This window comes from Lichtheimia ornata (assembly GCF_029851405.1).
Source record: "Lichtheimia ornata isolate CBS 291.66 chromosome Unknown scaffold00092, whole genome shotgun sequence".
NCBI classification, from domain to species: domain Eukaryota; kingdom Fungi; phylum Mucoromycota; class Mucoromycetes; order Mucorales; family Lichtheimiaceae; genus Lichtheimia; species Lichtheimia ornata.
Window position 1 is genome coordinate 1 of NW_026695412.1, and position 68,876 is coordinate 68,876.

Sequence of the window (68,876 nt, forward strand, 5' to 3'; positions counted from 1 at the left end):
GAAGGAACGAGCAAAAGCTAGGTCACGTGGTCACATGACCTACGACACAAACTCGATCGAAATAAAAGATAGGAACCACCTTTTAGGTGGTTTGGTAACAGTGAGATTCGAACTCACGCCTCTTGCGAGACCAGAACTTGAGTCTGGCGCCTTAGACCAACTCGGCCATGTTACCGCTCTTCTTATATATTTTTTAATGTTTGAGTGCATATATAAACCTATAAATTTCCTAAAAGAGAAATCAAAAATGACATGAATGGCGTAGCGTTCATGGTATCAATGTGTAGCGGAGGCATGTGTGAATGCGATGGTGTGTCCCATGGAAATGCATGGGAAGGTGGGTGGTGTTAATTTGGATCAAAAGAGATTTCGTTGCTGTATTTGAATCCATCACGGTGGTCAAGGGACGCACCAATGCATCTCCGACGCATGATTTATATCTACCCAACTCAAAACCTTGTGAATCTTTTTGAGCTAGGCATATTAAAAGTGTCATTTTAAACATCATCCTTGGATACTAGTATATGATACTATGTTTTATTGCTCCTTCATTCTTGCTATCTTGCACATGTATAGATGACCCACATACATCTAACTACATTTAAGTGATAAAGCATTGGTTGTTCCTTGATCCAGTTGTCTCATAGCCCACATCTCTAACCTTGTTGAATCCATCTACTAACCCGTGTAATGTCTTTGCATTCATCAACATCATCATCCTAGTAGTTCAACTTGTACCTCAAAACCAATACCCGTTTGTTTCATGTGCACCATCCACCCATCCAATAAAACAATGTTCAAATGTAAAGTGTATAAGAATTGCCTGTTGTTAAAGTGAATAAGGTTGGATGTAAACGCGTGAATACTGGTGTAGGAATGCTATCATAAAGGAGAGTGTGCTGTAACAAGGTCAATGGATGTAGAGGATGTCCAACTTCTTCATGGGGAGTATTCCAAACAGCCGCTGCACCAGTATTCCAAATCCCTCACGGCGGTAAACCATCTTTTCATCAAAGATGCAAGCCCTCACATCCATGCCAATCCATTCCATCATCATCTTCAGCCGTATCCACAAGATATGATCCACCCTTCCTGCTGACGATGCGATAACTAACCGAAGCACCATTCCAGGATCCTTTCTCATCACTGCATTTGATTGCATCCGTCCATCCATAACCATTGCAAGTACAATAAGAACCTCTCCAACGCTGCCGATAACCTTCCTTTTCCATCCGGCTGTTGGTCTATCTCTTTCTTGGTCATATTCCATCACAGCTCAACCGTGTAAAGAGTCTTTGTAATGAAGTGTACTTGATAGCTGATATGGCATCATCCATAGGAAGTTGTATGTATTGAAACAAGAGGCAACACGCGAATAAAGCTGCTTCTATACAATGGCTATCTGTTGTTCGCGTAGGAAAAGGCTGGAAAGAAAGTTGCTGCAAGTAAAGAACGCTGTTCGAGGCAATACATAAAGACTTCGCTAATAGCAACAGCTGCAGCGTTTGATCGTGGCAAAAGCGTGTGTTGTAGTAAAGTGACAAGGATGTGAACGCTGTTTGAGACAATGGAGTAAAGACATCGCTAATAGCAGCTGCAGGATTGAATGCTGTATCGTTTGATTGTGGCAGAGGACTGTGCGAGAAGGTGTAGTGTCAAGAGATGAGTGTGTTGTAGTGGGCTGTGCACACGCCATGGACTCGCCCATTCAGTCAAAGGCTTTCGGATGAAGAGTGTTGTAGGATTGACATGATGGGTTGAAGCAGGACAATCGTTCGCAGGTGGTAGTTGTGCATGAACTGGGGCAACAGTTGAGAATGGGGGGAAAAGGCAATACGCTAGGAGCGGAAGAAGTGGAAATTAAATAGGTCGGATACCTCTTGTATAAATGCATGAACACTGTACATCAATCCTTGATAGTGAGATTGCCCCTCTCGAACCTGAAACTTTCACACAAGGTGCTCTGAAGCATGCTGATCAACTTCATTCAAATAAAATTCGCAGACTTCATTGTGAAGATTTAAAATGCGGGGAGGTCCAAATGGTGGATGACGGGATCGATCCGGGACACAAGAGCGGACGGCCCACCACCCCGAAGTTGCCCACCTCCAACTTGAAAATTGGTCAACAGGGTGCTCTCGAACATGGTGATCAATATTTTCTAATAAAGACCTCACGCTTCATTTGAAAATTTGGAATGGGAGCGTCCACAAGTTTGAAAGACAAAGACATTCGCAGGGTCTGTCTTTCAAGAATTGACATATTCTTTGTTTGGGCGTAGCTCAGTCAAATCCCCTCGGATCAAGAAAGTTGAATGATGGGCATGTTGGGCTGGAGCAGGACAATTGTTCACATCACGTAGATTTTTCAACAATGCTGATTGGATAAAAGTGGCTGTTAGATGCCAATGTATGACCTGAAAATGAGGTATGCGTACCTGTCATACATTGTCCCTGAAGCCCTGTTTTTTAACTCAGTTACACAAAGAGGTCCTTCTGCATCTTTGGCTCTCCAGGGTCTAGCTAATTCACAATGAACAAAGGCTACCTCTCATATAGGATCACGCTTACAAACATAAAGGTGCCTGTATCTCCAAACTTTACTATCAAACGTGGGCTCTTTAATAGATCAACGTGCTTGTCGGGGTCAAAGGAATCTTGTGTCAAAGTATGAAGTTCATCGTGGGCAATCCCAGATTTCGCAATGTCGCCACCAGCCAAACTGGATCTGGGGGTCGACCTCTTCGACGACGACGACCAAAAAAATATTTTTTGGGCTAGTTGCGACATTGAACGTGAAACTTTCACACCAGGTGCTGTTGGCCAAGCTGAGCCCATTGCTGTAATAAAAACCCCACGTTTCATTGTAAAGTTTGGAGGTACAGGCACCTTTATGTTTGTAAGTGTGATGCTATAAGAAGAGTGGTCTTTGTTCATTGTCAAGTAGGTGGACTCTGGCAGAGCAAAAGATGCAGAGGGTCGTGTTGTGTAACACAGCTATGTTTGCATGATTGGAAGCGCCGACGCATGATACCTCCAAACCATTCAGCACCCAGCTCATCATTGGCAGCTAATAGCCTCTTCCTCCCATTCGCCTTTGTTGCCCAAACCAATGCATGTGAACGGTTGTCCTGCTTCAACCCATCATGTCCATCCTCCAACTTCCTTGATCCGAGCTGATTTGACTGAACAATACTCAAACAAAGGAACATCATCCAACTTCAAAAAGAATCAGTTGATTAGTTATTCGTAAACTGTCACTTGATATTCCATTCCTCCCAATCACCCTTTTTACCCAATCCAATGCATGTGAATGGTTGTCCTGCTCGAGTCCAACATTCCCATCATTCAACTTTCTTGATTCCAGAGGAGTTGACTGTGCAACGCTTTAACAAAGAAATGTCACTCAAGCATCAGAAAAATCTATTTAATTTCAAGGTCTTCCACTCCCTGTTTCTTGCCTCTTTCTCCCATTCTCACTGTTGGTGCATTCAAGCACAACTACCACCTGCGAACGATTGTCCTGCTTCAACCCATCACGTCCATCCTACGAACGTCTTTATCCGATTGTCTTGGACCGAGAGGCAAGTTGATGGCGTGTACACATCGACACCACACACACTCTTGCGCGCTTCACTGGCTCAATCCAATGTAACAGTATTCAATGCAGCAGTTGCTATCAGCAAGCTCTTTACCCCATCGTACCCAACAGCGTTCTTTACTTGCAAGCGTATCTTACAGCTTTTTTACGTGAACAGCAGATAGCCATCATAGAGGAGCAGCTTTATTGACGTGTAGCAACTTGCTTCAATACATATGACTTCTTATGGATATGGATATGGATCTGAATACTGTATTACTTTGGTACATGAGATGGAAGGAATGGATCTATTGACTAGTTTGGTTCCCTTGTTGGCCCATTTTAAACGTGATGTCTAGTTTGGATGACATGCCATCAGCCATCAACGACGCCGTAGTGCAAGCAGTCTTCAACTGATTGAGCTGCGATGGAAAGTGAACCACGAAGAGAGTGACCAAGGGTCGATGGGAAAGGGAACGTATCAGCAGCGACCTCTGGGGCTTCTTTCTACCAACATTGGATTTGTAGCGGTTATGGCGGATGGGTTCAATCAAGGCAAGGATTATTTGTCCCGTTGTCAGAAGGATGAATCATACCATATGCATACGGCTTAGGATGATGATGGATTGGAGGAAGTGGCAAAAGGGCTTTATACCTTTGACAAAGGAAGGTGTTTCACAGTTTCACAGCTACAGATGATATTGGAATACTCGAGCCAAAGTATACAGCATCTATTTTGCAATCATGGATGAAGAATGATCATGGCGGCAGCAATCAAGAATAGAATGGCACAATTATCCCTGTTCCCTCTATGTAATCCACCCGCTTCTTATTCAATGCTGTTCTTTTATTATCATATTTGCTCGATAAACATCCACAGTACCGTGTGCTGGTACGTGCTCTTCGACTTTCTATTGAGTGAAAATTGGATTCAACATGATACTTTGGGGATCGTACCATCAGCTCAGATGTGCAAGGGTGGATCACTTGGTTATTTCTGCATTGAAGGGAATGGACATCATATATTTGGTAGGAGGTTACACAGTAGGTTACAGAGTAGGTTACACAAGTTGGTTCAGGGGTGAAGTTGCATAAGTGATCGATCGATGAAATGCGCACAGACCTGATAGCTTAACTACGAGGGCTGTTCTCAATTGAAGTCTTGAAGAGTGATCATTATTATGGGGCTAAGAGCATAGGATATTGTTGAGGGTACGTATAAACAGTAATAGCTGTAGCAAGCGGGGTGGCATGGAGTGCGAACACGAGGAACAAAGAGGCCACTCTTCTTCACTTCCACTTCATAAAAAGGTAAGCTTGTCTCCATTTACAAACTACAACGCGTTAATTGCTGGCATTCCTTACAATGTGCAGCGTTCATTGGGGTGAACATGTGGTCAATGGCGACACTTTCCAGCTGCAAACATTCAACAACAAGCACGCGCGCGATCTGCCCATGACTCATGCTTCCATTGCAATACAACATGTACGTTCCATCGCTGCATTCCTTTATCATTCAAGTTGGACATTGAGATACTAAAGTTCACGTGTAGTTTGCTGTTCTCTCGTTTATACAAGATCCAAAGGGGGCACCGTGTGTCGTGTGTATGCTTTCCATGGTTGTCATCAAGGAGGGTCGCAACCTATTGTTACTATGGGTATGTCGACATGAAAAGCGAATGTTATTGTTACCTTACACTTCATTTACTGTAGCTTGGACACGTTGGTTTATGGTACCTGTGGCAGCAACAAGTTACGGACCTCAAAGCAAGAACGCTGTACGTTGGCTCAATGGTATGAGTCGTATTGGACCTACAAAGCGAAACCTGTTAATTCACGAGACTTACAGTGAAACAGCAGCAAGACATACTGGATGACATGAAGATACGGTTTTATTTGAGGCAAATGATGCCATTGAGAAATACCACAAGGTAAGAGTGTTCATTGTGGGATTGGTGTGATTCAAGTGAACTTACCAAACGCCTTACAGTGGCAGAGCCTCTTTCGGCGATACTATTATTATCAAGGCTGCACGTCAAGGATGTCATTGTATAGTACTATGCTCTCCTGGGGAATTTTGGCCCGGAAACAGTGTGACTCAAGATGCGATGGCAAGGCCAATTTCAAAAGGCATCCGCTGTGCGCACGGCCTCCATCCAAGTACGGCTATTGATTTCCTTGCCTACAGAGAGAAGGTGGATATCTCTTATGATGCCAATTTCAGGATCCAATGAGAGTATAGTACATATGGTGGCATACCTTGGCGCTGCAGGTTGATTATTGTATTGCCTTCGGATGGTGTATTTGGTTGCAATTCCTTGTGATCACCATGGTTCAGGGCGTCGTGTGCCTTCCTTACCGAGTTGTCCACAATGAGAGTTCTCAAGACGTCTGTACATTGCCTCTTTTGGGTATGCTGACAACAAAAGCGTGTGGGTTGGTTTTACTTGTTATCTCACATTGCGTTTATGGTAGGTTGAACATGTTGGATGATGGTACATGTGGGCAGCAACAAGATACGGATTTCAAAGCAAGAATGCTGTATGGTTGGCTCAATGGTATGCATGGTATTGGATCTACAAAGCAAAACCTGTTAATTAACGAGACTTACAGTGAAACAGCAGCAAGGCATACTGGATGACATGAAGATACGGTTTTATTTGAGGCAAATGATGCTATTGAGGAATACCACAAGGTAAAGTGTCCATTATGGAATTTGTCCCTTCAAGTGTGCTTACGAAAGAAATATTAGGTCAGGCTCTGGTTAGGCGATTATTTTGATCAATCAGCACGTCGAGGATGTCATTGTATAGTACTGTGCTCTCCTGGGGAATTTTGGCCCGGAAACAGTGTGACTCAAGATGCGATGGCAAGGCCAATTTGAAAAGGCATCCGCTGTGCGCACGGCCTCCATCCAAGTACGGCCATTGATTTCCTTGCCTACAGAGAGAAGGTGGATATCTCTTATGATGCCAATTTCAGGATCCAATGAGAGTATGGTACATATGGTGGCATACCTTGGCGCTGCAGGTTGATTATTGTATTGCCTTCGGATGGTGTATTTGGTTGCAATTCCTTGTGATCACCATGGTTCAGGGCGTCGTGTGTCTTCCTTACCGAGTTGTCCACAATGAGAGTTCTCAAGACGTCTGTACATTGCCTCTTTTGGGTATGCTGACAACAAAAGCGTGTGGGTTGGTTTTACTTGTTATCTCACATTGCATTTATGGTAGGTTGAACATGTTGGATGATGGTACCTCTGGCAGCAACAGGATACGGATCTCAAAGCAAGAATGCTGTATGGTTGGCTCAATGGTATGCATGGTGTTGGATCTACAAAGCGAAACCTGTTAATTAACGAACTTACAGTGAAACAGCAACAAGACATACTGGATGACATGGAGATACGGTTTTATTTGAGGCATTGATGCTATTGAGAAATACCAAAAGGTAAGAGGTTCATTGTGGGATTGGTTGGATTCAAGTGAACTTACCAAACACCATACAGTGGCAGAGCTTCTTTCGGCGATACTATTATTATCAAGGCTGCACGTCAAGGACGTCATTGTACTACACTTTCCTGTGGAGCTCTACATGTTGTGCCCGGGGACAGTGCGACTCAAGTTGCGGCCTCAGGGATTTAAAGATGCATCCTCTGTTCGCACGGCTCCATCGTTTTACGGCTATTGATCTCCTTGCCTTTAGAGAGAAGATGGTATCTCTATTGATGCACTTCATCGCGTCGATCCACAGGAGAGTGCCGGTACAATGATGTTCCTTTGGCTGTGCGCTTTTATTATTACTTTACATCCTGATGGCCTATTTGGTTCCGAAGTCTGCGGGTTATGATTGCGTGATTCAGGTATGTATGACTCTCATGCTTTTTGGAGACCTTTGCTGAAACGCCTACCATTATTATTTAGAGGGACCATTGCAGAGAGCTACTTGTCTTTTGGTGCTTTGGAGTTTACAAGATCATAGCTATGATTGCTAAGTATTGTTGGATGAGTTTGGACAATTGTTTATGGTGCATCTTTTATAGGTGAATCATGTCAGCCATGGGGAAGTGTGTATGTCTTTGGTGGTGTCAACCTTTATTGCGTCTCGGGTGGTTGGTTACCAAGCAACAGGCGATTTCTCTGGAGAATGTCCGCCAATGCAAGTCTCTTGTGAGTGGATTGTATCAGCAACAAACAACAGCATCCATATCGTTAGTTCCATATCAAGCTTTATCCCATCATCTGGTTTTCTCGTTATCGGCAATTCGGTGGGCATCCTGAAATGAAGGTCTCTTATCGATTGATCACATCAGCAACAAGAACAACTTGTATATCTTTGGTATCAGCAAGCTTTCTATCTCTTGGTGGCACTGGTTATCGGCAATTCCTTTGATGGATCTCTACAACTATACGCGTCTTATGGATGGATCATGTCATCAACAAGCGATGAGAGTCCGCGTTGACATCTTTGGTGTTACCAAGGTCATTTATGCATCTCCTCAAGGCATTCATCGTCAAGCTGCATTCGATTTCCAATGAAAAACGATTGCCATTCACATCGCTCTTTAGCCATATGTACGTCACTCCGCAGCTAGGATCTGGTTTGGGCTTTTCGATGCACAATGCTTTCTCGATTTGCATGTGGTCTTGGGCAGCAAGGATTGTCTCGTTGTCTCTCTTTGTAAGGGCTCTTCGGCATCATGTAAGTATGCTATCTTTGGTGGTATAAGTATTACTCAACCTTCTCACTGCATATGCCCATAAAGTATCGTTCCATGGCTTTCAAGCCGAGTACCACCGTAGCGGGCCTTATCAACAAGCGGACGATTGCAAAGAACCGGCTGGATTTGGATATCATCAGGATTGCGTGCATATGACTATCATTGGTAAATGATGATCCGTTCTTTTCCTACAATGCCTACCAACATCCTCTTTTATTATAGTGTGCGAACTATTCAGCAAGCTACTTGTCTCGTGGTCATTTGGGGTTTTCATGGATGCAGCTGTCATTGAATGTCGTCATGTTTTCGTGCGTATGGCTATCATTGGTAAATAGTGGATGATCCATGTTTTGGCTCCAATCCTAATCAACCTCGTCTTTTATTACAGTATGTGGGATATTCAGCAAGCTGCATGTCTTCTGGTGCATTGGGATTGCTATGGATGCAGCTGTCATTGGATGTCGTCATGTTTTCGTGCGTATGGCTATCGTTGGTAAATAGTGATCCTTTCTCTTCTTCAACGCCTGCTAATCTCCTCTTTTATTATAGTATGTGGGCTATTCAGCAAGTTACTTGTCTTCTGGTCCTTTGGAATTTTCATGCATGAAGCTGTCATTGGTAAATAATGATCCATTCTTTCTTTCAATGCCTACTAACACCCTCTTTCATGTGGGTTATTCAGCGAGCTACTTGTCTTGTTCCCTTTGGATTCTTGGTGGATGTAGCTATCATTGGATGTCTACAGGATTTTATTCATATGGCTTTCATTGGTAAATAGTGGATGATCCGTTTTTTGGCTCCAATCTCAACCAACATCCTTTTTTATTATAGTGTGCGGGCTATTCAACAAGATACTTGTCTCCTGGTTCTTTGGGATTTTCATGGATGCAGCTATCATCGATAAGTATCGTTCTATGGGTTCGGGAAACTGTTTACCGTGCATCTTTTATAGGTGAATCATGTCAGGGTCAAAGAGCAACGTCTACAGCATCCTTCAGTGTCAGCTTGCCTTATTACATCGTTCGATGGTTTTCATTACCGTACCACTCAGTGGACGCTTCCTTTTATTGGCATTTGCAACAACAAGCAACACCTTCTATATCTTTTGATGTCGCCAAGTTTATCTTGTCTTATTGTGGTCCAAGTTGTTGACAATCCTTTCAATGGATATCCTGCTACGCATGCCTGTTATTGGTGGATCATATCAGCTACAAAGAAGGAGCGGCAATGAACAACAGAGCCCACATCTTTAGTGTCAACAACATTTATTTGATCCTCTGGTGTTCTCGTTATTGGCCAATTGATTTCAAGAGCCCTCTTCACCGCACGTATCTTATGGATGTATCACATCAGCAACACACAACAATGTTACGTGTCCTTTTGGTGCTGTCAAGGTGTATCCATCTCTCATGGCATTCATCATCAAGTATCGCTTGGAGAAACGGCTATCAGAATTGGTCACTGTGTCGACATCCCTACAGCAAGGAAATGTGTTCTGATTACTGGGTGGCATCAAATATCGTGGATTCTCATATGACACTGGCTAAGTATTGTTACCATTACCTCAAAGATAAATTAGTGATATGCAGTTTTATAGGCCCATCATTCCATCAAGCTATAATTTCGCATGCTCTTTGGTGCCATCAAAGTCTCTCCTTACAGTTGTCAATGGCGAATCCTATTGAATTGGAAGACGAAGATCAATATTTGAATTTGGGTGGGTGTCTCAGAAGCAAGCAAGCGATCTCTATCTTATAGTTGTGGTTGTCAAGGATACCGTTTCCATGGTTTTGGAAATCAGCTACCTGCAAGTCGTCTCTTTATCGGTGGATCTTCAGAGCAATGTTTTTGCCGGTGCCATGGCGGATCTATGGATACCTTGGACGTTCTCTTGGCAAGTCAATATCCTCGCGTATGCTATTTCATCAAGGCCGGATTTATTTGTTGCAGTGCATGATGTGTCTCTCTGATGACGCCAACCCAAAAAGGTCGCTTGATGGCAGCAACTACTGATATGGCGCATGTTTATTTGCTATGGGTAGAACGGGATGGTGCCTTGCTCATTTGTGTAAAGCATCGTTGGCAGCTATGATTTACATGCGACAGTGTGGTCAGCCCTATCTTGGCCCTATCAATTGCATTTGATGATTGCTGCCTTAGCCGTTGGAAGTTAGACTGCTACTCAGTGGCCTTGTGGTAGATATGGGATCATGTATTGCTTTTCGCTCTTATGGGTCGGCCTCTGTGGGCGTGGGATGCTATCCTTTTATCAGACCGAACATGTTGGCTCGAGCAGCACCTATAGAAGATGCTGTTGTTTACAATGGCAGCCCCCGTTATCCGGCTTGGTGCACCGTAGGGGAGAGGGTGACGGCAAAGCCTTCGCGTGGCCATCCTTGTCAGTACATGGGTTTCCATGGAAGCTAATTTGCCACCTTATCATCATTTATATATTATTTACGCATTCGTGAGCATCACTAACAGTACTCTAATAGCCATATCAACAAGTAGCCAAAAGGTACAGGCTGGGAGTCGAACCCAATGAGAGATGATGCCCAAAGTTGCACTACCTGACCAAGAACCTATTCAATAATAGCAGCATTCATTATTACAATAAACTCTTGTTGGCTGTGAGGTATTAACACAGTTCTGAATATGCATTGTCAGGGAGTGAGTGTGGTTGGTGGTTGGTGGTTGCCATAGCGATATCGCTGCTTCCTTTTGTTCGTTGCTATTCCCGCTCTATGCTTGGTGTCAACAGGTACATTCAGAGTCCAATGTTGCAGCAAAACTTGTTCCATTGACGTGTTAGCTTGTATAGAGGGCAAGTTTGGTCTCAAGACGTTGGCTGGTTTGGCGTTTTGTTTCGGCTCAACAACACTACTACACCATGGTTTTCGGTTTCCAATAACCAACGACAAAAGGTCTTTGTGTATATGGAAAAGGCAAGTACAATGAAACAAACAATGAAAAGGGTGTTTATTGTGTATGTGCTAATAATGAATTGAATAGGTTTCTTTGGTCAGGCAATGCAACTTGGGGCATCATCATCATCTCTTTGGATTCAAGTCCCAGCCTGTATCAAGTGGACGCTGCGTCGCTCTGCACTAGCCAAGTGTGCTGGAAAAGCTTCTTGGAACGCGTCCAGGGCTCTATAGGCCTGCGTTGAGTTGAGGATGGGTCGATGACGATGGATTTTTGGAAGAGAATGGTCACCGTGTTGAGGTAAAAGGGGATTTGCAACAGCTTGACATCAGTGCAAACCAACACATTCTTCTCGTGATAGGCTCGTTCTTTCCCTTCAGGATTCTTTTCATGAGGTGGGAAATGATTGGGAGGATTGGATTGGGATCATTCTTTCTTTGGAGAGGATGAATGAGAACAACTATGAGCCTGGACTCTACGTAAGTGATGTCCTTCCTTGCCATGGATCGAACTAGCCTTGCGTGATTCGTGCAGTGCTTTCTCAAGAACAAGGGATCGCCCGACGTTGCTCGTATGGTGGTGATTTGGTTTGTGATTTGCTTTCTTCCTTGGAGAGGATCGCCTAACGGTATACCAAATCGTATCATTCCGGTACCAGATGGTCTAACTTGCCCGCTTTCTTATTTGTAGAGACGACGATTACGATGATTACCACATTCACAACAATGACAATTACGATGATAACGAGATTCAAAAGGAAGCCTGCAAGATCCCATTCTTTTCAACTTGTGTATTTTTTGGATGTTGGTGTGAAGGATGCGATTGACGACTGGTGACGAGTACGAGTACGAATGGTGACGGAGGACGACTACGACGATGGTGGTGGCAATGTACAGTACATAGCAAGATAGCTAGATGAAATAAAGCATTGTTTATTTATTACTCGCTTGTTGTTGGAGGTTGCTAGCTTGTGGATTACATACTACTGCTTCGAAGATGGAATAATAAAGGTGGTCCGGTTATCGATCATGCAAGAAGTACATGGCTTTTGTGATACAATAAGGAGGAGTGGGAAGTGGGATGAGCTTGAGAAGAGAAAAATGAAGAGATCCCTCCATTGAGTTTCAGGATGGGTGACTCATTCATTATGTATACGTATCTTTTTACATATACAAATTGGTTTATGCAGCTCGACTTTCTTCTACATGCAAATGTGATGTATACCTTGACACACTTTCATTATTGGATGCTGTTTACTTACGTACCTTCACAAAAGGCAATCATCATCATCATCATCCATTTGTGTAGCAACCTGTCAAGGACACGTTTGTGTAACCACCACGTGCGGTTTCACTCAGCTCTTCATCTTTCCGTAATGCAGCCGACACCATCCACTAGGAAAAAGCAACTCCATCACGCTTACAGCATAGGTAAAACATAAAGACGCCTGTATCTCCAAACTTTACAATGAAACGTGTGGTTTTTATTAGAGCAATGTGCTCGGCTTGGCCGACAGCACCTTGTGTGAAAGTTTCGCGTTCAATGTCGCAAACAGCCCCAAAAATATTTTTTGGTCGTCGAAAAAAGTTTCAAGAGGTCGACCTCTGGATCCAGTTTGGCTGGTGGCGACATTGCGAAATCTGGTATTGGCAAGCTTGATCGTGAAACTTTCACACAAGGTGCTGTTGGCCAAGCCGAGCCCATTGCTGTAATAAAAACCCCACGTTTCATTGTAAAGTTTGGAGATACAGGCACCTTTATGTTTGTAAGCGTGATGCTATATGAAGAGTGGTCTTTGTTCATTGTCAAGTAGGTGGACCCTGGCAGAGCAAAAGATGCAGAGGGTCGTGTTGTGTAACACAGCTACGTTTGCATGAATGAAAGGGTCAATGTATAATTACTTTATGGATCATCTAGGAACAGGCATGTATTGCTAGCTAACGGCCACTTTTAGCCAATCATCATTGTTGCGAGATCCACTGCATGGGAACGATGCCCCTGCTTTAGACATTCATTTCCATGATTAAAGTAGGTTGATCCGAGCTGATTTGACTGAGCTGCGGTCAAAGAGAGATTACATCACTCTGGACATAAAGCACGCTCGATGTAGCTCAACGGATGAAATCTTGTGTGAGCGTAACTCAACCAAATCAGCTCGGATCAACCTACTTTAATCATGGAAATGAATGTCTGGAGCAGGAGAATCGTCCACCCACAATAGAATGCACAAAGGTTGGGAATGCACAAAAGTGGCTATTAGCTGCCAATGTTTGACATAAAAGTGAGGGTTGCGTACCTTTCATGCATTGTCCCTGAAGTCCTGACTTTTTAGCTGAGTTACCCAAAGAGGTCCTTCTGCATCCTTGGCTCTCCAAGGTCTAGCTACTTGGCAATGAACAAAGACCACTTCTCATATAACATCACACTTACAAACATAAAGGTGCCTGTATCTCCAAACTTTACAATCAAACGTGGGGTTTTTATTACAGCAATGGGCTCGACTTGGCCAACAGCACCTTGTGTGAAAGTTTCGCGTTCAATGTCGCAAACAGCCCAAAAATTATTTTTTTGGTCGTCGTCGAAAGAGGTTGAGCCCCAGATCCAGTTTGGCTGGTAGCGACATTGCGAAATCTGGGATCGCCCACGATGAACTTCATACTTTGACACAAGATTCCTTTGACCCCGACAAGCACGTTGATCTACTAAAGAGCCCACGTTTGATTGTAAAGTTTGGAGATACAGGCACCTTTATGTTTGTAAGCGTGATGCTATATGAGAAGTGGTCTTTGTTTAATGTAACGTAGTATGACTATAATAGAGAAAAAAATGCAGAGGGCGTGTTCGTGTAACTTGAGTCATTCAGCACAGGCGATGCATGATTCTTGTACACTATTTAGGAATAGTTCAAAATGCCAGCTAATATCCTTAGTCCTCCCATTCTCCATTGTTGTCCAATCCAATGCATACGAACGATTGTCCTGCTCCAGCATAGCATGCCCATCATTCAACTTTCTTGATCCGATGAGATTTGACTGAAAAACGCTCAAACACAGAAACATCATCCAATATCAGAAGAATCAAATTGGTAGGTTATTTGTAAACCTGCCGGCTAATAGCCCATTCCTCCCATTCACCTTTGTTGCCCAAACCAATACATACTATCGATTGCCCTGCTCCAGCCCATCATTCCCATCATTTAACTTTCTTGATTCGAGGTAACCTGGTAGTAAAGGCAATGACTGTTGTTGGATCATCATTATCATGTAAAGTGTAAAATGGCACACACCCTTTTGCTATACGTGAGGATCATGTAATTTATTTACGTGTACCTATTGTCTATCGTGAGGGTGATGACGACGATGGGTGGATGGTGTGTATAGGGTAATTGATGAGCGGCCTCAGTGTAATAGCAGTAGGGGATTTAAACTTGGGGGCCGGTAGCTCCACGATTTGAGACAACGCTTCTCTTCTCTTTCTCACGCCTCTGCTTTTATTCCATTCACGACATCTCGATCAAGGTAATGTATTATCAAAGAGTGCTCTTCTTGGCTGTGAGGTGCTAATGTAGTTCTGAACATGCATTGTCAGGGAGTGAGTGTGTGTCCAAATGCTGAGGAATGAGCGTGGTTGGTGGTTGGTGGTTGCCATGGCGATATCGTTGCTTCCTTTTGCTCGTTGCTATTCCCGCTCTACGCTTAGTGTCAACAGCTACATTCAGAGTCTAATGTTGCAGCCGAATTGGTTCCATTGACGCGTCAGCTTGTCTAGAGGGCAAGTTTGGTTTCAAGACGTTGGCTGGTTTGGTGTTTTGTTTCGGCTCAACTATACTACTACACCATGGTTTTCAGGTTTCCAGTAACCAACAACAACGGGTCTTTGTGTATATGGAAAAGGCAAGTACAATGAAACAAACAATGAAAAGGGTGTTTATTGTGTATGTGCTAATAATGAATTGAATAGGTTTCTTTGGTCAGGCAATGCAACTTGGGGCATCATCATCATCTCTTTGGATTCAAGTCCCAGCCTGTATCAAGTGGACGCTGCGTCGCTCTTCACTAGCCAAGTGTGCTGGAAAAGCTTCTTGGAACACGTCCAGGGCTCTATAGGCCTGCGTTGAGTTAGGATAGGTCGATGACAATGGGTTTTTGGAAGGGCATGGTCACCGTGTTGAGGTAAAAGGGGATTTGCAACAGCTTGTGAATGTGTTGACATCAGCGCAAACCAACACGCTCTTCTCGTGATAGGCTCGTTATTTCCCTTGAGGATTTCTTTTCATGAGGTGGGAAACGATTGGAAGGATTGGGGATCATTCTTCTTTGAAAAGGAGCGCATACACTTATGTCACCTACAAAAAATCAACTTTCAAGTGACAGATGGATTTATCACTTCGACTCGGCACTCCAAAATGCTTGACCACTTTATCAGTTTGATCAATCATGACAACAATTCCCACGGCCACTCATATATAAACAAGGCTGTTTGCATCAACACTACCATACGCCCGTTCTTTCTACTTGAATGCATACATTATCAATGGCCTTTGGTAAGTCTCAACGATATTCTTTATGTGATTCCCAAAATGAAGATACTCATGCATTTATCTTGTAGCCTACTTCATTACTTTATCACTTGATGACGTGATTATTGCTACCTAATGACATTTGGCTGTGTTCGTTGATGGGCTTTTTGTGGTAAGAATAACTATCATTATATATCAAAAAGATGCCTAGTCTCATAGGAATTTGGTACTCCTTTGTAGGTGGCATAAGTACACACGTCTCAAGCTACTGGACCCAATGCCTCAAGTCACCTGACATCAAAGTAGATTGAGCCACTAGAACAAGTTCGGCGTGCTGAGCATCAACCGGTATATTGCATTTACAATGTTTGAGTACTTGAATGGCATATATTGACATGTCGTAATATAGACCCATCTACCTTTGACACATGGATCAAAAACGTACACAATTCGCACGCCACAACAAAGCAGAATCCACAGCGCCACAAAATTACCCAAGTCCTACTGAGGTGTCGTGTATGGATGTTGTAGTATGAGACGTGGTAAGAGTAAGTGATACTCGGTGAAGGTGTTTATTCTTAAGAGGAAGAACGAGGAAACTAAGATTGGATAGTAACCAAGGATAACCATACACGAGCTGAGTCTGGATGATGGGTACACGTGATTATTCGTGGACACGACACCTACATGGATGCGTTAAAAGAATACTTTGTGTTCGCCACCACCTTTGCCCAAACTGGTGATTCATCGATGCTTGCAGGCTATAGGATGCAACAAGAGCGGCAGCGCAAGAACAAACATTTGGTTGAAGTTGGTGTATTCGGCTTCATCGATGCTATCTTAAGGAATGTGTCCCATCATGATACGTACCTTTCCAGGAATTGTGTTGGAGCGGATAAGGCCACAATCCAATTCGTTAAGATTGTCAAACATGTGTTAACTGGTTTCCATCTACTGAGTCATTCAACGGGACATCCTATCGCTGATCATGAACGAACGCTTTAACAAGATGATAATCCTCACGTGGCAGTATACACAACAGTGGCAGTAGGCTATTTAGATTAGTATGTTGAGATCGTGTAAGTAAAAAGAAGCATTCATCCTTTGGGTTATAAGTTTTGGACATTTCGGTGTATCATTATCTTGTATACTTGGTCGCGAGGCGAAGGGATAATATATGTGCATAAATGGTTGGATATTGGAAAAGAGTATAAGAGGAGAGAAATGGAATACCAAGGGTGCATTTGGATATAAGTGAAATCGAGCGCCTGCTCTACCTGGACGCAAAGTTCAATTCTTGTTTGTCTATAATGGGCATGCTTTATTCCTCAAAGTGTATGGCAAGGAGCTACGACGATCATCTGGATTTACCACTGTTGAGAAGACCTGTATGTAATCATATTTAAATGCAACCTTTATTAAAGAAGCACCATAATTGCAATATGACAAGTGATGATGATGATGATGATATATGTAAATTGGTAATGAGGAAAGCAATCCCAATCAGGGAATCATGTTACGGGAGCAATGGATATTTGAATTGAATCTTGTTGTTGTGAGAGAGAGATCAGATCATTTGGATGCGATGCGCGTCAATTATTGTCGTATTGGGTTTCACTGCGTTCTCCAATGGATGATAAAGGTGATTGAAAGAAACGACCTTCCACGAGGTTATGCTGGTGTCTTTTGAAACATGTCATGCTGCAATAGTTGCCGAGGAAAGGAGTTTGCACATACCCATGTGGCCAAGAGAATACCGCTCGCACTTGTGCAGGACCCACAAACCAAGATCGACACGTGCTGCATGTACGAGAACCTCCTCCGATAATTGATGCGAAGTAATCCATTGGCACCCCACGTCGAAAAGATCGCAACCATGAAAAAGTATGGCAAAGCTGCTCTTGTACTATTGAAGAAAAGCCAACAGCGGCTGGAATTGATGATCCTCGATAACACCATTGACCGCTTATAGCATCCAGCTCAATACGTCGTCGATCGAAAAGGACAAGGTCTTCTGGGTGGTTGATTGTTGCTGAGGTTTCATGATGGATCTGCAACACTAGTTGATGCGTATCAGCTTGCTGTTCAACACGTGCAAGGTGAACTACATAATCAGCTCGAGAATAGCCACCATCAAACAGCATATCGTTCATGTCCATGATCTGGATGGTCTGATAAATGGGCGTCGTAACGTATACACGCACACCAAACACCGATTGGAAGGGTTCACCACGTGGTACGTCATGTCGTTGTGTAGTGAGAATAGGGATGGCTGGTGGCATATACCAGGAAACTCGTGCTGTTGGTGGTATGGGTGGTAGTGGTAAAAAGTCTTCGGGAAAGAAACTTGTTGCTTCTTGCTCATTACGGCGAAACACTCTCAACGTCCCTTGATCCGCATCATCGTGTTGGCCTTGAATAATACTCGATTGATCAGCTTGAAGAAAGCACAACGTGATAACATTGGACCTCCTTTGTTTACCTGCCCAAGAGATCGCGCCTTCGAAGTTTTGTATATCAATGTCATGCAAATGTTTGGCGAGGAGAGTAATAAAATTGATGACATATTGCAGCCAATACATGTACTCGTAAAACTCTTCCATCTCAGACCAACGCAAGGTCGTAGTTGTTGTGTTATTGTTATCATCGCTGGTAGTAGTGTTGTATAAACGCCATCCACACCACGATGATGGTGTTTTTGTCATGCGTAACATGCGTCCATAATCCATAGCTGTTCTTTTAGACGTCCCAGGAGGTAACCCATGCAAGTGATGTACGATAGCATCGAAGCTATATGGAACTGCATCTCCACAAAGGTTGTTGCGTCCAGAGGCGAGAACGTTGTACGTGTCAACAATATCTTGCGGAAGCGACGGGTGCACAACAAACTGGCCTGCAAAGTCTGTGTGATAATCCATGTTTTGGGAAAAGAAGTGGAAGAGAGACAAAGTATGCAGGATTGCGGAACCTACAAAGATTTATGCAACGTGACATGTGTCCCACAGAACAATCACTTTGAACAACCTGGGGGAGATACGTAGCATTTATGACATTCAATCACGAGGACAAAGATTGCGTTGATGTAATCATACCAGCAACTACTGCTTCAGGTTTGGGTTGTTTAAATTCAGGAATCGAGCCGCATTAAGCGTGCACGGACTTGGCTAATACCACCATTTGCCACAGCAAGATAAGCTCGATGATTATGGCCATTGAATAATATCATTTTATTGATCCAAGTATCCAGGGTATGTTTATGGTGCATGTTCACAATGATAGAGCAAGCGGGATCTGTGTGCGTGTGTGCATGATCTCCAGGTCGACGAGAACAAAGAAGCGCTCCTTCTTTTCCCACTCCCCACTTCACAAAGACAAGTAAGTCTCCCTCCATTCACAACCACAATCCCTTAACGGCCGTCATTCACCTTCAATGCACAACTCCAATAGCTACCATGTCAAACGATCGATAGTCCATGGCGCGTCAAGTCCAATGCCGAACCTTTCTCCTCCCTGTTCCAGAAAGACACACGCGATCTACCCATGACTCGAGGCCCCATTCCAATACATAAAGTATGTTCAAGCACTGCACTTGTTTTATTACTCAAGCTGGTTGCTCTGATACTAAAGTTTCATTTGCAGGTTGCTGTTCTCTCTATTGTACAAGATCCTAAAGGGGGCCGTATGTGTATATGGATTCTTCCTCTATGTCAACAAGGGAGCCCAACACTTTGTTTGCATTGTCACTTCTGGGTACATTGAAAGGAACATGGATGGATAGGTAAACTTGTGATCTTACATGGCGTTTATTATTATAGGTCGGCAACGTTGGACGGAAGCAACAGGACATTGATCTCAAAGAACGCTGTTCACTGTCTCACAGGTACGTATACATTGGATCTACGTTACAAGCAACAATTCTCATAATGACACAGAGGCAGGGCTAATGAAGATGCGCTTATTTCATCCATTTCTGCTGGTGGTGCTCCAAGTGTCGTTTCTATGGCTTCAAGGAGGTCTACTATCGTTTCCAAGTCAATCATTGTACCCTGGTGGTGATCCATTTGATTCCGTGTTTTGGCTATCATGAAGGTTTAAGTATATTTCCATACAATGCTCAGCAACTTCGCTATTAGATAGACCCCTTGCAAAGCGATAACTATTTAAAAACATGCCTGATTCAATAAACACCTTGGCTACAGCTACACACTGCACCCCCAACCTAGGTATATTCACATCTATATAAAACTACCAGCTGCTTTCCACACCCAGCAAGAGCACTTTTATATACATAATACATTGTCTTGGCAGGTTGTTGTGGATGGGTTATAGAAGCAAGAGGAGAGACAAGCTTGTATCAAGTCGTTAATCTTTTGGTACCCCCCAATGTATTAAAGACCTCACGTTTCATTGTAAAATCGTGAGATATGGCCGTCTTTATGTTTTCACTATGCTGTAAGCGTGATGCTATATAGAGGGTGGTCTTCGTTTATTGTGAAGTAGCTGGACCCTATAGGGTCGGAGATGCAGAGGGACTTCTTTGTGTAACGCAGCCAAAAGTCAGCGCCTGTGGATAATGCATAATACTTGTACACCATTCAGGAACAGTTGACGAACTGCCAGCTAATAGCCCATTCCTCCCATTCACCCTTTTTGCGCAATCGAATGCTTATGAACGATTCTACTGTTCCATCCCATCATTCTCACCCTTCAACTTTCTTGATCCGATGAGATTTGACTGAAAAATGCTCAAACACAGAAACATCATCCAATATCAGAAGAATCAAATCGGTAAGTTATTTGTAAACCTGCCGGCTAATAGCCCATTCCTCCCATTCACCTTTGTTGTCCAAACCAATGCATGTGGACGATTGTCCTGCTCCAGCCCAGCATGCCCATCCTTCAACTTTCTTGATCCGAGACGTTTTGACCGAGTTACGCTCAAACACAAAACATCATCCAATATCAGAAAAATCATTTTGCAAAGTTATTTGTAAACTGCCACTTGATAGCCCATTCCTGCCATTCACCTTTGTTGCCCAAACCAATACATACGAACGATTGTCCAGCTCCAGCTGAGCATCACGATCATTCAACTTTCTTGATTCGAGCTGATTTGACCGGGTTACGCTCATGCACAGAAGTATCATCCAATTTCACAAACATCATCTTGAAAGATTATTTGTAAACCGCCAGCCAGCAGCCCATTTCTCCCATTCACCTTTTTTACCCAACCCAATGTATGTGAACGACTCACCTGCTCCAGTCCATGATGTCCATCCTTCAACTTTCTTGATCCGAGGGGTTTTGGCTGAGCAACGCTGGAACAAAGAAATCTCATTCAAACATCAGGAAGTGTAATAAATTTCCATCTCTTCCACTCCCACTTCTTCTCTTTTCTCTTCCTCCCATTCTCAACTGTTCGCCCATTCAAGCACCATTACCACCTGCAAACGATTGTCCTGCTTCAACCCATCATGTCAAGCCTACAAATGTATTGATCCCATGTTCTTTGGCTGAATGGCAAGTCCATGGCGTGCACACAATCTTCTTGTCACTCTACTTCAACACCTGCCTTTCTTGATACAACACACTCTCTTGCACACTCCTCCGGCACAATCACACGTAGCAACGTTCATTCCAGCAGCTACTATTAGCGATATAACGTTCACAGCCTTGTCACTCTACTACAACATACACTCCTTGCGCATTACCACGACCAACGTAACAGCTGTCGCCATTAGCAAGGTCGCTACTCGATTGTCCAAGTTACTTGCAGCAACCTGCCTTGCAGTCTTTTCTACGTGAACAGCAGATAGCCATTGTATAGAAGCGTCTTTACTACGTGCAGCAACTTGCTTCCACGAATTCCTATGGATGATGCCATATCAGCTATCAAGTACACCTCATACAAGCAATTTCACCTGGTTGAGCTACGATGAAAATGACCAAAGAAGAGATAGACCAACAGCCGGATGGAAAAGGAAGCATATCAGAAATGGCTATGGATAGATGAATGGATACAATTAAGTGCAGCGACGAGGAATCCTGGATGTTGCATTGGTTACTTGGCGAGTCGTCAGCAGAAAGGTTGGATCCTATCATGTGGATACGGGTGAGTGAGATGATGGATTGGATGGAATTGAGTAAAAGGCTTATCTCTTTGAAGATCGGTGTTTTGCAGGCATGGACGGTTCATCAAGTGCATGTACGGCAGCTATTTTTCAATCATGGATGAAGGATGTTTATGGCGGCAGCAACCAAAATAGAATGACTTACCCCTGTTGACTCCTCGATGTGATTTACCCTTAGCTTACTCAATTTACAATACTATTCCTTTGTCGTATTTACTTGATAAACATCCACACTATCATTTGCTATTCTTCGCCTCTTCATTGAACGAAAGTTGGATTCAACATAATATTATTTAGAAGGGTATCGTACTATCGGCTAGTAGGCTCAACATGAGGATCACTTGGCTGCTTTCTGGATTGAAAGGGGAAAGCGAGGTTGGGACGTTTACATCATCGTATCTAGATGCTCTTGTTCTTCTGTGACAACATTATTACTGCATGTGCTAAAGCTTCCTAGTTCACATGCTGATAGATGAAGGCAGCGGCAATTCTTGCACACTTGTATTGGAAAGAAAATGAATGCGAGAGCGAAGCTGCCCACCAGCACTAGTGCTTGTTATAGAAACTTGGTTCATTGTAGTACTATACCTGACATCCTTAGCAAAGTCAATTTGCATATACCACTGATAATCCCATCACGCCCATTCTAAATTGGAAAAAGCAATAGCGTTCAAACACATGAGTCTGCTTAATATTAAAAGACAAGCAAGAGCACGAACTCAATACTTTTCATCAAGAATAATGGTAGATACAAGGATGGATGAGGTAATGTCTAGACATTAAAGTTACAAACTACACGATAAGTCTGGCCTCGAATGACAGCTTCAACACGCAGCTCGACTTCGCCAAAGTACATCTACGTCTTGTTGTCAGGATACCTCCTTGTATATGATATGCGACCGTTACTTACCTTGATAGTCAAATCAAGGGGTTCCCCTTCTGCAACATCCGGTAGTACGGGCATTGGAATCTCGAAATCAAACACTTTTCGCACACCTGGTTGCAGTGTATATCGAGGCATCTCATCTGTACTTGCTGCATAAAAGGTGCATGCTGTTGGACAAGGGTAAATGGTCTTGTACTTTTGGGTGATACAGCTATCCATGTCTACATGCCAATTGATGGTAAGCATGACCTCCATAATAAATCTTATCCATGCACATTACCTAATGGCTCGCCACGTGGTACAAAGCATGAAAAGCGATTATCGCAGCGTACGCTTCCATCAGCACGAATGATTTTGTATTCTTCAGGGTCGACACCCGGCACAAAGGTGTTGGTGATATCAATACCATACCAATAGCGGGGTACACGCGTTGCCACCTTGTAAGGATTCATGCCAAAGTAAGCTGCACCTCGAGCAACAGCAAGCTCTGTTACAAAACAGCCGTTTGAGCACAATTGATCATTCCACATCTTCCATGCACACGTTACCTGCACGATATGGAGTCACCACCTTGATATTTTGCTTGGTATATTCCTCGGCTATCCGTTGCTGAAGATAATGCGATGCTCCAAAACCGCCCACAGTAAAGATGGCTTTAAGATTGGTTGTCTGAAGTCGTTGCTTTTGAATCAATGCAAGCACATCCTGAACCACAGGTTCGAAAACACGTTCCTTGAGCTCATCCACTGTGAATCGCAAATAGCCTGCATCCAATCCAATTGATTCATCCGTTTGCTCAGGTGTCAAACCAAGGGTAAGTGGGATCGGCATAAACATGTCATCGGTTCCATCAAATTCGGGCTTCATTGTATCTATTGCATAAAATCATAGTCAGCTATCCAGACATCTCAATATAGCATGCTTCTCAAGACGACATACCCACAAATGTCTCCATCATGCTCTCCATGGCACCATCAGGGATACGATCCACGACCTTTTTGAGTTTGCTCTTTAGCAACTTTCGCATCCTCTTATCCACAAAGCTGGATCCACATGATTTGCCCATTCCCTTGGTGCTCTCCTTGAAACGACGCGTGCCATCAATGCCCATCTTGACCGTAAATACAATCAAGTCAACCGTACCACCTAATTGTACCTTGTCAATATCCTTGTTTCGATCAACCCCTTATGATTGACAAGCCTACCTCCAGCATCACAAATCATGAATTCGTCTCCATCGCTCATATCGAATTGCTCGCATGAGTTCTCACAATAAATGGCAGCAGCTTCGGGTTCGGAAATCAGCATCAATCGATCGTGGGGATCATCCTCGCTGATCAAGCCTGCTAAGATAGCGGCATCACGCATTGCTTTTTTTGACTTGTCAGACCACATGGCAGGTACCTACAATATTCATCATCATCGTAAGACTTTGTATCTCTGCTTTTCGGATCTCCTTGGCCATACCGTTAAGCAATAGCGATATTGATGCTCTTCAAATTGTTGGGCAAATCCTTTCTTCATCTCCGAAACCACATGTGCATGAAATGCTCGCAAATAATCTGATTCATCCCATCCATATTAACTCATTCCATTCCCTGATGTCGACCTTGATATCCGATTGATTACTTACCTGCTACCAGCTGAATAGGTTTAATGCCACCGGGAAGTGGGAGGATGCCATCAAGACTGTCATCGAGATACAACTTGTACAAGTTCAAAAAGATAAAATTGTCCTGGGTAGCTTGAGAACGTTTTTGACGAGCTGCATTACCCCAAGCTGCAAGTTGCTATGTATATTCTCATCGTAAGTTCTCTTCATTCATCCAATAATACTCATCTCATATCCTTACCATGGTATCGGATTTGTAAAGCTGACCGTTTGAAAGGATGTGCGCGCTATGTCAGTTACTTGTCGCCCAAATCCATGTCCTCACAATCCAATCTCACTTACACTAGCAGTTGGTGCCTATGATGATACTCTATGTTCAATAAAAGTATGCATATAGCTTCCTTGTAACTCACCTTGGGGTATCGATGAGCCGGTTGCTTTGGCCTAATGGATCGCATACGCGATATGAATCAATCAATCAACTCGTACCAGAAGAGAGTTTGCATCCTACCATGTGTTGATATCGGCGACCTCTTCAGAGGAAAGGATACAGTAAGCAGCACCACTATACGTTGTACCTGAACCAACAAGATCAGCATTCAGTGCGTTGGGGATCATCTCGTAGCCATACCAAAGTCAATGCCGACAATGACACGATACTGATCGAGGACAGCTGAAGACACCATGTTGGAAATGCGGCTTCAGCAAAAAGCGAGGGAGAGAGAGAAAAGGCTGAGGGGGAGGAGGAGCAAGGTGGTAACATTTATTATTCGTGTGCTATAGCTGATGTCGTGCTTGTACCACGGGACACAAAAGCGACTGAGCCTCACCTCTTTTTGAAATGCGGCGCATCTATGTAGATAATAACATTGTTGACAAAGGATAAAAATACACGTGTAGTGGAGGAGCAGTAATCACGAGAGCATCCCAGCCATTGCAGCTGATATGCAAGTGGAAATGAATCCACAAATCATAGCTGATACAACAAGCCTTGAAATATCCCCAGTACGCCCTGGAGCAAGAGAACCAAGTACACCAATCTGCATCCCCATTCCAGGAACATTGGCAAATCCACATAGTGCATACGTCGCTACAAGCGTCGACCTTTCACTTAATTGTCCCGCATACGTCGTCATCATTGCTTGATACGCCATGTACTCGTTCGCCCAGATCTTGAGTGCCATCAATTGCCCAACTTTAACTAGATCACCATTATCCACACCCATCAACCATGCCATCTATATAAGAATATCCTATTAGTAATTTCATCATTGCTTGAATCCATCCACTTACGGGTACAAATACATATCCAGTTATCATTTGAAGTGAGAGCTCTTGAATATTGACAAAGTGACCTAGCCAAGTCAATCCAGCATTGATAGCATAGAGCAAGGATAGAATGGCAATGATGTTGGAAGCCATACATAACACCACTGAGATACCAATGGATCCACCATTTGCTAATGCATGTAATAGATTGGATGACCTGTCGCTGGGATCAGCTGGTGGAATCTTGATTTCGTGTCTTGTGAGTGATTCTTGTGTCTCTGGATATCGGATTTTGGATACCATCAAAGAACATGGGATTGACATGATGCATGATGTGAGCAACGCTTCACCAGAAACGCCCAAGGCCATGTATCCTGCCAACATGGATCCTGCCACGGTGGCAAATCCGGATGTCATGATTTGATGTAGCTCGGCTCGTGTAGCGTATCGTAAATAGGGCCGTACCAATAGTGAGCTCTCTCCTTGTCCAAGAAATGGCTAAATCGTTCTTCTTCTTAGCTTTGTATGTTTCAAATCTTCTATCATCATCATCACATACCGATGCTGCTGCTACAATAGCCTCCACACCTGATACTTGAAATAATTTGATAAAGATGACTGCAAATCTTGTAGACACCCATTGTAAAGCACCCAAATGATAAAGCATCTGCACCACAGCGGAGAAGAAAATGACGGCAGGAAAGACAACCACAGCAAAGTAGGGGAGATTGGCAATTGGATCGGTGGTCAGGAACGCCATACCATGTCGTGCCATACCCAAAAACCCCTGGACGAAATTCGACATCCATTGAAAAATATCATGACCAACCGATGATCGAAATACGAATAAGGCGAGCAAGAATTGGAATAACAGCCCACTGCACACAATGAACCAATTGATCGCTCTACGTCTCTACGCATTTATATATCATGTGAGTGTTTGATTGAAAAAGAGATACCATTATTTCACGTACATGAGAGGAAGCTGTCAACAGCAACACGAAAACGATCAACCCAAGTAATGAAATCAAGCGTTGTTTGCGTGTGGATTTTGTTTCCGGAAAGCTGAATACGGTTGCAACAATGACGGTGGTGACAAAGAGTGCATATATGGACAAACGCCAGCGTTTGCTCAGCCGGAGGAAAGGTGCCATTGTCGAGTGCCCAGCATGATAAAGCGGCCGAGTGACTCGAGAAAATGAGATGTACTGACAAACGATGTATAGAGTAAACCAAGCGTAGATCAAACCCAAGATCAAATTCTCGGAATTGTATCCCTTGGGTACTTGAAGTATATATGCAGCCACCAAGAAACCAGTAAAAACGAGCCACATGGCTAAGCTATTGCAAGAGAAAATAACCATGAGCGTGTGGCCTATTTACTTGCTGTGCTTGTAACAAGAGAAGACTCAACTGGAACCATGGTCGATGTGTATCGTAAATCAAAGCCAGTGAACCCTTAGCGTCATCATCATCCTCATTTCCATATTCGTATTCTTCTGGTCGTGGTGTCACGCCTCGTTCCATATCGATATGGGTATCATTTGGACCACCAACAATGTCAGCTTTGGATTCTCGTTGTTGTTGTTGTTGCTCCTTGTGGGCTGGAATATCATCCTCAGTACTCGTTGGTGGTGAGTGCATAATACCCAAATGGTACAAAAAGGAAGTTGGCTTCGAAACAGGAAAAGGGGATAAAGAAAAGGTGAGCTCATTTTATAGTAAGGGGATGACTTTCTGGTTGCATGCATGGTCTAAATTTACACACACGCACGACATGCAGCCTTCCTGCAGCAATAGAAGAAAGGGGGACATGGAGCAGTGAAAGTATTCATATCCGGCAATAGCCTTGAAAAAAGACATTACCATTGTCATTCGTTTTATCCATCATCAACCCTCTGCCATCGTGTGCAACATCATTTACGCACATCATAATGCAATCAACGTGTGAATAATTCATGCAGGTATGTGATGTTTGTGAACCACGTGATACATCTGATAGCTTGATTCCATCACACAACAACAACTGCCATCTTCCATCATACTATCATACATGTGTTATACGTCAACAAAGATATATTAAAATACTACATGCATAAGTTGTACACAATGGATAGCTTATTAGTTGGAAGGTGAAACGGATGGAATAATAAGTGTTTCTCCAAGCTTGAGGACTGAGAAGTCATGTTCATCATGGCCACGCTTTTTCATTGCATCCCGTAGTCGACGTGGTGGTTCAGAGACATCCTCGTCCGTAAGCACAAATGTACCCCAATGAATACCAATCTACCATCATGATCCACTTAGCCCCGATGTTTGTCAACAATAGCCATCCATCACAACTTACCGATCGTTTACTTTTGACATCTTCATGAACGCGTACAGCATCTTCAGGAGAGCAGTGGATAGTAGACATGAACCATCGTGGGCTGTATGCTCCAATGGGGATTAATGCAAGGTCGAAAGGTCCCTGCTTATCACCGATTTCTATATAACCCCGCAAAATGTTGTCAGTGATTCGTCACACACACAACACCATGGTACACGCATACCTTTAAATGCCGGGCAATGGGGCAGTGAATCAAGGTATTCCTCATCATACTCTTTGTTTCCAACACCGGCAGGCACAGCGCGATAACCAGTGTCTCTACATACGTAACTCAGTAACAGTCCATCCAATCCATTTTTGGCATGTGATGACGAACTCACCCTCCAAAATAGACGTTGCCACGTCGATTACCATCTTGAATTCCTTCCACACACCACGAGGCCCACAATGTTTTGTTGCGATCGAGTAAACCACGGCCCGAGAAATGCTGACATGGGGTACATGTGATTTTGAGTGCCCTTGAAGCGTCCAACGATATTGTAGCGTGATCCCACCAATCCATTTCTATGACTCTATCTTGCTTCACCGTGCCATTGAACCATGCCTTATTACCGAGAGGGACATAAAAATTGGCGTCTGGATATTGATTGGCGAGGGTCTTGATAGTAGGAGCATCCAAATGATCGTAGCTGCATCAATGTAAAAGATTAGTTTTTGGAGATGCATGATGGCATGCATACTACTCAACTGATTATGAGAAATGATCACAGCATCTATCCGAGGAAGTTCATCCAATTTGCAGGGAGGTTCAGTATAACGCTTGGGACCAGCGAACGATAAAGGTGAGCATCTATGTATGTAGAACACACAATAAGTATCTTGGATACCCGCATACATTCCTTTTTCTTTACCTGTCCGAGAAGATTGGATCAAACAAGACATTGAAGCCATTCACTTGGACGAGCGCACAGGCACTATTAATTACATAAGGGTAAATTTAATGCATACATGTTATGAAGGAATGAATGAATGCACACTTACTGCCCAATCCACGTTACTACCACGGCACCCTCTCCAGCTTTTGATGGTGCATTGATAACATCCCATTGCATTTGCTCAACTGTTTGTGGTTTGGTCGACTCGGTAATAGCAGCTTCTGCCTTGCCCAGCTTGTTCTCCAAAATCATCTTGATCGTGTCCAAGGCTGTTGGTTGGTGTGCCGATTCCCAAGGATTGGCTACAATGACCTCGGGTCAGTTTACTGGTTGCTCCTATACTTGCTTTCAACACATACTAAAGCGATTGCCATCGTGGTGATCGCGATTGGTAGACTTGTCAGCTCGAGTGAGAGTAGGAGGTTGTGGCATATTGGAAAGTTGATAAAGATAAAGACCGGCTCCGGAAGCAGTGATGGGAAATGCAAATTTACGTCCAAACTGGAGTAAACGCCTTTGGGCCATGTGATTAAAGAAAAAAAAAGAAAGAAAGAAAGAGATGAAGATAACGGCATTCGGGTGTACTTGTATTCCGTGGAGATAGATGGTCTGATCGCATATACAGGCACAACAAGGTCGGGATGTCTTGTACGTACTCAGCGGCCATGGATACCAACAAAGTTTGACGTGCCATGCGGGCATGGTTACCACCCAACGACGATTATCTCATTGCATGTAGCCCTCTTCCTTTGAGATAATAAAAACCTCTCTTATTATTCTTGACATGATCTCTGTTCGGCAAGGTGACGAATGATGTGTTTTATTTGAGTGCTTGGATGAAGGAGCTACAAGCTATAGGAGCATTGCTTTATCCGCTGGCGCGGTTTCACAAACCTTCTCTCTTTTCATTCTCTATAATGCAACCCCAGTCAACCGTTACGATAGCGCCTATTTACGAGTTGGCACGGTCCTTATACCACACATTCCCTTCATCAAACGAGTACTCGGATCAGTTGGCAGCAGCCATTCAAGGGTGGCGATCAGATGCTGCTGGTATGGGCCTTTTGCCTCGACTCGAACCAGTGGTCAAAATGTCGCAAGAGCGTGCATCACTATGGCCTGCGTTAGTGAATATGGTGCAACAAGTACAACAGGATCCAAAGACGACGTTATTGTTTGCAAGTATCATGGAGAGCATGCCACTTGTTGCAGCTGTGGAGCGTGCATTGGAAGGCGATGATGATGATGACGCAGTGATTCGGTTTATTGACAGCCTATGCCTTGATCAACCCCAAGTACAACACGATCAGGTGATGACCAGTATTCAAAACTACCTTGATACGCTTGATCATATGAAACGACAAGCCGTTAGCCAAGTTCTCAATCAACAACGCTATCAAGCTATGGAAGGTATGTATCATCTCAATGCCGCATATGGATCTTGTTGGATAAGGTATTGATAGTGGGGTATAGATGATTACATGGCCCAAATCCATCATATCTTGAATGATCAGGCGATCTTCGACCAATTTGAAAGAGTGCTACTTGATGATCATGTCCCATGGGCCGATCGACTTACGAATGTGTATCAGCTGATCAAGACTCACAAACCAGAAGTATGGGATCAAATCAGCCTTGTGTTGGATCGAATCGAAGCGGACCTCGGTAAGATGATGAATTATAACAACAACATGCACTTTTTTATTCTAAATGTAATATGGATATAGATACACAACAATACAGCTCTTATGAGGAATACGTGCAAAAGAACTTTTTGGATGATGGTGGTCAACAATATCTGGATAGCGAAGTGGAACAAGCCCAAGTGGAGCATATGTTAGGATCAATGAACATGTAAATAGTAAATGTATATATGGATTCTTTTTTCAATAGTGGGTCAATGTTGAAAGCCTGGTCGACCATCGATGTTGATTTAATTTCTTGCTGGTGCTGGTGCGACTTGTTGGTGGTGATGATGGCAGCTGTCTGCTGTTTATTGTTGGCATAGTACTAAGGGATGAGCTCAATGGGGTGGATGTTATCGATGATACGGCGGCTTTGTGGCTATTCTTGTTGTAGGGGATGGGTTGTTGATCGATAGCGAACATGGCCAGCACACGATCCGATTCATCAGACCAGTGAGCTGAACACAAGCGATGTTCCAAGGGTAAAAGGCCATCCAACTTCTCAATCATTTGGCCGCGTGACACAAAGCTGTCAAAGTAAGGATTACGGCACGCACTGCATGATTTGGGATTGCCAAGGTATCTCCGAAGATGTGTGGGGAGGTTTTCATGAATAGGGAGTTGCTGCTTTATGATGAGGCGTGCACAGCATTCAATTAATGAAGGTGGATCGTGCGCAAGTGGATACGCCAACTTTTGTTGTTCTTTTGGATCGATGAGTGGGCATTCTCGAAGCAAAAGTCGACGTAAATGTGTCAATCGTGCGATTTCGGCAGGCAAAACATAAAGTGGATTTTGCGACAAGTTGAGAGTGGCAAGGCAAGTAAGGTTGGAGATCATGGCTGGAAGATCAGCAATTCGATTGGAACATGCATGCAAGATTTCAAGGTTCTTATTGTCAGGTCGACGTAAACAAGGCGTCAAATCTTCGATTCGATTGTATGATACATCCAATTCGACCAAGTTGGTAAGGTTGCATAAGGTGTTGGGAAGGGATGTCAGATGATTGTGTGAAATGTTGAAATATTGTAAATGACATAATGCTTCGATTTCATCTGGCAAAAATGTGAGCTCGTTATAGGACCTATAGAGGATGAGATATGTATGTATGAGTGAATTGTGTCATTTTCCCCCTCCTTTTTGTTCTCTCTCTCTCCCGCCACCATCACCCTCCTCCCATCATCACCACCCCTTCCCCCTTTTCATTAAACCGCATCATCATCCACGCGAAAAACGTGGTGATGCGGATGATAGATAGGATGATGCAGGATGTACATTACTTACAGGTCCAGTCGCTTGATCGAATTAAAGCATGCAATATTAGCTGTAATACTAGCGAACCGACGATTGCAGAGATCCATATGCAGCATTGCCCGATCCATGCAACGATACACATCCATGCATCTCACTCTTCGCTTTTGCATACATTTTTGCTTGTGAGAATGTAGATCTTGGCTTTCCCACCAGTAGCCATTGAAACACGTATCATCATGAACAAGTTCATGACGAGTTGACTTGAATAGCTGATCATCGTAATAGGATTCATCGATATAGGATACGTCTTTGACATGCTGAAGCTGCTCCCAATCATCGTCAAGATTGGTTGTCATTGTTCCCGAGCATGTATTGTTAGTGGTAGATGAAGAAGAGGGCGATGACTCGAGTAATGTATCTCCATCACTAATACTAGTAGGAGATGCTGATAACGCATATAATTGTGGACTTGATATCAAAAGATCATAATGGCTTTGTGATGAGATGAGATCGTCGCTGCTGTTGGTGGTGGTACGTTTTGATTTTCTTCTTCGGGGAGGCACAGAGACATAACCAAAAGTGAGATCACTTTTTGTTGTAGTGCTATTCGCTTGACCCATAGTATATATATATGTATACAAGCAGTACAAGGATCGATCCGGTAGATATTGAAAGATGATGAGGAAGAAAAAAGTAAAAAGAATGAAAAGAAAAAGAGGCGCGTGATGTATTATTATTTGCACGTTTGATGAGCGGCAGCAGGCCCGGTGATGGGGGTTGACCTTAGCTATGACCATTTATGGTCATGGTCATGCATCAAGTGCAGCACGTTTTATTGGCGTCTCAAGCTGTGTGTGCGTGTGTGCAACTCAAGTCAGCTGCTAATGACAGAATACTGTTCTCCTTCCCAAATTTCTCTCGCGTTTTCTGCTCTCCTTTGAACATGGCGATGACTTTAAAATGGAATCTTGTATACTGGTGCAGTTGCATTCCAACAATGACACATACGTAAAAATGCAGGAGGAGAGATGACTTTACACAATGAACCATAGATAATAAATACTCTGAGTATGGAAATCGGTACACACAACATATGGCGTGTACATAAAAAAAGTGCTGGTCTTTGTTTATTCTGCCGGCTGCACTTCTTTGTTTGGCCCATTGGGTTGATTGATGCAGTAAAAGTTGGTCCCAACGACACATGTGCATACGTTAGTAGAAGTAGACATGACCTCTGTTACAAGTCCTTGAAAGAGTGATAGAGTGTGGTTGTGCTTTTGCCGTGGGTTGCGTTTGCATAAACGAACACACTCACACACATCCGCTCGCTGATTTAATTTACGCGCTTTGCATATAGCTGATATATCAGGCAAATGACTTTTATCCCCTGCATCGCATGTACCTTTGTGTTAGCCATCACTTTTTTAGGTAGATATTATCACAGACATGGCTGGATACAATCACTATTGCATTTATTGATCTGCTGGGTTTTCTTCTTCAGTCATCTTGCTTCGAGAGCCAAATGTGTCTCTCACTCGCCCAAATGTAATGCAAGAGAAGCTCAAGAAGGGCATACATTTCTTAATTAACTACTACTGCTCCAACGCCATCAGATAAATGGTTTTGTACGTTGTCCGATGCACATCATCTCTTTTCGGATAAGAATGATAATGCGCTATGGTAATAAAAGTAGCTTTGGGCTTATAAAAGCGAGCGTTCCTGAATCTCTTTATATAGCAAAGAATACAAACAAACTATCTAGTAGTATTCAATGGAGACTATGTACATTTGAAAATATCTTTAAAGAGAGCTCTATTCGAGAGATAAGGTGGTGAGTGATGATATTGATGCGGCGAGTATCACAAGTCAATGCAGCCAACGGATTAGTTACCGATTATCACCCCTCCTTCCCTCATCCCTAATTAAGGTAAATCATCATCATCATGATTGCCACACTGTATGATATTATTCTCATGGTGGATGGATGAATCATCATTGTGTGTGGATGGATGGATGGATGGATGAATGAAGATAATGGATTGATTAACACCAACTTGAATTTCATCTCTCTCTTTACTTTTCGACCACCACCACTACTACCTCGTCCATTCAGTCGCCATGGTGTTGAAGCACAACAACCAACTTCCCAACCAACACTTCCGCAAAGACTGGCAACGTCGTGTTAAGACCTGGTTCGATCAGCCTGGTCGTAAGAAATCGCGTCGTGTTGCACGCATTCAAAAGGCAGCTCGCATTGCTCCTCGTCCTGTTGATGGTTTGTTGCGTCCTGCTGTTCGTTGCCCCACTCAACGTTACAACATGCGTCTTCGTGTTGGCCGTGGTTTCACTCTTGAAGAGCTCAAGGAAGCTGGTATCAACCGCAAGGAAGCTCGTTCTATTGGTATTGCCGTTGACCATCGTCGTCGCAACCACTCCCAAGAGTCCCTTGAATTGAACGTTCAACGTCTCAAGGCTTACAAGGCCAAGTTGATTGTTTTCCCTCGCAAGGCCTCCAGCCCCAAGAAGGGTGATTCTGATGTAAGTAGATGATGGTTGCTATGGGAGAGATGATTTGATGGCTCATCATCATCATCATTGTTATTACAATAGGCTGCTGCTGTTGCTTCCGCTGTTCAACTTCGTGGTGCTATTCTTCCCGTTGAACAAGTTGCTACTGCCCCTGAAGCTCGTGCCATCTCTGCTGATGAAAAGAAGGTTAACGCTTACATGAAGCTTCGTTACGCTCGCTCTGCTGCTCGCACTCTTGGTGCTCGTGAAAAGCGTGCTCGTGATAAGGCTGAGGAGGAAGCTAACAAGGTAAGACATCATGAGAAACATCGTGTTTAGTAGTCGTACTCATACGCTCTTTGTCTCTGTTAGAAAAAATAAGCGATCCCTCGACTTGACACCCTCTCAACACTTCACCGCACTCCAAACCCACCTATTTACAACCGACATTGACATTGACACTTTCAACACTACACATTCCATGTATTATACAATAAATTGTGTTGTGCAAGTTACAATACAGATAATTACGCATATACGAATACGATGAATCGAATGATGTATTAGCATGGATAAGGAGAAGAGGTATTACAAAAGGATTGAGAGAGAGGGAAACCATGGTTACCAGCCTGCCGAATGACCATCACCACGAGGATCACTACCAGCAGCCAGCACACGTTGACCCGTTGTCTCATCATTCTTGACACGAATCACTTGACCACGACCAAACATCGAACGTGCATAGCCATGGAGACGATAGCACACGTGACCCATGCCCTCTAATTGGCGAATGGTTTCTTGGGGAATGCCATCTTCAATGTATACAACGCTGTCTTGGACATCCGTAAAAGTATATGCGACGGTAGCACCACCCTTGGGAGGAGGAGGCGAGATACACACACGAGGCATATCAAGGGCATGTTGTGGATTGGAAAGGAAATGCATGAGATTCATGATTACTTGGACTTGTCCTTGGGGTTGCATGTATCCACCCATCACTACAACATACGTTAAAGATGGATCAGGTTTCATATTTCATGCATACTTACCACCAAAGCAAGCTTCGAGATCGTGGTCCCCTTGTGGTGTCTTGCGTGTGATCATGGATGGAATGATGGTATGGTAAGGACGCTTGCTAGGTCCAATGCAGTTGGGATGGTTTTCAATCAAGACGAAATTGGCACCACGATTGTGCAACGCAAAACCACAGCCTTCAGGAACAATATGCGACTATGTTTGGAAGAATAAGTAAACATGACGACAGCCTCTATAGCTTAAACTTACCCCAAAATGCATAAAGTTTGAATTCTGTTACACACACATACATAATGTTAGTATACTTGCATGAATCGTTAGATAATGAATACACATACAATAAAGCTGCAGGCATTGCCTTCACCATCGACGACCGAAAAATATACAGTGTTGCTCTCATCTTCAGGGTATCCCTTTTGTACATCGCCGTTGCGCTTGTCCAACTTGATGAGCTTGGCACGCTCTTTAAGATACTCCTATTGTTACGTAGCAACCATGATCAGTAATCCCATTTCCATGTTACTATCCTCAAAACCTCTCTATACCTTGCTGAGCAATTTTTCGGTAGGGCAAGGCTGCACTTGAGGATCGGTCACATAGTAACGTGTATCGGCAAAAGCAACACGCAAAGCTTCAATCACAATATGCAAGTATTGAGGCGAATGTGGGTTCATGGATTTGATATCAAGACCATGTTGTTCTTCAAGAGCTTCCATAATACCAAGGGCGATAAGCGTAGTGATGCCTGAACCATTGGGTGGGATTTCCCAAATAGTCCAATCGTGGTACTCGAGCGAAAGAGGAACGTCAATCACCTCTGTGTCATGAGCAGCAAGGTCTTCAAGGGTCATCACACCACCCTCAGCCTGAATAGCATCCACGATTGCTTTTCCAATACGTCCTTTGTAAAAGCCTTCCTTGCCATGCTTGGCGAGCATATCAAATGTACTACCAAAGCTGTGTGAATACCATGCCAACGACGGTCAAATGGGATTCTGACATACTCTGCAAGTTCAGGTAGCTGGATAATGTTGCCTTCCCGAGGAGCACGCTCATTGTTGATAAGCATGTTGCCACGACCAGGATTTCTCTTTTTCAAAGCTTCTTCTTCTTCACCCCACTAATAAAGACATACGTCAGCCACACCATGTTTTCCTTGATCCAAGCAACATACCAAACGAGCGGAGAGATGGGAAACAGGAAATCTAGAGCGATAAGGTTAAAACATATCCCGAAAGGAATAGATGCATTAACGCCACATTTTTGGTATTACCCTTCTTTAGCCATCATCTTTGCTGGTTCAAGGATGGTGGCAAGATCCAGCTTGCCCGATCCAAACTTGTCAACAGTATCAACCCAAGCAGCAGCAGCACCAGGAACAGTAATGGCATGAACACTTTGAGGAGGAACAACGTTGGTATCAGGACCTGCTTCTTTGCGTAAATGCTCCACTGTCAATGCAGCAGGCGCTCTATATCATTAAATCAATCCCTGTTTTCGTTATCCATTTTTCCTTTCCTTTACCTTCCAGATCCATTAAGACCGGTGACGGTGCGCTTTTTAGCATCGTAATATAAGCAAAAGACGTCACCACCAATACCAGTGGAAGCTGCTTCGGTAACATTTATAGCAGCAGCTAATACCCAAAACCGAAACAGGCCAAAAGTGTGAGTATCCCCTTATCCGTATCATTGATCATCGCACATACCCACAGCGACAGCTGCATCCTAAATGAGTTCAAAGAACGGATCAATCTTTGAAATGCAAGAGCTGCTGAGCTTGTACTTACGGCTGCATTTCCACCCTTTTTAAGAATATCAACACCAGCTTGGGTTGCAAGTGGTTGTCTGTGTGAGGGTTGTTGTCAAGCAAATAGCGTGTTCAATAAACGTGGATTGGGATGTGTCATGGTATCTATGAGTACGTACGAGCTTGATACCATGCCATGAGTAGCATGAACAACCGATCGACGAGAGACAAAAGGCAAATCTGGAATCATTGCTAAGGGGAAAAAAGTGGGGAAAGAACAAAAGAGAGAAGAGAGGCGGTATATAACTAACCCGATATCTCGGAGGGAAAATAGAGTCGGAGCGGCTATTGAACCCAGCAGCAAAGCGTGTGTGTGTGTGTGTGCCTGATAATGCCCTTCTTGCGTGGGAACTGCATCCCATCATCATCATCATCATCATCATCATCATCACCAATAAATGATAGCAATTGCTATAGTCAAAATCAAAGTGATTCAACGTGGTTCAAAGTGATACAATCCAATGGCCCAATGAGCATTGATTTTTTGAAATCTACCTCTGAGAAGAGAAATGTCACGCTGTGGTACAACCATCAACCATAAAGCTATCAAGAAGATTATTATTGGTGAACTCACAACAACTCATCCATTGTCAAGATCAAAACCCCCTATGCAAATAGAGTTGCAAGATGTATTGGATTTGACATGTCGTCATACCAACGGTTGTCAAGGTGATGATGTTGCGTTGTTACGGATTCCCGATTTGGCATACGTCCAAATACCCCACGTTTATGCAAAGCAAGAAAGATAAGCAACTAACGTTGCCGTAACGTTCCTCGCTGCGTATGTGGAATTCTCCTATTTTCCAATGTTGGTATGATGGATCACGTGCCGTACATATAAGCTTACCAAGATTAAAGCGAGAGAGAGCATTGCATATCGGGAAAGAGGACGTCCATTGTTCACCTAGACCCCGTATTGGAAGAGAATGGAACCAAAAGTATGGGCCAAATATACAAAGAACCAATCTCATGTGACATCGCATGTCAAGCACGTCGCCAACGCAAGTAGTATACACGGCAAAGGAGATGATCACCACCTATACATATTCATGTAGCGTGGGAGCTATTGCTTTATCCGCGTCCTTAATGGATCTATACATAGCGCAACCCACACGTATCGCCGCGAGGTGGATCGTTGAGTTTTCAATGATATACGCTCATGTGACGAAGGTTCCTTTATCCTTGCCCTTCGATAAGGCTACTATTATCGATGAAAAAAACGCCATCCTACGAGATGATGATACATCAGATGATTGAAAACGACTCACGACGACAACATTGACGTAAGACTTGATCATGACGATGGCATATGAAAGACTGGAAAGCAGCATGCTCATAGCTGATGATGGTTACAGCACCTTGGCGTAAACCCAAGTATACTCGGGTGTGACAAAATGAAATGCATGCATGGAGTTGTCATCAAAAAGCAGTATTAGATCCAAATGCGACAACACATGAGCCATGAGCCATTCATTTTGGGTGTGAAGGTGGGTCACCCTTTAGGTTTTACAACAAAATCAAATGATCAGGCGCGGTGCTCCCAGCCAAGGCGACTTGGATCAACCACGTGTTCAGCTGACCGTGTTCTCGGAATTCATAATGCATAATTGGCATGTCTCTAATGATAAGGGTTCAATTACAGGGACGCTTACGAAATCCTACGGTGATCCTGCTCATCGATCAATCAACGGATGTCGAAACGAATTGCACCCAGCTATTATTATTCCATGACTCTACTCATCTCAAATGACACATCCAATACTCTTTGTATCATCCCTATGCATGTGCCATCCTCAATTGATGATCGACAATCGGCATGCTCTTTGCATCCAATGCCATCAACAACACATTCGAGTACAACTTGAACCCTCTTATAAACAAAGAGGCAGCACGTGGGGTCTTTCACATGATGGATGAGCTGGTTTTTTGTTGACATTCATTGTGCTACTTTCAACAAACCACATACATAATACCACAAATAGAAGTCGCCATTGGCCATCATCCCAGCATTTATTACACAAATAAAGGCACAACAAACCCTCTGCTGTGCATGGCGGGAAATCTCCCAAAGAAGAGCAGGCCGATTATTGTTACAACAGCATGCATTGAACATCGAACAAGACGTCATACCAGGGCTTTCCTTCATAAAACGTCAACAGCAGAGGGCGGTTATTATCTTTTATCTATGGGCTAAATATAGCCATGCTATCATTGTTAGAGAGAATCAACCTTCTCGACGCTATAATTGAACCACACCATGTGAAACAATCAACGCCCAAAGAATGGGATCATAACAAGGATGACCATCACCACTACCATGAACTCGGAAATCTACCCTAATGTAGTCATGTCTCCGGCACATCTAGCGTGATTAACAGCATTGAAGGCATTTAGCGCCAATGGAAACAACTTGGTAATCCTGAAAGATGTCGTGGAACATAATGAGCATGACCTTTTCCCGGGATTAATGTGATCGTTGCCATCATCATCGTCGTCATTCTACTACTAAGATGAAATACAATCGTCACTAATGGAAGAATCCACAGCATCATGAAAGGTATATATAGTGAGGGTCTCATCCAGCTAAAAGGAAGTATCATCAACCTACTCTACCATGTTTCATCGATTCGTGTCGTCTTGTTTTTTGTTTTTCATGCTTGCATGGATACCCGTTGCCATGGCCGACAAGGTTGTCATAGGTTACTTTCCTAACTGTAAGCATTCCAATGTGCTTTTTATTATCACACATCTAACATTGAGTAGGGCTCTATGCAAGGTACCCTGTATCCAACATTGATTTCTCTTCGTATACGCACATCAATTATGCGTTTGCCGTTATGCTTCATGGCGATACACCTGAATGGACCGACAATGACCAAGTCAAGACACAGCTTCCACAACTTGTTGAAAAGGCACATGCCGGGAATGCCAAGGTGCTCATCTCCGTTGGTGGATGGTCTGGATGTTTGACTTTCAGTACTATGGCTGCGAGTGCTTCTGGACGAACGAATTTTATCAATTGGGCTATTGACCAAATCAACACCTATGGCATTGATGGCATCGATTTGGGTATGTACTATTGAAACAACCATGTAGGCTGATACTTATTATTACATACATAGATTGGGAATATCCTGGAAGGCAAGGTGCCGGTTGTAATGCTGTGGACGAAGCCAATGATACCAAGAACTATTTGCAGCTTATCAAGGAGATGCGTCAAGCCTTTGATGGAGTACACAATGGCACCTCGCGCAAGGAGATCTCCATTGCAGGCTATGTGCGTCCATTTGAATCAGCTTCTGATTTTGGTAGTGTGCTTGATCGCATCAATTTGATGACTTACGATATCAATGGCGCATGGAACGATACCACTGGACCCAATGCTCCTTTTCAGTTTCAGCCAGGCCAGGGTGATGCCGATAGTTTTGTTTCGGCTATTGAAGCTTGGAAGGGTGCAGGCGTTCCTACCGAAAAGATCGTACCTGGTATGGCTTTTTACGGGAGATCAGCAAGTATGTAGGATCAGCAATAGCCATGTACCTTATAAACTTATCTCTTTTATCTTTACAGCTGCCACCGTTGATATGACCCAAAGTGGATCACAATATCAATCACAAGAAAAAGGAAAGCCTCCCAAAGGAGATTCATATGATGCACCTTGGCAAGATCCCAATTGTCCCAAAGGCAAGTAGTAGTAATAAGATTTATTCGCATCTGAGCTAAAGTATATCAACTACAGATCCAGGAGGCCTATCGGGCATATGGCGCTATGGTAATCTTCGTTCACAAGGGGTGCTTACTGCTCCCGAGACAGCAGCTTCACCATGGGTGCGTACCTGGGATAATGTTACTCAGACGCCATGGCTTTTCAATCCAACGGATAAGACATTTATCTCTTATGATGATCCCAAATCAATGGCTATTAAGATCAATTATGCGATATGTCAAAACTTGGGTGGTGCTATGGTGTGGTCGGTAGATGAAGACTCTTCAAACAAGGAGCTGCTATCGGTGGTCGTGCAGATCAAAACAGGTACGCTTGTCTCACCACCACCACCCCTCCTCCTCCCTCAAAGAAAAAGGCATTTACTAATACACGTTTACTTGATTCTTCACATGTAACATGTAGGCTCATGCGACAAGCAGTAATAGTCAAAGATAACACATTCACAGAAAGAATAAAGAATTCAATGGTGTACCGCACATACCACTTTGTATGCAATGCCTTGTTACAAATCAGGCTATAAAGAGTGTTAGCTGTTGCACAGAATGAAAAAGGATGGCTAGTACAATTGAATAGAGAGATTTCTTTTAGTCAGATCGCATAACGTCCTTGCTCTTTTTCTTTTTTTACGCGTGCTTGCACGTATCTACATGTGCTCTCACGACTCTCATGGCACAACAGATACCATCAACGATCTCCTCTGAACCCCTTGGAACGACAACGAGGAGAAGAAGACATTCGTGGTCAATTCTTGTCGTCACTACTGCCGGTGGTGATAATGATGGTGATGGATCAAACTTTATGAAATACAAGAGCAGCATCATCCATCATCGTAAAACGATTTCATTTGATACGACACCTCTCTTAAGATACCATCTGGCTCATCAATGTTTAGGTAAGGATTACCATGGCAACAGCTAAAACAACGGAATATTTTCTGATCTAAAACGCCTTTGTATGTGTCTTTTTATCTCCTCACTCCTTCCTTTCCTTCCTTTTTCTACGTCCCCGTCGTACTCTACTCCCCATATTACAACTTCATATTACTCGGCGTCATTCCAGATCCTGCCATTGCAAGCAACAACAGCAGCAACAATCCTTGTTTAACGAAACCCGAATGCTTCCAGCAGAATGCCATGGCCACTCGCTCATCGATGTCGCCCTCATTTGCTAGTTTCCCTCCCAACAACAACAACATTGGCAATCAAGCTGTAGACCATTACTCCATTGATATTACTAGACGAATACCTCAACGGGCCATTCGTGTTGAACGAGACTATACTCGAGGGGACGGTATCACACAATTCTCAACGGCTTATCCACCGCAGCTCGCTGGCAAGGTAACAAAGACCATCATGATCCCCGCTCGCTCGCTCGTCAATCGACTTAACCCATGATCAGATAACGATAGAGCAATTTCAACACACTATCCAAGGTATCAACAAGCTTCTTATGGACGCCGAACGAGTATCATGGCTCACCGTATTCGATAATATCATGGAGATCTTGACAATCTACACTTGGCCAATCTTTTTTTCAAACCATTATCAACGAGTACGTCTCTCTACGTGGGATTCTATAGATACGATCTCTGACATGACATGCTTCTTTTAGTGTATCCGACGTGTATTACAATTCATTGAATCCGAGAATGAGAATCTGTATCATCAGCATGGTTTATCTATCTCCAATCCTGTGCGATTTGCTTTTCTCTTTGTAAGTACAATCAAAGGGGGGGGGATCATGATGATGATGACTGATTCATTGATATGCTTGCTATTCCAGCTCGAATTCAAGGTGTACGATGATTAGTACCTGCATTTCTTCCCTTTTCCTCATTTCATATTGCCGATTATTGTACCGTTTCTCCTCCACTCCCTATCACCCCACCCAATCGCCCTTTTCGCTACCTCTCTTTTACTTGCATGTATCTTTGCACCGTCTTAATATTATACCTAATTCTAGTTATTACATATACAATGCGTCTTTGCATCTGCTTGAAAGTTTCTCATGCTGGTGACAACAAGAGTTGGTACCTTCATTGGTTTGTCATTGTAACACAGGTCTTCATTATCCAACAGTGGCTTTATTGTTGAGTGTGGAGGTAGTGAGCATATACATCACAATGAAGCTTCCTTTTCTTTGCTATGTAATAAGGGGATGAAACAATGTTGTCATGATAAAGAGCTGGATGGGATCGAATCAGAGGAGGAAAATGTACGCGGGAACTGCATTTCAGCTTTAGCGGAACCCATGGCAGCCATGTTTCTTGAAGCAATGGACTCTTCTCCCAAATAGATCACATAATCGTTGATGAACATCCACAACTTACGAAATGCATCTACAGCCAACCATGGATGAGCCATTGTGTACCTTTATAGTCTCTCTCCCTCTTTGTTCCTTTCCTTACCCAAAGTAGTGGCATCTTCTACCAAAGCGAGTTCACGTAATATCAATGAGCTGTAAAGGGTCCATCGTTGAATCGCCTCCTTAACCCAGCTGATTGTATCATGTGGCGTGATCAAATGCTGATGCACAATGTCGTATACCCAATCCACCCAGGCACCAATTCCACTTTGATCGTCATTGGCTGCTTGACACTGCCTTTGTAACAATAGCTTGACCTTGTTGACTATACATCCCCTAGATGAGTATATTTGTTCGTGAATGAAATCCACAAAACTTACGCTGTTGACCGAGACCTTCGTCACCACCCCAAGGGGACATCCATTGTGCTCCATCCAGTATGTTGTCAATGCTGATCTTTTCCCAATCCACAAGCATGTCTTTGGCTTGAGTAGTAAGATCATGATGCGCCGCTTGGGCCAATTGATTTGAAATCACCAATCGATCGAGCTTGGATATGAAAATATGCATCACTATTTCACCGTATGAGAAATGATTGACTATATACATCTCGGCTTCTCCTCCTTCTCAAATTACCTGCCATCTTTTTGCTTATCAATGATTCCGAATATCCACTCAAGGCCATCGTGCAGTAGCTTGATAGGTTGGATGAACACGATTTCAAATAGTCATGTGTTGCTTTGCTGATTGGAGCGTGTATTGAGGGGAAAAGGACATGGATGATGGTCTATTATCACAACAATGAGTCCATGTTTCTCAATTATACATTGACACTCACATCATATAGCACGCAATCCCAACGCCAAATAGCCTCCATCACTTGTGAATCTCCATTCATGATCTGGCGGATAGGATCTGGTATCGTTGAGTAAAGTTGGTGAATGCAATCGCTGATCTATTTCTAGTTGTCAATCTCCTATGATAGCTATCCATTCTCTTTTACACTTACATCTTGGTTGAGTAGCATGAGCTTGAGTATCTCTTGACAATGATTATGGTACAGTGATGTGAGTTGTTCAGATTCTGGTTGCCGAGAAGGATCGGTGGTGTGTGGTGCCATGAATGGCTGTAGTGTCGGGATCTCTCGTTCCTGAATTTCTGATTGGGGTTGCTGCTGTTGCTGCTGTGTCGATGATACTTGTTCACTATGACCATTGATAGGTAACCCAACATGCTGAGACGATACGTCTGTATTACTAAAGTTGCATTAATGATGTGATTCACAGCTTGGACCCAAACATACTTTACTATCACGCCTTGTTGTTGTGTCGTTGGCATATCGGTATCACCATCATTCATCATTGCTGTTGAAGGTGAAGGACTTGTGGATCGTCTTCGTTGTTGTTGTTGTGATGATAATGGCTGTGGTTGTTTATATGCAATGCCGCAATAGTTGTATCTCGATTGGCCACGGATACCAAGTCGTCTAGTGCGTATACCCGGGAAGACCGTTTTGACAAGCTTTCCAAAACCAGCTGCGTTGAGTGGTTGCTGATCAGGCTCGTTGACGCGAAGGTACTCAATGTAATCTTCATACACACGCGATCGCTGGATACCCGTATCGTAGTTGTCTGAATCATACTGATAAGTCTGCGATAGCCTGGGACGATCAACATGGGGATCACAGGTCAACTCTACCCTCCCTCTAACTCATTGGCATGTTGCCTTGACAACCACACAAACACACGCACACGCACACACATACCAGGCCAAAATGCTCTGATGGAGAGAGCTATCGACACCATTGTTTGCTTGACTTGTTCGCTGTGCAGCTGCCATTGCCCGAAGGTGATTCTGTAAAGGGAAGCGTTGTGAAGGACAACCAAATTCAACTCCATCAATCTTATGCTATTAATGGAACATGTTTGTTAGCCCGACGGGACCACTGAATCATGCACGTACCATGATCAACCATTATTGTTATCAGAATATAGACGTTGATGATATAATAAACCTTACATGTAACCTAATCAATGACATCTATCACATTCATAGAATGCTAACAATACCTTAAAGCTTGAATCAGCCATTACACGATTATCATCCTCCACCACTCTACTCCAAGGATTCATAGACCAATGCATGTTTTTATCAACAAAAATCAAATAGATACTGCTCAATTTCGAAGCGTACACTAGATGCCACAGCCTTGATGAATTGGAAACTAACATTGCACTTGAACCTGGAGCCATCTAATCGCTCGAGATTGTTTGATCGCACCAAAAGCCGTAGCGTCGTTAAGCTTGTAATCTAGCAAACATCCCAACCATAAATAAAACGCCTATCTATATGACATGCAAAGACCAACCTGTGTTTGAATATCGATCGAGTCTTCAAGGGTATCATCGATAATACTGTAAAAGATGGCCAGCATACGTTCAACAGGAAAAGCTTTGGGACCAAGAAGCTGAGGTCGCATCTATTTCCCAACCATTGGTACCATTGTCCATAAAGCCAATCACATGTTAATTTACATACCTTGCCACCGAGATTGTCTACTTTGGCTTTACGAGTACCGCCTCCTTTCTTACGCTTGCGTGCCTCACCGGCCTTGGCAAAGTATCGTACATCGTATCGCGGAGGATTATAAGATGCCAGGAACGCAGCAATCAACAAGAATTTTGTGTAATACGGTAATGCGAAATAGCCTATCAATCACTTGTAAGCATCCCCACACGTTTGCAACGATTCATATAAAGGGCACTCACCTTTGTCACGTGATTGCTTTCGAAAAAGATCCTCTGCTTCAGCATCATCCAATTCATCCAATCGCTTCGTTTCCTTGGCCCATTCAGCACTCGAAACCTCTCTCAAGTAGAGTTTATCTGTTGCTTTGGCAAAGAATGGTAATGCCAGCTGATACAACCTTGATCGCTCGGATACCCTTGCTATTAGCACACGTGTTAGTCCACCTTTGCATATTAAGAATGCCATTCCAAACTTACAATCACCATCCTTCAAAGGTCTGATGTATATCGGAAACAAAAGTGCCGCGAGATAACGCAATTCATTGATGTCCTTGCAGTTGTGATTGAAGATGTTGTAAATGATTTCAGAAAAGCCGTCGACAAATTCGTCATTGAGCTCAACAGGATCTCGACCTTCCACTTGGATCAAACGCGTGGTGTAACCTTTACGCAGGATCTCGATTGTGTCTTGCTTTGTGTATTCAGGAAATCGCATCACCAGTGGTTCATAGGCACCTCCTCGAACTCTGAACTTGTCAAACACCACCGTGCTGATCATGATGACACAAATATTTCGACCCGTCTATCACATTTTTTGTGTGGTTGGTACCAATCATCCATCCATGCATTGAAAGAGCATTACCATTTCTGCTAGCCGTAATAATGAATAAATCAAAGTCGATCCCATGTCACGAAGTCTCTCGGCACGATCGAGTACAAGATATCGCGTCTCTGAATCACCAAACTGAATCATCCTCTCATCATCCAATGCAACGCCCTCCTGGATCGCCTTCACAAATTGATGAATGTTGTCTATTCGGCGTACACCCGTATACTTGTTCTCGTATGAAGGCGTCCAATCGCACCACTGGTTGATTGTGTGTTCGAACAGCATGCGTGGCGTATGACATTCGATGCAGTTGATAAATGACCACATGGATCGAGCAAGCGTCTTTTCGAGAATGGCACGAACAACACTGGTTTTGCCTGAAGAAGGGTGGCCGTAAATGAAAATGCTGGGAAGGACGGCATCGCTAGGCTATTGTCACAGATCTTTAGTATCCTCTATACCGATTGACCTTGAAATAAATATTCACCTCGCCCATGAGCTGTAGCAATGTGGCAATTTGCTTTGATCGCCCAGGGAATTGAGCTTCCAGTTCCTGCAGGACCATGATAAGTTTGAAGGAGAGGAAGTGACACCACGACGAGTTTGACAACTCAGCTGGATATCGAGTCGCCCCACTCCCAACTGAGCTTGATCGCATTGATTTTTTTTTTATCTACCCAACCATCATCTTCAAGACCTTGGCATTTTCGAGATCCAAATCAAGCTACTCTACCTGCTGTTGATGCATATCATCAGGTGATGGTTGTATACATCGATCCTCTATTATACATTGGTATAGGAATTCGTTTAACCTACCATGATCTTGCATCCTTTCATCTCCCAAATAATTGTAAATGCCATCGTCAAACTTAATGCATATTGTCCACTACGTGCTACCATGACACTCTTCCCTGTTCTCGGCGATACCACGCCCATAAATAAAAAGCAATGTAACACGACGAATGTTAACGTGCAAGTTTTAGTGGCAAGAGGACATGTAATTGGCCTATCCAGATGTATGCGCATGGACTTGTCTTTGTGGAACCCCAAGAGCATTGGTGTTGCATTGCCCAATCGACGCAGGATACAATCAATCATTATGCCTTTTCACAATGATCATGGGTCACTGCTGCATTCCTCTTCTAAGCTGTGGTCAAAGATCATCAGGTAGATTTATCAGTTGTTTATGCTATTGCAGCTTCATCGTAACCCTTGTTAGGTGAGGGACCATTTATCAAATCAATCACAGCCTTCTTTTCTTTTCTTTATGTTGACAACCATTCCCACGCCCACCATGGCAAGCACGCAAAAGCAACGCTTGTTGTCACGAAAGCCATCACACATCTCTTCTCTTGTATCTTTTTCGATTGCGCATGTCATCCACGTCTGCCTTTTGGTACGTGATAATGAGAACGAACATGTAGTTTTGATGGGTCAGCTATTCCTCACCTATTAATCTTTGTGATCAACTATATGCAGCCCTTCGATTCATTGTCTCGTTGTGGCATTCATCTCCCCCTTTTTCCCTGATGATGGTTTCTTTGTGATTATGTATGGCTATTTTCATTTTATATCTCTTTCTTGTGTATTGATGTTCCTTTGAGAAGTGATACCTATACCTCGTATCTCTGCAAGCAGAAAGCAACATTGGCTTAGGAATACAGAGCTGGCGGCTTTTTTGTTGATGACATAAATCCTTTGGCAAGGCCTACCTGCTGAATTTACACTTTTTCCAAACAAGCCGAGGTGTATCGGTTGAACACTGCACCATAGATACTCAAGGCCTTTCCCTATAAAGATGAATCAAACTTATGTAAGAAAAGGCGACAACGTGGTCAAGTTACATTGCGTTGTCGCTTGGAGATGTGGGGGGTATCAGCTCCTACAGGGAGTGCTGAACGTGTACGGGCAATATGCATCTCTCACTCGCCATGATTATCCCAACCTGTATGCAAGTGAATCTTGTATCAACAATCGAGCAGCCTTTCGTGGATGGTTCATGTACGATATGAATAATAATATCAGCATCCTTCAATCATTCTTGAGATACGTACAACACGAGACGACTATCGTTGTTGCTGATCTGCCACCAGGTTTGATCCAGTATCTTTTAAGAGTGTGTCCAAGACCTGCTGATTGGCCAGAGGGTGATGACTCGTGGGTGGCTGTCAAGGAGTTGAGAGACATAGCAATGGAAGGAGCAAGACAACGCTTCGTTGACAGAAACGGCGCACCGGCAGGAGTAGCACAAGACCCACAAGATTCAACATGTGTGAACTGCATGTAGGGAGCCGAAAAGCAAGGCTACGTGTCATTGTTGATGGTCATGAACGCTATGAACCAAATGGTATCTATGTCGGTCAAGCCATATAGAACCTTGGCCCAACTGTTTATATCGATTTTGATCCAACGATCACACAACATGGATTGGTGTTCAAGAATGAGGATCGACATTTGCTACCTTCTGCTAGAAATCCCACCATCGTTTATGATTATACCCCATTCTGGCATGCCAAGAATTCTTACTTTCCCGTATTTCTTGATACATTACAACATCAGAACATAGCAGCTCGCCAAGAAGTCATGGATGAAGCACAATTTGACGAATCATTCTCATTGCAAAGAATCTTACGACAATACTGGATCAACATTTGCGCCAACGACGGTCATGATGCATGCCTACGTCCAGGCGACATTCCTGATCATGAACATGGTGCTGATGACTTTACCACGGAAAGCACCACATTTATACAACAACATGGTCGTGGCATTGATTCTTGGGTGTGGGATCATTACTTAGCCATTCCAAAGGGCATGTAAGCAGCTACAGCAGGGGATAACCATATGTTTTGCCACGAGCTTACTTTGTGAATAATAGGGCCACTATCAGCAACGCATGGAAGGAACTTTTAAAGAGATATCAGTTGGAGATTGTACATGTCAGCGTGGTTAGAGGAGTCAAACGATGAAGGATCCCTCGTTATTCTGGTGACGAAACAAGGCGACAAGTAGCCACAGGAAGTGCCCCACGATAGACATCCAGCATTGTATATGGTCAACACAACTAATAACAACTTTTCAGTGATAATAAAGCATTGGTTGCTCCTTGATCCAGTTGTCCCATAGCCCACATCTCTAACCCTTGTTGAATCCATCTACTAATACGTGTTACGTCTTTGCATTCATCATCATCATCAGTCCAGTAGTCCAGCTACTATCTATTGTATCTCATCAAAACCAATGCCCACTTGTTTCATGTGCACCATTCACCCATCCAATAAAATGTCCAAATGTAAATGGAGTAAGACTTTCTTGTTGTAAAAGCGAATAAAATTGAATACAAAGGGGTACACGCTGATAGTAGGAATGCTATCGTAAAGGTGTGTGTGCTGTAACCAAGTCGATGGACATAGAGGAGGTCCAACGTTCCAGATAGGCAGAATTCCAAATCACCCACGGCGGTAAACCATCTCCATCAAAGATAAAGCCATCTCAACCATGTCATTCCAATCCATCATCATCCTCAGCCGTATTCACATGATATGATCCACTCTTCTTGCAGACGACGCGATAAGTAACCAAAGCAACCTTCCAGGATTCTTTCTCATCCCTGCACTTGATCGCATCCTTCCATCCATAGCCATTGCAAATCCAATAAGAAAGAGCCATGTGATCGCTGCTGATAACCTTCCTTTTCATCCTGCTGTTGGTCTATCTCTTTCTTGGTCATATTCCATCATAGCTCAACCGGTAAAGAGTCTTTGTATTGAAGTGTACTTGATAGCTGATATGGCATCATCCATAGGAAGTTGTATGTATTGAAACAAGATGCAACACGTGAATAAAGCTGCTTCTACACAATGACTACCTGTTGTTCGTAGAAAAAGGCTGGAAAGCAAGTTGCTGCAAGTAAAGAACGCTGTTCGAGGCAATGCATAAAGACTTCGCTAATAGCAACAGCTGCAGCGTTTGATCGTGGCAAGAGCGTGTGTTGTAGTAGAGTGACAAGGTTGTGAACGCTGTTTGAGACAATGGAGTAAAGACCTCGCTAAGAGCAACTGCTGCAATGAATGCTGTTACGTTTGATTGTAGCAGAGGAGTATGCAAGAGAGTGTGTAGTGTCAAGAGACTCGTGTGTTGTAGTGGGCTGTGCATACGCCATGGACTTGCCATTCAGTCAACGACAATCGGATGAAGAGTGTTGTAGGATTGACATGATGGGTTGAAGCAGGACAATCGTTCGCAGGTGGTAGTTGTATACTTGAATGGGCCAACCGTTGAGAATGGGAGGAAAAGGCAATACGCTAGGAGCGGAAGAAGTGGGTCAAACACCTCTTGTTATAAATGCATGAACACTGTACATCAATCCTTGATTATGAGATTGCCCCTCTCGAACCTGAAACTTTCACACAAGATGCTCTTTGGCATGCTGATCAACTTCGTTCAAATAAAATTCGCAGGCTTCATTGTGAAGATTTAAAATGCGGGGAGGTCCAAATGGTGGATGACGGGATCGATCCGGAACAAAAGAGCGGACGGCCCACCGCCCCGAAGTTGCCCACCTCCAACTTGAAAATTGGTCAACAGGGTGCTCTCGAACATGCTGATCAATATTTTCAAATAAAAACCTCACGCTTCATTTGAAAACTTGGAATGGGAGCGTCCACAAGTTTGAAAGACAAAGACATTCGCAGGGTCTGTCTTTCAAGAATTGACATATTCTTTGTTTGGGCGTAGCTCAGTCAAATCACCTCGAATCAAGAAAGTTGAATGATGGGCATGTTGGGCTGGAGCAGGACAATTGTTCACGTCACGTAGATTTTTCAACAATGCTGATTGGATAAAAGTGGCTGTTAGATGCCAATGTATGACCTGAAAATGAGGTATGCGTACCTGTCATACATTGTCCCTGAAGCCCTGTTTTTTTAACTCAGTTACACAAAGAGGTCCTTCTGCATCTTTGGCTCTCCGGGGTCTAGCTAATTCACAATGAACAAAGGCTAACTCACATATAGCATCACGCTTACAAACATAAAGGTGCCTGTATCTCCAAACTTTACAATGAAACGCGGGGTTTTGAATAGAGCAATGTGCTCGGCTTGGCCAACAGCACCTTGTGTGAAAGTTTCACGATCAAGCTTGCCAAGCCCAGATTTCGCAATGTCGCTACCAGCCAAACTGGATCTGGGGTCGACCTCTTCGACGACGACGACGACGACCAAAAAATATTTTTTGGGCTAGTTGCGACATTGAACATGAAACTTGCACACAAGATGCTGTTGACCAAGCCGAGCACATTGCTCTAATAAAAACCCCACGTTTGATTGTAAAGTTTAGAGATACAGGCGTCTTTATGTTTGTAAGCGTGATGCTATATGAGAAGTGGTCTTTGTTCATTGTCAAGTAGCTGGACCCTGGCAGAGCAAAAGATGCAGAGGGTCGTGTTGTGTAACACAGCTACGTTTGCATGAATGAAAGGGTCAATGTATAATTACTTTATGGATCATCTAGGAACAGGCATGTATTGCCAGCTAACGACCACTTTTATCCAATCATCATTGTTGCGAGATCCACTGCATGGGAACGATGCCCCTGCTCCAGACATTCATTTCCATGATTAAAGTAGGTTGATCCGAGCTGATTTGACTGAGCTGCGGTCAAAGAGAGATTACATCACTCTGGACATAAAGCACGCTCGATGTAGCTCAACCGATGTAATCTTGTGTGAGCGTAACTCAACCAAATCAGCTCGGATCAACCTACTTTAATCATGGAAATGAATGTCTAGAGCAGGAGCATCGTCCACCTACAATGGAATGCACAAAAGTTGGGAATGTACAAAAGTGGCTATTAGCTGCCAATGTATGACATAAAAGTGAGGGTTGCGTACCGTTCATGCATTGTCCCTAAAGTCCTGACTTTTTAGCTGAGTTACCCAAAGAGGCCTTCTGCATCTTTTGCTCTATTATAGCCATACTACTTTACATTAAACAAAGACCACTTCTCGTATAGCATCACGCCTACAAACATAAAGGTGTCTGTATCTCCAAACTTTACAATGAAACGTGGGGTTTTTATTAGCGCAATGGGCTCGGCTTGGCCAACAGCACCTTGTGTGAAAGTTTCACGATCAAGCTTGCCAAGCCCAGATTTCGCAATGTCGCTACCAGCCAAACTGGATCTGGGGTCGACCTCTTCGACGACGACGACGACGACCAAAAAATATTTTTTGGGCTAGTTGCGACATTGAACATGAAACTTGCACACAAGATGCTGTTGACCAAGCCGAGCACATTGCTCTAATAAAAACCCCACGTTTGATTGTAAAGTTTAGAGATACAGGCGTCTTTATGTTTGTAAGCGTGATGCTATATGAGAAGTGGTCTTTGTTCATTGTCAAGTAGCTGGACCCTGGCAGAGCAAAAGATGCAGAGGGTCGTGTTGTGTAACACAGCTACGTTTGCATGAATGGAAGGGTCAATGTATAATTACTTTATGGATCATCTAGGAACAGGCATGTACTGCCAGCTAACGACCACTTTTATCCAATCATCATTGTTGCGAGATCCACTGCATGGGAACGATGCTCCTGCTCTAGACATTCATTTCCATGATTAAAGTAGGTTGATCCGAGCTGATTTGACTGAGCTGCGGTCAAAGAGAGATTACATCACTCTGGACATAGAGCACGCTCGATGTAGCTCAACCGATGTAATCTTGTGTGAGCGTAACTCAACCAAATCAGCTCGGATCAACCTACTTTAATCATGGAAATGAATGTCTAGAGCAGGAGCATCGTCCACCTACAATAGAATGCACAAAAGTTGGGAATGCACAAAAGTGGCTATTGGCTGCCAATGTATGACATAAAAGTGAGGGTTGCGTACCGTTCATGCATTGTCCCTAAAGTCCTGACTTTTTAGCTGAGTTACCCAAAGAGGCCTTCTGCATCTTTTGCTCTATTATAGCCATACTACTTTACATTAAACAAAGACCACTTCTCGTATAGCATCACGCCTACAAACATAAAGGTGTCTGTATCTCCAAACTTTACAATGAAACGTGGGGTTTTTATTAGCGCAATGGGCTCGGCTTGGCCAACAGCACCTTGTGTGAAAGTTTCACGATCAAGCTTGCCAATCCCAGATTTCGCAATGTCGCCACCAGTCAAACTGGATCTAGGGGTCGACCTCTTCGACGACGACGACCAAAAAAATACTTTTTGGGCTGTTTGCGACATTGAACATGAAACTTTCACACAAGGTGCTGTTGGCCAAGCCGAGCACATTGCTCTATTCAAAACCCCACGTTTCATTGTAAAGTTTGGAGATACAGGCACGTTTATGTTTTACCTATGCTGTAAGCGTGATGGAGTTGCTTTTTCCTAGTGGATGGTGTCGACTGCATTAACGGAAAGATGAAGAGCTGAGTGAAACCGCACGTGGTGGTTACACAGACACGTCCTTGACAGGTTGCTCCACAAATGGATGATGATGATGATTGCCTTTTGTGAAGGTACGTAAGTAAACAGCATCCAATAATGAAGGTGTGTCAAGGTATGCATCACATTTGCATGTAGAAGAAAGTCGAGCTGCATAAACCAATTTGTATATGTAAAAAGATACGTATGCATATTGAATGTGTCACTCATCTGGAGGGATCTCTTCACTTTTTCTCTTCTCAAGCTCATCCCACTTCCCACTCCTCCTTATTGTATTACAAAAGCCATGTACTTCTTGCATGACCGGTAACCGGACCACCTTTATTATTCCATCTTCGAAGCAATAGTATGTAATCCACAAGCTACATAGCAACCTCCAACAAGCGTGTAATAAATAAACAATGCTTTATTTCATCTAGCTGCATTGCCGCCATCCTCGTAGTCGTCCTCCGTCATCATTCCTACTCGTACTCGTCACAAGTCGTCAATCTCATCCGTCACACCAACATCAAAAAGTACACAAGTTTAAAAGAATGGGATCTTGCAGGCTTCCTTTTGAATCTCGTTGTCGTCATCATTGTCATTGTTGTAGATGGGGTGATCATCGTAATCGTCATTGTTGTGAATGTGGTAATCATCGTAATCATTGTCTCTACAAATAAAAAAGCAGGCAAGTTAGACCATCTGATACCGGGAATGATGACGATTTGGTATACCGTTAGGCGATCCTCTCAAAGGAAGAAAGCAAATCAGAAGGAATTCACAAACCAATTCACCACCATACGAGCAACGTCGGGCGATCCCTTGTTCTTGAGAAAGCACTGCACGAATCACGCAAGGCCAGTTCGATCCATGGCAAGGAAGGACATCACTTACGTAGAGTCCAGGCTCATAATTGTCCTCATTCATCCTCCCCAAAGAAAGAATGATCCCCAATCCTTCCAATCATTTCCCACCTCATGAAAAGAAATCCTCAAGGGAAAGAACGAGCCTATCATGAGAAGAGCGTGTTGGTTGGCACTGATGTCAACCTGTTGCAAATCCCCTTTTACCTCAACATGGTGACCATGCTCTTCCAACAACCCATCGTCATCGACCCATCAACTCAAACGCAGGCCCGTAGAGCCCTGGACGCGTTCCAAAAACCTTTTCCAGCACACTTGGCTAGTGCAGAGCGACGCAGCGGCCACTTGATACAGGGTGGGAGTTGAACCCAAAGAGATGATGATGATGCCCCAAGCTGCATTGCCTGACCAAAGAAACCTATTCAATTCATTATTAGCACATACACAATAAACACCCTTTTCATTGTTTGTTTCATTGTACTTGCCTTTTCCATATACACAAAGACCCGTTGTTGTTGGTTACTGGAAACCCGAAAACCATGGTGTAGTATAGTTGAGCCGAAACAGAACGCCAAACCAGCCAACGTCTTGAAACCAAACTTGCCCTCTATACAAGCTAACACGTCAATGGAACCAGTTCGGCTGCAACATTGGACTCTGAATGTACCTGTTGACACCAAGCGTAGAGCGGGAATAGCAACGAGCACAATATCGCCATGGCAACCACCAACCACGCTCATTCCTCAGCACTTGGACACACTCACTCCCTGACAATGCATGTTCAGAACTACATTAACACCTCACAGCGAACAAGAGCACTTTTTTGTAATACATTACCTTGATCGAGACGCCATGAATGGAATAAGGAAAGGTGGGAGAAAAAGAAGAGAAGCGTTGTCTCAAGTCGTGGAGCTGCTGTCCCCCAAGTTTAAATCCCCCTACTGCTATTACACTGAGGCCACTCAATTACCCTATACACCACCATCCACCCATCATGATCATCACCCTCATGATAGACGATAGGTACTCGTAAATAAAAGAAATGATGATCCTCACGTATAGCAAAAGGGTGTGTGCCATTTTACACTTTACATGATAATGATGATCCAACAACAGCCATCACCTTACTACCAGGTTAGCTCGAATCATGAAAGTTAAATGATGGGCATGCTGGGTTGGAGCAGGACAATCGTTCGTATGCATTGGATCGGGTAACAAAGATGAATGGGAGGAATGGGCTATTAGCTGGCAGTTCGTCAACTGTTCCTGAATGGTGTACAAGTATTATGCATTATCCACAGGCGCTGACTTTTGGCTATGTTACACAAAGAAGTCCCTCTGCATCTCCGACTCTATAGGGTCCAGCTACTTCACAATAAACGAAGACCACCCTCTATATAGCATCACGCTTACAGCATAGTGAAAACATAAAGACGGCCATATCTCACAATTTTACAATGAAACGTGAGGTCTTTTATACATTGGGGGGCCAACAGATCAACGACTTGATATAAGCTTGTCTCTCCTCTTGCTTCTACTATAACCCATCCACAACAACCTGCCAAGACAATGTATTATATAAAAGTGCTCTAGTTGGGTGTGAAAAGCAGCTGGTAGTATTATATAGATGTGAATATACCTAGGTTGGGAGTGCAGTGTGTGGCTGTAGCCAAGGTGTTTATTGAATCAGGCATGTTTTTAAATAGTTATCGCTTTGCAAGGGGTCTATCTAATAGCGAAGATGCTGAGCATTGTATGGAAATATACATAAACCTTCATGATAGCCAAAGCATGGATCAAATGGATCACCACCAGGGTACAATGATTGACTTGGTAACGATAGCAGAAGCCTTTGAAGCCATAGAAACGACATTTGTAGCATCAGCAGAAATGGATGAAATAAACACATCTTCATTAGCCCTGCCTCTGTGTCATTATAAGAATTGTTGATTGTAATGTATACGTACCTGTGAGACAATGAACAGCGTTCTTTGAGATCAATGTCCTGTTGCTTCCATCCAACGTTGCCGACCTATAATAAACGCCATGTAAGATAACAAGTTTACCTATCCATCCATGTTCCTTTCAATGTACCCAGAAGTGACAATGCAAACAAAGTGTTGGGCTCCCTTGTTGACATAGAGGAAGAATCCATATACACATACGGCCCCCTTTAGGATCTTGCACAATAGAGAGAACAGCAACCTGCAAATGAAACTTTAGTATCAGAGCAACCAGCTTGAGTAATAAAACAAGTGCAGTGCTTGAACATACTTCTTGTATTGGAATGGGAAGTAGAGTCATGGGTACATCACGGGTGCCTTGCTGGAACAAGGGAGTAGAAAGGATCGGCATTGGAGTTGACGCGCCATGGACTATCGATCGTTTGACATGGTGGCTATTGAAGTTATGCATTGAGGGTGAATGACAGCTGTTAAGAGTTTGTAGGTTGTGAATGGAGGGAGACTTACTTGTCTTTGTGAATTGGGGAGTGGGAAAAGAAGGAGCGCTTCTTTGTTCTCGTCGACCTGGAGATCATGCACACACGCACACAGATCCCGCTTGCTCTATCATTGTGAACATGCACCATAAACATACCCTGGATACTTGGATCAATAAAATGATATTATTCAATGGCCATAATCATCGTGCTTATCTTGCTGTTGCAAATGGTGCTATTAGCCAAGTCCGTGCACGCTTAATGCGGCTCGATTCCTGAATTTAAACAACCCAAACCTGAAGCAGTAGTTGCTGGTATGATTACATCAGCGCAATCTTTGTCCTCGTGATTGTATGCCATAAATGCTACGTATCCCCCAGGTTGTTCAAAGTGATTGTTCTGTGGGACACATGTCACGTTGCATAAATCTTTGTAGGTTCCGCAATCCTGCATACTTTGTCTCTCTTCCACTTCTTTTCCCAAAACATGGATTATCACACAGACTTTGCAGGCCAGTTTGTTGTGCACCCGTCGCTTCCACAAGATATTGTTGACACGTACAACGTTCTCGCCTCTGGACGCAACAACTTTTGTGGTGATGCCGTTCCATATAGCTTCGATGCTATCGTACATCACTTGCATGGGTTACCTCCTGGGACGTCTAAAAGAACAGCTATGGATTATGGACGCATGTTACGCATGACAAAAACACCATCATCGTGGTGTGGATGGCGTTTATACAACACTACTACCAGCGATGATAACAACAACACAACAACTACGACCTTGCGTTGGTCCGAGATGGAAGAGTTTTACGAGTACATGTATTGGCTGCAATATGTCATCGATTTCATTACTCTCCTCGCCAAACATTTGCATGACATTGATATACAAAACTTCGAAGGCGCGATCTCTTGGGCAGGTAAACAAAGGAGGTCCAATGATACCACGTTGTGCTTTCTTCAAGCTGATCGATCGAGTATTATTCAAGGCCAACACGATGATGCGGATCAAGGAACGCTGAGGGTGTTTCGCCGTAATGAGCAAGAAGCAACAAGTTTCTTTCCCGAAGACTTTTTACCACTACCACCCATACCACCAACAGCACGAGTTTCCTGGTATATGCCACCAGCCATCCCTATTCTCACTACACAACGACATGACGTACCACGTGGTGAACCATTCCAATCGGTGTTTGGTGTGCGTGTATATGTTACGACGCCCATTTATCAGACCATCCAGATCATGGACATGAACGATATGCTGTTTGATGGTGGCTATTCTCGAGCCGATTATGTAGTTCACCTTGCACGTGTTGAACAGCAAGCTGATACGCATCAACTAGTGTTGCAGATCCATCATGAAACCTCAGCAACAATCAACCACCCAGAAGACCTTGTCCTTTTCGATCGACGACGTATTGAGCTGGATGCTATAAGCGGTCAATGGTGTTATCGAGGATCATCAATTCCAGCCGCTGTTGGCTTTTCTTCAATAGTACAAGAGCAGCTTTGCCATACTTTTTCATGGTTGCGATCTTTTCGACGTGGGGTGCCAATGGATTACTTCGCATCAATTATCGGAGGAGGTTCTCGTACATGCAGCACGTGTCGATCTTGGTTTGTGGGTCCTGCACAAGTGCGAGCGGTATTCTCTTGGCCACATGGGTATGTGCAAACTCCTTTCCTCGGCAACTATTGCAGCATGACATGTTTCAAAAGACACCAGCATAACCTCGTGGAAGGTCGTTTCTTTCAATCACCTTTATCATCCATTGGAGAACGCAGTGAAACCCAATACGACAATAATTGACGCGCATCGCATCCAAATGATCTGATCTCTCTCTCACAACAACAAGATTCAATTCAAATATCCATTGCTCCCGTAACATGATTCCCTGATTGGGATTGCTTTCCTCATTACCAATTTACATATATCATCATCATCATCATCACTTGTCATATTGCAATTATGGTGCTTCTTTAATAAAGGTTGCATTTAAATATGATTACATACAGGTCTTCTCAACAGTGGTAAATCCAGATGATCGTCGTAGCTCCTTGCCATACACTTTGAGGATCAAAAGTAGACCCATAGACAAAAGCGTTAGAGCTGTAAAGAACACCATAGCAAATCCTGAACCGATGGCATGCGCCATGGGATTGGCACAGGTGCTGAGAATGCTTGCCAATATTAAACCAATTAGATTGGAAGCTGCACTCACCGAGGCACCATGTGTAGGCGTAGCATCGATCAAATAGGCGCTGACACACGTGATGATTTGCTGCGAGCCGAAAGCCTGAATGCCAAAGCCAACAATAGCGATCCAGTAAGACTGATTTGTTTGGATTCCCCATCCAAACATCAGCATCCCAAGTGGCATAAAAATGAGCCCACAGGGCCACAAGTGTATCGCTAATCGATCTTCCACCACATAGTGACCATCTTGACGACCGCGTTTAGCATGCATTAATAACCGGTCGGAAAGAATGCCGTTCACAATGGCACCAAGGACGTTGCCAGCACCTGATGCAATATACGACAAGCCTATCTCCTGTATATAAGCCTAGGTTTCAATATTACATCCATTTTGCTTACCTATAGCCCATGAAGAAAGATCGTAGTGTGAAGAAAATAACACCGGTAATAATGTTTCGACTACCAAAAGACAGCTCAATGCAATAGCAAAAATGCTACTTGCAAGGAGAACATGTGGATAACGCAACATGAAAAGTGGTTGTGCAACGATTTTCCAAAGACTTGGTTTGGTGCTTTTTGTTGTTGCCGCCGCTATTGATGATGGCTCTTTGCTGCATTGGGTACCAATCTCACTTTCTTGTAGTCGAACATCATTTATAGCTGTACTTATGGATCCTACATCATCAAACAATTTGCTGTCACGATACGTCTCCGGTAAAAAGAATGCAACTAGAGCGAATGACATTGCTGCATACGCTGTGCAAAACCAAAAAGAAGCACGCCATGTGAGTGATGTTGTGGTGAGAGCTCCACCAATGACAGGGCCCAACAATGGACCAAAGTAGATTCCAAAGCAAAAGATACTCATGGCCTTGCCACGTTGTTCAAGAGAAAAGCAATCTGCAATGATGCCTGATCCAACAGCGAACGTGCATGCAGCTCCCACAGATTGTATGCATCTCAGCACAACTAAGCCCGCTATACTTATTATTACTGCTAAAGCGGCTGACACTATCATGAAAAGTAAAAGGCCGCATAGTAAAAGTATTTTTCTTATACAAAAGTGCTCTGATAATGACGCCCATACCACCGGCGACAAGCCAGAGAATAAGATGAACAATGATGCAGTCAAAGTAATAACTACGCTGGGTGCTTGAAACTCTTCAGTAATCATAGGGAAGCCTGAAAACAAGGGTAAATGGTTTCTCGTGATAAGTGTAAGCTGTTATAGCTGACCTGGGAAGCAAATAGTTGTGTACAATCCAGGACATCCTGACAGGGTAACCAAGACCCCCATAATGGTAACCTTTTGACAAGTACTAAAACACTGTGGATCATTCTCAGCTGTGGGTCGATTTGCCAAACGAGGTAAGATAGTCCTCGAAAGTCTTCTTAGTGGCCCCATGAAGGAAGTATCAAGAAAAAGAGAGGAAGAGATAAGCCATGCAACCATATCGTTGTATTTTATAGGCGCCTGAACATCGAAGGTAACCTCCATGCCATGACAACAGAGGTATGTATCATTAGCTGCATCGCTGCTGCATGCGATGGAATCATGCAACATTGCTCTCCTTATTTCTGCACGCCTTGCATAAATGCTATCAGGCAGCTAGTAATATAGTTTTCATCCCTTCAAACAAAGTAGTCGTAGCAGCATTGTTTACCACCATTGCTTATACCCTCGGTGGTACACGTCAACGATTTCTCTTCAACCTTTGGAAAATGAGTGCCACATTTGCAGTTTTATTGATGGTATCACATGATGTCCACATGTCGATGTTTTATGAAGTTGATATACGATTACATGAATAAACTGCTTAGCGTCTTTGTACTTCATCAGGTTGCTCAAAGCCGGATTTTCGTCTCATTCGTTGACCAAATAGCTTGAGGCATAATGTTATCAACATGGCTACTTCTACCAAACCAGCAAATATCAACAAGGTGAAACCTGAATCAATGCTATGGACCAGTGGATTGGCAGCGATTGAGAGGATACACGCCATTGTCATGGTGACGAGATTGGATGCTGCAGTGACAGAGGCACCTTGACCAGGAACGGAGTCCAACAAATAGGCGCTGATTGATGAGCTTACTTGCTGTGAGCCAAAAGTTTGTACACCAAAGCCAACAATGGCGATCCAAAAAGATTTATGCAACTGAATACTCCATCCGATCATTAGCAAGCCCACGGGCATGATGATGAATCCGGCTGGCCAAATGTGCATGCCTAAACGATCCTCCACCTTCGATAGTTGTCCTTCACGTTGACGTCTTGCACGTAGCAACAATCGATCGGAGAGTATACCACTCACAAGAGCTCCTAGCATATTTCCACAACCGCTATAGTTGAAAAGGACGTTAATACAAAAGACGAAATTAAGGGTGGTGGTATCATTAGTTACCTGCCGATGTATGAGAGGCCTAAATTAAAAGAGAGTCATTACTACTTGTTTCATGTCATCCTCTTGTATCACACACTCACCTATTTGCCAGGATGAAAATCCGTATCGTGACGCCAACAACTCGGGAAGAATCGTTTCAACCACAAACAAACACGAAAATGCGATACATCCAACAAGACTTGAAAGCAAAACGTGTGGATGTTGTAAAAGCAACAGCGGTGCTAACATTGAGCTGCTTGATTTTTTTGGTGGATCAACGTTGTGTTGTTCTTCAGCGTTGATCAAGCGATCGATGCCACTATCTACTCTTGGGGGTCCATCGAGCACGATATCGTTGCGAAAGGTCTCCGGTAAGAGGAAAAGCAAAAATGTAAATGTTGTAAGGCCGTATGCGGAACAAAACCAAAAGGTTGCGCGCCATGAAAGTGGTGTTGCCACAAGGGCACCACCAATAATAGGGCCAAAAAGGGGTCCAAAGAAGATTCCAAAGAACAATAGGCTCATGGCAGTACCTCGCTTTTCAACAGGGTAGCAATCTGCTATGATCCCAGAGCACAGCACGATGTAAGCTGATGATCCTAGGGCTTGTATGCATCGAAGTGTCACTATGCCTGCCATACTCGTCATTAAAGCAAGACCAATGGATGAGCCTGTCACTATCAGAGCACCACATAAGAGTAAGGGTCGCCGCATGCAAAAACGTTCAGAGATAGCAGCCCATACGACAAGTGCAAATCCACCAGACAAGATATACAATGCACCCACCATAGTGGTCACGACACTAGGCACATTGAACTCATCCGTCATTGCAGGGTAGCCTATCATAATACAAAAGGATACATATAGACACTATTAGTGATCAATGTGATCACACATAGAACAACGCTTTACATTACCTGGGAAACAAACCGTGGCAAATAGACCCGCTGTGCTCACACACATTATGACGAGCGACATGATAACGGTCTTTTTACCAGTGCTGAAAAGGCGTGGATCAGTCTCTGGTGAGGATTGCATGCAGCATATCCTTGATATCAATCCAGGACGATCTTGTTCAAATTCTTGATGATCAGACGTCATGGAAACAGGTACGTGTATTGAAAAGAAAAAGAAAAAGAGGGTTGAATCATGAAACCTTTTGCATAAACATATACTTTGAATAAGGTTATACCCACTCAAAAGACGGCTAATACACGACAAACGTTTCGCCTATTGCAATTCCTCCTTGCTGTTTATAAACGCTGATCTATCATGCACCTTCTCCCTGCATCGAGCTATGCACAAATTGGCATATCCCCATTGCTGCTAGCCAACCCCGTTATAAGCATAGTGACGTTCATGCAATCCATTCATCTTGTCCAAGCATACCGTATAGTAGCGTGAGCTTGGTCTTCGATCGTTTTTTTCGTTCGCGCCATTTGTTGAATACATAAACAATGGTTGTGGGAACACAATCATGCCATACGCCACAAACAAGAAATGGAACTTGAATGGGTATGCTTGATCACTTGCAGACCGACAACGCACGAGTATTATAGCTGCACCTTTATGCATAAACATCCTCCAATTGGTTGAATTTGCAGGCTATCTATGCATGTCGTCCATGTTGCATCTGCGTTAGATTATGTTCATTCTTGAGACGGGTGGTGATCATTCGTCCCCCCCCTTTGTGATGATGATCTCTAAATTATAATACACACAATATATGTTATTCGAAAACGTTGCCAGGTTACGGCCATCACCAATACCCAACGCGATTCGTATATCAACTTGCAATTGACCAGCCCCATTTTTTATGCAATAGTAGACTTTGTGTAACCAACAAAAGGATACATGACGTTAATGCTGCACATTCGAGCAAACATTTACTGCCAAGAGATGGTGGATGTCATTAAGCATGTCATATTAAAGATCGGTCATTATCATGTCGATGAAATTGCCAAAGCAAGGTGGTGGTTCACAAATGTATAAAGCAGCTCGTTGACCACACTTTCAACCACTTCCATACCCAACAAGTAGATAATCCAAATACCATCATCAAAAGAATCTCTTTATATATATATCCTACTTGCTACATTCTTGCTTCGGGAGCGGGGGGTTGCGATTGCATATACTTGTCCATACGTTTCCACCATGCAGCAAACTCGGCACCAGCCTTAGGATCATTGATGACAATTGAATCGAAAAGTTCAGGACGATGTACCACCAACAAGCGAAGGTAGGATGCAAGGACAACATCGGCCCAACCAGCTACGTATCCACTATTAATAACGAGACAACTTTTTAAGCGTGCATCCTATGTACCTTGTGAACCTGTCATGAAAGGATACTGTTTGAGGACACGACCAATAGGCTCCAGGAGTTCTTTGATAGCATCAATGTGCTTTTGGGGATCACCAGCAAACTTTTCAAGTGGCATCTTGAAGGCCTTTTCACGAGTCTCACGGAACCATTGCTTCAAGGATGGCGGGGTCACCTTGCTGTGAATCGTCAATACGCACAACTTGAAGATCTTGGGCAAAAGCTTGCGTGTGCAGTATTCATGGAAAAAGAAATGAGCACCTTCGTTGCCATTGAACAAGCTCGCATGATCAGGATAAGCTTCCTCGAGATACTTTGCAATCTCCCACGACTCCTGTACTACTTTGTCACCATGCACCAAATCCACAATCACAGGTACAGTAGGGGCCTTGCCAGTTTTACTATCATCATACAACGTGAGTATAAGCATAGGAAAAGGAAAGCAAGGGTGGGTGGGTACTCACGTCAAGCCAGGGATAACTTCGTGTACTCCAGCGAACGTCAACCACTCTGTTTCATAGGGAATGCCCTACATTGCATTCCAAATGTCAGTAACAAGAACCCCATTTGCAAGCGGGCGACACAGGTCTTGACATGCCTTCACATTGAGTGCGTAACGGGTCTTGCAGGTGTTTGGAGACCAAATGAGTCCAGGGACTTCAAGTTCCAAGTCGTAAAATCTGACCTTGGCCATGGTGGTGGTTGTGATAAAAATGAGAGAAAGGAACAAGAGATGACAAATTAAGGATTCTCATGCTGAGGTTGCTTTGTCAGCCTTGTGTAACTATGAAGGATGTAAGCTTGCGTAGGTTGACGTGATCATCTTGTACGCGCTAAATAAGATATGCACGTGTGTGGCCCTCAAGTTTAAGATCAATGCAGAAACAATCAGTAGTGTATATATAAGATAATAGCTTTATCAAGCGTTTATTATCGATCGGTTTAGGCGACCGTTCTCGTTTGCTCAACCATCTGTTGCGGCATGGCAGAGTATAATGCTTGTATTTTGCACCTTTACACAAGGGACCAGAGCATACCCCACCAGATAGAACTAGTCTTTGTTAGTAAATGTATCGATTTTAATCCATTAAACAAGTACATACCGTTCGCATTTTGAACTCTGGTTGAAAATCCATATGGTGGCCGCAAGCCCTTATGATGCTCCAGGATCTATGTGAACAGCTGACAACGAAGCACTCGATGGTGGCAAGGTCCTTTGCTTGCAAGCTCGAACTTGGCTATTGTGCTTGTCGCACGTTTGCCTTAGGGGAGAGAAAACGGTAAGCTCATCTTGTTAAGAACTCTGCGGCTACTAAGTCGCCGGGATATGGAATCTCAAGTTGCTCATCCAATTTGACATTTCCAGGAGGCGACTACATCGAAAAGGAATATGAGTATAGCCTTGATCAAGCAAGATGGCGATGTTTTACCTTATCAAAGAGCCAACTATCACAATGACACCAATGACAATGAACAATGGTATTTTCAACAAAGAAAATGAAAATGAGCAATGAGACATGGACAAGGTTAAAAGGCTACATTATTAGCCATACGATAACGACAACAATGGCTCGCGTGAAGAATCCTACTACAATGAAGCCAATACCCCACTCATAACCATGCATCTGATGTCATTGTTTTCTACTGCCATCCCCAGCAAACTTTTCAGCTTACAAAGGCGACGGCATCATGATTCATTGTTTTCAATAAAAAGCATCATCGTTTGATTGAATGGGTGATATGAAGCGTCAGATTAAATGTGCGTGTGTTGTAGAATGCGGCATGAAGTGTGTGTAACAAATGTGGTGTAGCAGTAGTGGATAAGAAGAAGGGGAGGGAGGGGACGCAAGTGCTGGGAATGGAATGTCTAGTTGATTATGCTTCTGCACAAAGTACGGTGGTATCGACTTGTTGGTCCCTTTCGTCGTCTGGTGTTTGGATAGATGATGAAGAAGAAGAAAAAGACGCTGGTGAACGCAACATGGGGTATGGGCTTGGAGTACGATTGATGAGAGCAGGGTTGACATCTAATAATGTGGATGATGATGGTGTCCATTCTTCAAGAATGCGCTCCACAAGACGATTGGTGGATGGGTTGACGATCCTGTAGTTGCATGGTGCAATCATGGCACATAATGTGCTACGAATTTCAGTTTCCTTGTATGGTGTACGTCTTAGTTGTGTATTGATGAGCAATGGGCGGAGCACTCGCAAGTAAGCGTCGCGGAGCTGCATGGGGGTTATAATATCAGTAACCCAATATGCAAAACACACATGCACACACACACATCCCACATCCCACATCCCACATTTCCATTACTTACAGCTTCGGCTTCTCGTTCCTCACCAAGATCACACACTTCACGTAACATGATATCCACAAGGACATAGAGATCATTGGTATAAAAAAACTCGTATAGAGATGGACGTGTAAAGATCCCGTAGAGAAGTTTGAGTATCAAGAGCTTGACGCAGGCATCATCTAATAGTTGAGAACATGAATGTAAATGGCAAGCAAGACACCAAAATGGAAAGAGGTATGCTAAAAATATACCGTGTGTGCATGTTTACCTGACCGATTAAGCATGAAAATTAAGTTGGCACTGAAAGTAGTAGCGGTGCCCATCCGTTCTTCCAGCATATCCAGGACACGATTCGTTTGTGTACCCGCCATCATGTATTGCTCATTCAACACCAGAATAAATTGAATAATGTCGTAATTGAAGGATTCATCGGCATCCTGAAGCATCGATTCAACCATGTCCAGCAGAGAATTGAGGAAGGAACAGGATACCACGCCTATGGATTTAGGTGGTGTGAGAGAATTTCCTCGGCTATTTTCTTCCCAAATGAAACCTACCTAGATCAGATTGCCGTAATTTGGATACTTTGCACATTTCGAACGCAAGGCCCACGGATGAGGCAATGATGGGTTCGTTGATGATTTTTCTAAATAGACGATTTTGCTTGTTGCGCCGTGCATCTGATACGACAAATTTCATCCATCGGGGGTCTTCTTTGCCAGCGTAGATCAACAAGGAATAGGCAATACGTAGATCATGTGGATCGGATGCTGAGAGTGCATGTGCTTGGGTGATGTGGCTCAAGATAGTCGTGCTATGCTCCAAGAACAAATGCGAATCGATCATTTGATATGCACAATGGGCGAGTTCGGTTTGTGATTGACAAAACTCGTCTAACAATAACAAAGATCGTCGTCAAGTCAACATCATCATCATGTCGCATCGAAGAATAGAATGGAATGGTTACCTTGGAAACGAGACCATAATCTAAGATATTGTGTTGTTATGCGTTCTGCATCTTGCTTGGTACAGCATGGTAATCGTAGTATATCGTCGAGTTCTACGTGGAAAGAAACAGAGCGACAAGGGGGGTTTAGTATGGAAGGGAGTACAGCATAAAAGTTGCCCATCAGAGATGAGGGAGTTATGGATCGGAGGCTTACCAGCATGGAAACTCGAAGCGTCATCGAAAAAGTAATCGATAGAATCGTAGTCCATGAGAACGAACGACTGGAAAAGTGAAAGACAAGCGACGTTGCTGGATTTGGTCGGTGGAACAAGCAATGAAATCCAACCTGCTGTCGGCTTTCCCTTTCTATTCACTCTTCTTCTCTCCTTCTTTTCTTATTACCCCAACACACACACACCCTTCACCACCCCGAGCAGCGCTACGGATACATATCCCCGTTTCCATGAACTCGACTACCGACCTCTTGTCAGCATTGGTTCCCACCTCTTTCTTCAATGATCCTTGGTCAGATGAAGCCAAGTCCATGTGGGTCCCCATTGTAGCCTACTGGGCATACAGCATCACATTTCAGCTTATCATGCAAGCCGAGATTCCTTTCTTTGAACAATATCGTATCCACACATCCGAAGACATGAGGAAGAGAAACCGAGTGACTCTATCCAAGGTGGTATTGATGGTTGTTGCTCAACAGGCCGTTCAGTTCATTATTGGAGTCATGTTAATTCAACCATCCGACGATCCTGTCAAACAAAAGCTTGAACAAGAAGCTTTTACTGCTAGCTTGGCTGCTCATATCTACAATGTCCTTGCTCCATATACACCATCCATCGCTGCAGTATCGGATCAAATTGCTTGGGCTCTTTATAATGTCGCTTGGCCTTGCGTCCAGTTTTTCCTCGGCATGTAAGTTATCAGGCTATATCGGAGATGATGGCAGAACTCTCCATTGGTCCTAACACAAAAAATTATAGGGTGATCATGGATACGCACCAATACTTTTTGCATCGCTTGTTCCATCTTAACAAGACTCTCTACAAGCACATCCACTCTCATCATCATCGTCTCTATGTGCCTTATGCATTCGGCGCTCTGTACAATCATCCTATCGAAGGCTTCTTGCTTGATACTGTTGGTGCTACCCTCTCCTACGAGCTTACAGGCATGTCTCCCCGACTCGGCATGCTCTTTTTCACCTTTTCAAACATGAAGACAGGTAACAAGGATACATGAGGGATTGGGGGGAAAGGATGACCCATGGCGGTAGATTAACTCTTGGGCGGTATAATAGTGGACGATCATTGTGGTTACAGTTTCCCTTGGGATCCTCTTCAAGTGCTTTTTGGCAATAATGTGGTCTAGTAAGTATATGGATGGTTATAGGAAAAGAGAGA

The 68,876-nt window shown here is 43.5% G+C and overlaps 21 protein-coding genes and 1 non-coding gene across 22 annotated transcripts in view; 10 read left to right on the forward strand and 12 right to left on the reverse strand.

Moving 5' to 3' along the window:
- The first annotated feature begins 92 nt into the window (after positions 1-92).
- On the forward strand, positions 93-175 carry O0I10_011494. Its single transcript has one exon. It is a non-coding gene; the product is annotated as a tRNA-Leu (tRNA).
- Positions 176-7,393: 7,218 nt separating this feature from the next.
- On the forward strand, positions 7,394-8,117 carry O0I10_011495 (uncharacterized protein; the record flags this gene model as incomplete). The annotated part of the gene is made up of 3 exons (XM_058491461.1): positions 7,394-7,441; positions 7,503-7,573; positions 7,892-8,117. 3 exons carry the CDS (start codon positions 7,394-7,396, stop codon positions 8,115-8,117), a joined length of 345 nt encoding a protein of 114 aa, XP_058337736.1.
- Positions 8,118-16,430: 8,313 nt separating this feature from the next.
- O0I10_011497 (uncharacterized protein) lies at positions 16,431-16,748 on the forward strand (the record flags this gene model as incomplete). Its single annotated transcript, XM_058491462.1, has 1 exon — positions 16,431-16,748. The coding sequence occupies one exon, from the start codon at positions 16,431-16,433 to the stop codon at positions 16,746-16,748; it is 318 nt and encodes a 105-aa protein (XP_058337737.1).
- A 587-nt stretch (positions 16,749-17,335) lies between these two features.
- O0I10_011498 (uncharacterized protein) lies at positions 17,336-18,661 on the reverse strand (the record flags this gene model as incomplete). The annotated part of the gene is made up of 2 exons (XM_058491463.1): positions 17,336-18,156; positions 18,226-18,661. The coding sequence occupies 2 exons, from the start codon at positions 18,659-18,661 to the stop codon at positions 17,336-17,338; spliced, it is 1,257 nt and encodes a 418-aa protein (XP_058337738.1).
- A 3,985-nt stretch (positions 18,662-22,646) lies between these two features.
- Positions 22,647-25,058, reverse strand: O0I10_011499 (uncharacterized protein; the record flags this gene model as incomplete). Its single annotated transcript, XM_058491464.1, has 13 exons — positions 22,647-22,730; positions 22,785-22,981; positions 23,041-23,247; positions 23,309-23,632; positions 23,700-23,906; positions 23,966-24,164; positions 24,228-24,322; positions 24,394-24,550; positions 24,614-24,634; positions 24,715-24,729; positions 24,786-24,816; positions 24,884-24,950; positions 25,004-25,058. The coding sequence occupies 13 exons, from the start codon at positions 25,056-25,058 to the stop codon at positions 22,647-22,649; spliced, it is 1,659 nt and encodes a 552-aa protein (XP_058337739.1).
- A 228-nt stretch (positions 25,059-25,286) lies between these two features.
- Positions 25,287-27,285, reverse strand: O0I10_011500 (uncharacterized protein; the record flags this gene model as incomplete). Its single annotated transcript, XM_058491465.1, has 5 exons — positions 25,287-25,610; positions 25,666-26,139; positions 26,201-26,554; positions 26,616-26,982; positions 27,056-27,285. 5 exons carry the CDS (start codon positions 27,283-27,285, stop codon positions 25,287-25,289), a joined length of 1,749 nt encoding a protein of 582 aa, XP_058337740.1.
- A 477-nt stretch (positions 27,286-27,762) lies between these two features.
- Positions 27,763-29,430, reverse strand: O0I10_011501 (uncharacterized protein; the record flags this gene model as incomplete). Its single annotated transcript, XM_058491466.1, has 8 exons — positions 27,763-27,927; positions 27,989-28,128; positions 28,194-28,288; positions 28,351-28,659; positions 28,719-28,820; positions 28,882-28,944; positions 29,012-29,207; positions 29,265-29,430. 8 exons carry the CDS (start codon positions 29,428-29,430, stop codon positions 27,763-27,765), a joined length of 1,236 nt encoding a protein of 411 aa, XP_058337741.1.
- Positions 29,431-29,822: 392 nt separating this feature from the next.
- O0I10_011502 (uncharacterized protein) lies at positions 29,823-30,763 on the forward strand (the record flags this gene model as incomplete). Its single annotated transcript, XM_058491467.1, has 3 exons — positions 29,823-30,315; positions 30,379-30,570; positions 30,633-30,763. 3 exons carry the CDS (start codon positions 29,823-29,825, stop codon positions 30,761-30,763), a joined length of 816 nt encoding a protein of 271 aa, XP_058337742.1.
- A 28-nt stretch (positions 30,764-30,791) lies between these two features.
- On the reverse strand, positions 30,792-32,464 carry O0I10_011503 (uncharacterized protein; the record flags this gene model as incomplete). Its single annotated transcript, XM_058491468.1, has 2 exons — positions 30,792-31,674; positions 31,875-32,464. 2 exons carry the CDS (start codon positions 32,462-32,464, stop codon positions 30,792-30,794), a joined length of 1,473 nt encoding a protein of 490 aa, XP_058337743.1.
- A 1,498-nt stretch (positions 32,465-33,962) lies between these two features.
- O0I10_011504 (uncharacterized protein) lies at positions 33,963-34,691 on the forward strand (the record flags this gene model as incomplete). The annotated part of the gene is made up of 2 exons (XM_058491469.1): positions 33,963-34,382; positions 34,455-34,691. The coding sequence occupies 2 exons, from the start codon at positions 33,963-33,965 to the stop codon at positions 34,689-34,691; spliced, it is 657 nt and encodes a 218-aa protein (XP_058337744.1).
- A 282-nt stretch (positions 34,692-34,973) lies between these two features.
- Positions 34,974-37,386, reverse strand: O0I10_011505 (gamma-glutamyltransferase; the record flags this gene model as incomplete). The annotated part of the gene is made up of 12 exons (XM_058491470.1): positions 34,974-35,350; positions 35,402-35,582; positions 35,637-35,660; positions 35,726-35,863; positions 35,933-36,335; positions 36,392-36,507; positions 36,562-36,592; positions 36,661-36,858; positions 36,912-37,023; positions 37,096-37,114; positions 37,177-37,234; positions 37,316-37,386. The coding sequence occupies 12 exons, from the start codon at positions 37,384-37,386 to the stop codon at positions 34,974-34,976; spliced, it is 1,728 nt and encodes a 575-aa protein (XP_058337745.1).
- A 2,463-nt stretch (positions 37,387-39,849) lies between these two features.
- Positions 39,850-41,345, forward strand: O0I10_011506 (uncharacterized protein; the record flags this gene model as incomplete). The annotated part of the gene is made up of 6 exons (XM_058491471.1): positions 39,850-39,910; positions 39,960-40,265; positions 40,319-40,708; positions 40,767-40,880; positions 40,936-41,229; positions 41,326-41,345. 6 exons carry the CDS (start codon positions 39,850-39,852, stop codon positions 41,343-41,345), a joined length of 1,185 nt encoding a protein of 394 aa, XP_058337746.1.
- Positions 41,346-41,589: 244 nt separating this feature from the next.
- On the forward strand, positions 41,590-42,732 carry O0I10_011507 (uncharacterized protein; the record flags this gene model as incomplete). The annotated part of the gene is made up of 5 exons (XM_058491472.1): positions 41,590-41,815; positions 41,983-42,260; positions 42,322-42,474; positions 42,535-42,636; positions 42,706-42,732. The coding sequence occupies 5 exons, from the start codon at positions 41,590-41,592 to the stop codon at positions 42,730-42,732; spliced, it is 786 nt and encodes a 261-aa protein (XP_058337747.1).
- Positions 42,733-43,094: 362 nt separating this feature from the next.
- O0I10_011508 (uncharacterized protein) lies at positions 43,095-45,192 on the reverse strand (the record flags this gene model as incomplete). Its single annotated transcript, XM_058491473.1, has 9 exons — positions 43,095-43,261; positions 43,331-43,552; positions 43,608-43,799; positions 43,864-44,014; positions 44,066-44,182; positions 44,237-44,483; positions 44,531-44,887; positions 44,993-45,135; positions 45,190-45,192. 9 exons carry the CDS (start codon positions 45,190-45,192, stop codon positions 43,095-43,097), a joined length of 1,599 nt encoding a protein of 532 aa, XP_058337748.1.
- Positions 45,193-45,378: 186 nt separating this feature from the next.
- Positions 45,379-47,149, reverse strand: O0I10_011509 (uncharacterized protein; the record flags this gene model as incomplete). Its single annotated transcript, XM_058491474.1, has 7 exons — positions 45,379-45,537; positions 45,596-45,706; positions 45,766-45,935; positions 45,996-46,175; positions 46,233-46,557; positions 46,618-47,013; positions 47,072-47,149. The coding sequence occupies 7 exons, from the start codon at positions 47,147-47,149 to the stop codon at positions 45,379-45,381; spliced, it is 1,419 nt and encodes a 472-aa protein (XP_058337749.1).
- Positions 47,150-48,852: 1,703 nt separating this feature from the next.
- O0I10_011510 (uncharacterized protein) lies at positions 48,853-49,553 on the forward strand (the record flags this gene model as incomplete). Its single annotated transcript, XM_058491475.1, has 3 exons — positions 48,853-48,867; positions 48,958-49,400; positions 49,463-49,553. 3 exons carry the CDS (start codon positions 48,853-48,855, stop codon positions 49,551-49,553), a joined length of 549 nt encoding a protein of 182 aa, XP_058337750.1.
- Positions 49,554-57,796: 8,243 nt separating this feature from the next.
- Positions 57,797-59,122, forward strand: O0I10_011511 (uncharacterized protein; the record flags this gene model as incomplete). Its single annotated transcript, XM_058491476.1, has 2 exons — positions 57,797-58,232; positions 58,302-59,122. The coding sequence occupies 2 exons, from the start codon at positions 57,797-57,799 to the stop codon at positions 59,120-59,122; spliced, it is 1,257 nt and encodes a 418-aa protein (XP_058337751.1).
- Positions 59,123-59,318: 196 nt separating this feature from the next.
- Positions 59,319-60,377, reverse strand: O0I10_011512 (uncharacterized protein; the record flags this gene model as incomplete). The annotated part of the gene is made up of 2 exons (XM_058491477.1): positions 59,319-59,857; positions 59,909-60,377. 2 exons carry the CDS (start codon positions 60,375-60,377, stop codon positions 59,319-59,321), a joined length of 1,008 nt encoding a protein of 335 aa, XP_058337752.1.
- A 949-nt stretch (positions 60,378-61,326) lies between these two features.
- On the reverse strand, positions 61,327-62,991 carry O0I10_011513 (uncharacterized protein; the record flags this gene model as incomplete). Its single annotated transcript, XM_058491478.1, has 4 exons — positions 61,327-61,849; positions 61,912-61,930; positions 61,992-62,729; positions 62,808-62,991. The coding sequence occupies 4 exons, from the start codon at positions 62,989-62,991 to the stop codon at positions 61,327-61,329; spliced, it is 1,464 nt and encodes a 487-aa protein (XP_058337753.1).
- Positions 62,992-63,982: 991 nt separating this feature from the next.
- O0I10_011514 (uncharacterized protein) lies at positions 63,983-64,906 on the reverse strand (the record flags this gene model as incomplete). The annotated part of the gene is made up of 4 exons (XM_058491479.1): positions 63,983-64,161; positions 64,216-64,613; positions 64,677-64,741; positions 64,811-64,906. The coding sequence occupies 4 exons, from the start codon at positions 64,904-64,906 to the stop codon at positions 63,983-63,985; spliced, it is 738 nt and encodes a 245-aa protein (XP_058337754.1).
- A 1,181-nt stretch (positions 64,907-66,087) lies between these two features.
- Positions 66,088-67,733, reverse strand: O0I10_011515 (uncharacterized protein; the record flags this gene model as incomplete). Its single annotated transcript, XM_058491480.1, has 6 exons — positions 66,088-66,441; positions 66,537-66,694; positions 66,784-67,011; positions 67,073-67,408; positions 67,483-67,575; positions 67,679-67,733. 6 exons carry the CDS (start codon positions 67,731-67,733, stop codon positions 66,088-66,090), a joined length of 1,224 nt encoding a protein of 407 aa, XP_058337755.1.
- A 194-nt stretch (positions 67,734-67,927) lies between these two features.
- Positions 67,928-68,876, forward strand: part of O0I10_011516 (uncharacterized protein) — a gene marked incomplete at both ends in the record, with an annotated part of 1,117 nt that continues 168 nt past the window's right edge. The window contains 3 exons of the mRNA XM_058491481.1: positions 67,928-68,388; positions 68,457-68,698; positions 68,774-68,843. Coding sequence (XP_058337756.1) covers positions 67,928-68,388; positions 68,457-68,698; positions 68,774-68,843 — 773 coding nt within the window. The remainder of the gene's footprint in view (positions 68,389-68,456; positions 68,699-68,773; positions 68,844-68,876) is intronic.